Here is a 64,131-nt window from a genome sequence, read left to right as displayed (position 1 = left end):
AAATTTTCAAAGCTAAAGTTGAACTTCAACTAGGTAAGAAAATTAAAGTTATCTGATCCGACCCTGGAGGTGAATATTATGATCGATATGATGGATCAGGCCAGTATCTTTTGCGAATTACCTTACTGAGTGTGGAATTGTGCCTCAGTATACCATACCTAGTACACTCAGTCAGAATGGTGTAGCCGAACATCACAATCGAACCCTAAAAGATATGGTAAAAAGTATGATGACTTTCACTTCTCTACCAGAGTCCTTGTGGGGTGAAACACTCAAGAATGCAGTTACCTAATCAATAGAGTATCTAGTAAGGCAGTAACTAAAACTCCATTTGAGATGTGGACGAGTAAGAAGCCTAGCATTAGCCACTTACACGTTTAGGGTTGTCTAGCTGAAGTTAGGCCTTAGAAGCCTAATGGAAGGAAACTGGATTCAAGAATGGTTAGCTATAATTTTATAGGATACTTTGAGAAATCAAGAGGATATAAATTTTATGATCCCTCTAATAGATCCTTCTTCGAAATGGGAAATGTCAAGTACATTGAGGACAACAGAAGTAATAAAATTAGGAAAGTATCTTTTAAGGAAAGCATTGACGATCCTCCTGTGGTTACTACTAGTGTGATCAGTAGCAGTATGGTTATCATACCGCACATTATGGGTATCACACGTCCAATGAGCGTAGTGAACCAAGATATTCCCATAACATCTCTAATGCAATTAGGGGAATCTGTCATTGAAATTGAAGTATTGCCTCATATTGATGAGCAAGTACCTCAAACACAAGTGCCTTTAAGGCGATCCACAAGGGAACGGAGAATCACGAATTCTCATGATTATATTTATCTCTAAGAGCATGATTTTGACATAGGGTTGGAGAGTGATCCTACATCTTTACAAAACGTCAAACAATGCTCTAACCCTAAACGGTGGATTAACACCATACAAGAAGAGTTGAAGTCTATGGCGAACAATGACATTTGGGAACTTACCGAATTGCTTGAAGGAAAGAAGTCCGTTGGTTGTAAATGAATATTTAAAACCAAGCGGGATTCAAGGGACAATGTCGAAAAGTATAAGACTCGTCTTGTTGCTAAGGAATTCACTTAGAAATAAGACATTGATTACAAGGAGACTTTCTCAACTGTGTCGACGAAAGACTCCCTTAGGGTAATTATGACACTTATAGCTCTTTATAATTTGGAGCTACATCAAATTGATGTAAAGACTGCATTCCTCAATAAAGACATAGAAGAGTCTATATATATGGTGCAACCAGAGAACTTTGAGCCTAAAGACTCAAAGCACATAGTATATAGATTAAAGAAGTCCATTTATGGTTTAAAATAGGCATCTCGTCGGTGGTACCGAAAATTTGATCAAGTGGTTACCTCATTTGGATTTAAAGAAAACCCCGTTGATCAGTGCGTATATGTCAAGTTCAGTGGGAGCAAGTTTGTTATACTTGTTTTATATGTGGACGATATATTACTTGCGAACAATAATAAGGATTTATTGCTTCAAACTAAGTCATTTCTATCTGGTAATTTTGAAATGAATAATCTTGGTGAAACATCCTTTATTTTATGCATAGAAATCTATCGTGAAAGTTCAAGAAACGTTCAAGAGGTATTCTTTAACTTTCACAGCAAGCCTATATTGAAAAGGTGCTTATAACGTATGTATGCAGAACTGCACACTCGATGACACACCTGTGTCAAGAGATGACAAGTTTAGCTTGAAGCAGTGCCCACGTCTTAAACTTGAAATAAAGGAACTGGAGCAATTCCCATATGTGTTAGCAGTGGGAAGTCTCATGTATCCACAAGTTTGTACTCGACCATATATAACATTTATAGTGGGGATATTGGCAGATATGTTAGTAACCTAGGACCGTCACACTAGAAAATGGTAAAGAGAGTGATGCGATATTTACAAATAACTAAAGGACATATGCTCACATATCGAAGATCAGATCATCTAGAGATGATTGGATATTTAGACTCCGATTTTGCTGGATGCTTGGATAACAGAAGTTCTACTTCAGGCTATATTTTTATGTTTGACTGAGGGGCTATATCTTGGAAGAGTGCTAAGCAGACACTACTAGCCACTTCTACTATGGAGGCAGAGTTGGTAGCATGCTATGAAGCATCTAATCACTTGATTTAACTGCAGAACTTTATTACAACATTACAGATCGTTAATAGCATTGATAAGCCACTGAAGATCTACTGTGATAATAAAGTCGCATAACTTTATGGCAAGAACAATCGTAGTTCGTAGAAGTCTAAGTACATCGACATCAAGTTTCTAATGGTTAAACAAAGAGTTCAGAGTTGTCAGATTATAGTAGAGCACATCATCACATATTCTATGTTGGTCGATCCACTCACCAAAGGCTTGATGCCTAAAGTGTTTCATGCGCATGTTGTGGATATGAGAATCCTTCTTATGGAAGAAGAACTCATCTAGTGGGAGTCTGTATTTATCTTATTACTCTATATTTGATAATAAAGACAAACATTTTATTTTGATTATTGTATGTACTTAAAGTTCAAAACATTAATGAGAATTTATATGTTTGTTTGAACTCTGATCGTGATATCATCATTTATTACTATTGTCTAACATTTAGTATTGTAAATATGATATAGATTCCTTTTGAAATCATAAAATGGATTATGATTTGCTATTACAGTTGATCCGGCGGTAAGAATGGGGGACCCACAGATGGGGTCCCGTCTGAGCGGAGCCAGAGATTACCTAGCCAAAGGTTTGGGTTTCCGACGCCAAAGCAGAAGAACCGGAGCCAAGTGGCCGAGCGGAGGTGTCCGCTCGGTCGGAATCGTGGCGAGGGAACAGTGGTTAGCCGAGCGGCCTATTCGCTCGGCTCGGGATATGATATGTCAGCAAAGGCATGATGATTAGACTGTACGCAAGATGACACTATTAAAGACCCCACCATCACGTCACGGAAAATTTGATACAGTAGTAGTATGGTCTTATGGATGCCCTTCTGACAGGCCCACACCTAGGCATGGTCGAAAGCAGGTGATCGCTTCGATTGGTGTGCCCAGGCTCCTTCGAGAGGTCTATATAAGGCCTCCATTTCTTCAACCGGAGGTACACAAGTCTCCATTTTCTCAGCCGCTTTCTTATTCCTTCGCCTGACTTGAGCGTCGGAGGGCCGTCGCCGGGACATCCCCCTCCCGGCTCGGTTTTGTTGCAGGTTCGCTGGAGCATTCGAGGATACAGCAGGGAGCGCCACATCCCCAACGTCCATTAATCATGGTTCGGACATGATCAACAGTTTAACATAAAGTATTTTACAAATATGATTTGACTTCTTTTGATGTTAAATAAATTATAGTTTGCTATTACAGTTTTACAAATATTTAAAGTATTTTTAAAATAAATTCAGTTAATTCGACGTTAACATAAATAATAAAATTTTAATTTGATTTAGCTAATTTGATTTTAGTAAAATTTTGATTTAATTAGGTTTACTAATACTAACTCGATTTTAAAAGTTTTTTTTTTTTGTTGACCCATAAAAAATTTTCATTGCCACCCAATATAAATAAAAAAAAAGGACTAACGAAGGCCCATCTAAATAGCTAATATTCCTTAGCCCACTTTTTATGAAAGAAAAAATCTCCAATAATACATCCTAACAAATTCAAACTTTAAATTTTGAAGAACATACTATTACCCGGGCTGTATTAACCTTTCTCACATACAAACATGATTATATTAAACATTGCCCCCGCGGGCTGGATCAACCGGTTAAGGCGTGGCATCCTTGCACAATGAGTCGTAGGGTTGAAGGTCCACGGACGCGCACTGGATGAATAATCTGGGCTGGCTGTGTAAATTCCGGAGACACCACGCTTTACCCGGGCTAGCATTCACCGCTGATTTACCTCCTCTTAGGATCCCTGTGGGGCCAGGCCTAGGGGGCCGCTGGGCGGCGGGACCTGCCTTTTTGCACAATGATTATATTAAACATTTAAATATGAGAATTAAGGGAGCGCTTGGTTAAATGATGAGAATCACTATGGATATGAATTTGATAATAGGGTGGAATGAGAATAGAAATGGAAATGAAACCCATCAAGTTATATGAGTTTGGTTGATTCTCATAAATCTAGTAATCATTCTCAAAATGTCATTCCCAAATTCACAATCAAAAAACTATCTTTTACTATCATTCCATTCTCTCATTCTCAAACCCATCAATCAAACATCCCCTAAGTAATCACTGCCTGCTTGAAAGAAAAAAATTGAGAAAAAAAAGTTCCTGTTAAATTTTTTCCCCTTATTTATTTAATTTAAAATTCAAAAAAATGATGGATTTAAAATTCATTCATTGATTTATTTTTTATACATCCAAAATTGTGGGAAATAATTTTTCTTCCGTATGTGATGTTGAAACTTGAAACTATTAGATTACGTTGGATTTACGAAGAAGTGAAAATGATCAAAAATTGATCCGCCTATGGTTCATAGATCCTCTCTTCACAATTTTTTTTTACACAAATAAGGAAAAAAATTATTTCACTCCTCCATAAACAAAGCATTAAAGGTGATTTTAATTGAATTTCTTTTTCATTTTTCTCATTGATAATTTGGGGCTTTTAAATTCTACGTCGAAAATAAAAAAAAAACAGGGGTGATAGGGTAGCAATAATACCAAGATTTTCTTGTAATTATCTGCCCACTTTGAAAATTTGAGGCAATTTAACTATTTCAGAAGAAAAAGGGGCAAATTTGAATGAAGTGTAGACATTAGAGAAAGTTTGCCGGGTGGAAAATTATGCGTTGTGTTTTGTATTAATTGATTTAAAATATAAATATTTCGGTAAGAAAAATATTAGAGTGTAAAATAAAACTAGGCCACCTCTTATTGTTTAATCATTAAAAGCAAAGGAAGTCCCTTATAATTATAAATTTAAATAATACATATCGATTTTTTTCTCAAAATATGTATTTATTTTTCATTTCACGATTCCACCAGCTATTATGATACTAGCACTACTATGATATTGTAAAAAATAACATCAAATTCTAAAAGAACAACATGCTAACACATATATTTATCTTCACATATGTGATATAGGTATCAGGGGAATTATTTAAATAGTAATTTTTTTTTTCTAAAACAACATTATTTGATTTGATATTGCATTTTAAAAATCAACAATAGTACTGATTTTAAGATATATACTTAAAAATTATAGTGGTTTGCAAGAGGGTTAAAATAGAAATTCTAAAATTTTGAGAAATCTAAATGCAACAAATGCAGTCGGTGAGAATTCTAAAAATGATGTGTGTTTTTTAGAAATTCTGAAATGGATAATATTAAATGGGTAGAATCGAGAGTAGTTTTTTTTTAAAATAATTTTTAAGATTATTAAGGATGTCAATTATATCCTTTCTCACTTATTTCCATATTTATTTTTAAAAAATAATATCTAATTAATTTTTATTAGTAATACTTAATTAATTTTTTAATTATAGAAATTTATTTTCAAGCTGACTAAATTCTGACCATTCAAATATATAGTTCTGAAATATCCTCTCATCAATAATAATATTTTTCTAAAATGATTATTATAATTAATTTTATTAAAAAATATTTTAATATTAACATTATGATAAAAATACTTTATAAATATTTTTTTTTAAAAATTAGATAGCTTTTGATGATAATAAAAAAAGGCATCCTTTTTATTTTTATTTTCCCATTAAACTTCTCTTAATTTAAAGTTGTAGATTCTCATGATTAATACATTATCCTTATTCAATAAATAAATAAATAAATACCAAGCAAATGGCGAAATAGAAAAGAGATTCAAAAATTCCTCGAAAGGGAAACTGAATCTTTCTGGCCACGTGTACACAACCCGTGGTTTTGTCGGAGCAACATGGCCAAGTCGTAGGAGTTGTAGTCCACCTCGTCTTAGTCCAAACTCGAACCTTATTCCCCAAGTCTCCGATCCCCCTACCCAATTCATCCCCGCTCCTTCCTCCATTGCCGACGCCCCCTCGCTCTCGCAGCGGCGAGACGAGGCGGGGGCAACGAGACTGGGCGATGGTGTTCAAGGCGCGCTTCTTCTCGTCCAAGAAGTCCGATTCTTCCTCCAGCCCCGACGGATCCAACAGCCCCGCCGGGTCTACCTTCGCCTCCACCTCTTCCGCCAGATCCGAAAAGAAGAAGTCCAAATCCCCCTCATCCGTCTCCTCGCCCCGCCATACTGTCATCCACAACGCCGTCGAGAAGCACCACCTGCAGCAGCAGCTTCACAAGAAGAAGGATAAGGATGGGAAGGAGTCCAAGGGGAAGGAGGCCGCAAATTCCCCTTCACCAAAACCTTCCCCTCCGACTGCCCCCTCCGCCCTCTCCAAGCTCCGGCGTACGCCGGCGACTGTGGCCGTGGAGGTTAAGGACGCCGAAGGGGCGCCCCCTATCGCGGCCCTCTCCCCGATCCTGGCTTCCTCGCTTGGCCTGAACCGGATCAAGACTAGATCAGGGCCGTTGCCGCAGGAGGGCTTCCGCGGAGAGCATAGGATGTCGGGCATCGGGGGCAGCAATTTGTCCAGAGCTGCCGGGTATATTTCGATGACTGGAGGAAAGACAGTCGGTGTTAGTAGTACAGGAACGAAGAAGGATGGAAGGACTGTAGTCAAGGTCGCCGAGACGTCTACTAGCTCTTGGGTTGATCGTGGCACAAGCGGGGCGAAGCAGTGGTCGACAATTAGTGCGGATGCTCCATTTGAGCGGCAGGGCAACATTGGTAACTTTCTGCTGCTCAGATGACTTCGTGTATGTAGTGTCAACAATTGTTTTTGATATGAAAATCCATTTTGTAGACCACGAATTAAGTTGTTAATTTGTTAGTTTAATATTGTATTATGATTGAACCCTCGATTCCATCCTGTGATCGTAACATTGCGAACAAATATTCAATATTTAAACACCCTATACTGCTATACTGCTTCCTACTTTGTTGTAAAATAGAAGGATATCATAAATTGAATGAAGCTCACTTTTGAGATATCCTAAATCACAAAACTTAGGTCTGATATGAATTCAAACGGATGTTGGGAAGCCAAAAAGATGCGCAGAATTCTTTCTTCAATAAACTATATATCTGTAGCGAATGCAGTATTTAGCTGCAAGCCAATTGGATCAAATTAGTCTGCCTTGTATCTGTTCTTAAAACCTGATTATTTGCTTCTTTCCATTTAGATCTTGTGACTTTGCTGGCTAGTTACCACATGGCTTTGTCTTCATGCTTTTTCTTCTGCATTTGGTCATCTGTTGGGGAATGTAAGAGATCCTATCTCCACTCAGCCTAAAATTATCTAGCATAATGGAAAACAATGAATCTGTGACCAGAGTACCTTAATTTTAGAAATATTTCACTTTTAAGAGAATAAGTAGCTAATCCTATCTCCACTCAGCCTAAAATTATCTAGCATAATGGAAAACAATGAATCTGTGACCAGAGTACCTTAATTTTAGAAATATTTCACTTTTAAGAGAATAAGTAGCTAAAGTGATCATTAAAGTTTTAATAAAAACATAAATTGGCCTGCTATTTTGTTTATCATGCTTATGATGAGAGTTGAAAAGGGTTTGGTTATAGGTTTTTCTTCACTTTCTTTGTGTATTATTGATCATTCCAACAGGCAAGTCCTTGGTTCCTTTGTTATATATTTTTATTTTCTTTATTTATTTTTTGTTTTAAGTGATATTTTTATTTATCTTAAAGGGTTGTAAGTTTTTTTTGCTTTGCATATGAATTGCTATCAATTTAATTTCTTTTAAGTATCACCCTTTTTCACTATGATCTGGCAGGCATGGTACAAATCTTTTATAATCGCCAATTACTAAGGGCAAATAGTTGTTGCCAGACTGTGTTTCTGCTATAGTTTCATCTAAACAGTCCCCTTTTTTTGCCTACTTTACTATTTTCCTTTTAGTGTTTGTGAAACTTTTAGACTTTCAAGTATCGGCTGTTGTTTGGTTCACCTTATTGCTTATGGTGTCTTACTTCAGTGGATTTTTATGTGCAGAGTTTTTATTGGTAATTTGGTTGAATGTTAATATGCTGATATAATCTTTACTTGCATGGGAGTGGGTGCTGAAACTGAAGACTGAGATATCAAATATACATACATGAACAAATACTATGATATTGTAATATATATATACTCAAATGTTCTACAAGTTATATTAGAGTTGTGAAATTTTTCTAGGTCATGTGAGAAATTATGTTTGTCATATTTTTCTCAGAGGTTGATATTGTGGGTATAACAGCGATGTTGATAGTTGTGGAGTTGGCTGTGCTGTATGCATGAGCTATTTAACACGATCCTTTTAAATTCAGAAAACAGAATGTAGAAATATGTAATGCATTGATTTTTGTCCTTCAAAGAAAATCAAACCAAACCAAATCATACTATGCCCACCAAATATTGCTACACGAGGTAGTTTTTATCTACCACTGCGCTGCTTGCTCAAGTTACTCACCTAGTATTTCTGTAATTCTGAATCTTATGCTAGGAAGCTTGAGATTGTTATTGATGTCAAAGCAGATCTCTACCATATTGATAAATACATCATTTTGTTTCTTTGCAGGAAAAGCTATTGTATCACGTAGTAAATATGTTGATTTGAAAAGCAATGCTACATTTGTTTCAGAAGTGGAGGTAGACAGAAGATGCTTTTAATGTTTAAGCTACAAACAATTATTCATTTTAAAGAAATAGTATCATATTTTGCCACGTATCTTTTGATAATCACTTATCATGGAATCAATAATAGTTTCCAATGGTTGCCCATACAGTCCCCATATGATGCTTGTGAAACACCAAAGGAATCAGAATCTCCTCGCTTTAAAGAAATAATGCAGGCTACCAGTGCACCGAGAAAGAAGATGCCCGGAGATGTGAAAAGCTTTTCCCATGAGCTAAGCTCCAAAGGAGTACGCCCGTTTCCATTTTGGAAGCCTCGAAGTACTTACAATTTGAAGGTTAACACTGTAAATGAATTTTCTTCCGGACTTATCATGGCAATGATTTTTTTTGTATAAATTTGTAGTTTTTGAATATGATGATTGAATATTTTGCCTTGTGACTTCTGTGCCTTTTAGGAAGTATTGAAAGTTATTCAGGTGAAATTTGAAAAAGCAAAGGAGGAAGTGAACTCAGATTTGGCAATCTTTGCTGGTGATTTGGTTAGTATAATGGAGAAAAATCTAGAAACTCATCCTGAGTGGAAAGAAATTTTGGAGGACTTGTTGATACTTGCTCGGAGCTGTTGTGTTATGACACCTGGTGAATTCTGGCTTCAATGTGAAGTCATAGTTCAAGATTTGGATGACCGTCGCCAGGAGCTTTCCTCAGGAATGCTTAAGAAGCTTTATACACACATACTTTTTATCCTTACTAGATGCACAAGGTTGCTACAATTTCACAAGGAACATGGGTTTCCTGAGGATGGGATGGTTATGGATCCAGGATCGAAAGTCATGCTTTCTGCTGAGGTAGTATCTGTCCCTTCCAAAGATGGTAAATATAGCAGATCTGAAAAAAAATCTGTGGAGGCAGGGGTTGCAAGGAAGTCCTATAGTCAGGAGCAACATAACTTAAAATGGAAAAGAAGCCAAGAGATAAAACCTGTTGATTTCTTCTCAGAAAATATAGCAAAGGATGATCCATTTTCTACTAGGGAGCGAATATCTTCTTGGAAGGCTCTACCTTCACCAGCACCAAAGAACCAGAAAGAGTTTAATCCAATTGTTGATGTATCACTCAATGCTAAAACTGACTCCTTAACGGCAGCCTCTAGTCATCCCGATCCAGTTAGCCTTATTGATGCACCCAGGTCTAAATCTGTTTCTTCCAAGCATCAACATGAAGTTTCATGGGACTTTTGGTCTGATCAGCAGAGTATTTCTGAAGAGGGGTCAATTATGTGTCGCATTTGTGAAGAGTATGTTCCTACTTTGTATGTGGAAGAACACTCAAAGGTATGTGCTGTTGCTGATAGATGTGATCAGAAAGGCTTAAGTGTTGATGAGCGTCTCATTAGAATAGCTGAAAAATTAGAGAAAATGATGGACTCTTATGGACAAAAAGATCTGCATAATCTCAACGGGAGCCCAGATGTTACAAAAGTTTCGAATTCAAGTGTAACAGAAGAATCTGATATTCCTTCTCCAAAACTAAGTGATTGGGCACAGTTAGCTTTGGCTGATATGGTTGATTGTCTTCATGAGTCAGAGAATCCTCTTCTGTTAGATGACCTGAAAAATCTCCCATCAATGACTTGCAAGACTCGACCTAGTGCAAAATCTGATCAAGGAATGACTACTTCATCAGCAGGCAGCATGACTCCACGATCCCCTTTAATGACACCAAGGGGTACTCATATAGACATGCTTTTGACAGGGATGAATGCTGTTTCTGAGGGTGATGATTTTTCACAGGTGATCATTGCTTGATTGAATGCATAGGCTCAATTGTTAGTGTGCCAGCAGTGATTCTTGAGTTCCCCTTTGTAGTGATTAACTAATTTATGAAGAATCTTATAGTGATCATTCAGATTCATTTTTCATGCCCACACATTTTATGAATTTGATGGCACACGAACATTCAAATACTTGCTCATCTGTTCCATATTTGGTGCTCAAACGGGCTTTTCACCTATTCTTTTTGAATCATGTATTTATTTATTATTATTATTATTAACATTATTTTTTGCATACAATTCACGTCTATTAATTGTTATTTCGACGAGATTGAATTGCTAGTTTTTGTTTACTTTTGTGAACCCACTTTCTTGACAAAGCCATTTTAGAAAAAGAGTTATCTTAATGGTTCACAATTACATGGATCTTAATGTAGAATTTAAACGTCACCTATTATTTTCTTGTTTAACTCTATTTGCTTTCAGTTCCTAGGAATTTAATATTTCATTTGCAAGTTACTGCTTTATCCAAATATAATATTTCTATTTGAGTAGTTTTGCAAAATAAGATCAGCTGATGTTGCTGGGGAATTATGTTTGAAGGATCGACTAATTTCACAACAAATATTTATAAAAATATGTATTGGGCAAGGACAGATTACTACAAATCTCAATGTAGATCTCTATAACTCCTAAAATTGCTTTAAAATTTTCCTATTAATGGTTTCTCCAACTGCATATCTTTGTAACTAAAATGCCAGTATTGCTAATCATCTTATTTATTGTGGGTACTGAATTTTCCTAAATTGATGTAGATGAACAAACTTGCTGATATTGCTCGCTGCATAGCTAATGCTTCAGTGGATGGAGAAGGCTCCTTGAATTATTTAGTTTCTTGTTTAGAAAACCTACAAGAAGTTATGAATCGACGTAAACGTGAGGCACTTACTGTGCAAACATTTGCAACACGTATTGAGAAGCTCCATCGGTAATCTATGCATCATACTATCAATTTTTCCCTCTTATTTTTCATGTATGTTTGTTCTGAGAACTAATGAAATTTTGGAGTTACTTCCACTAGCACATTTCTGGCCTGTTACTTTTCCTCGTCCTGCAATCATGTGACTGTTTTCCACTTTTGTCTATGCGCTTCCCTGTAGTGAGGTGCTTACAGCTACTAAATCTTGACTCTTCTCCACTTTTTTGCATATACACTGTCCTATAGTGAGAAGTGCTTGCAGCTTTGCAATTCAGTAGCCCCACTTGAGATGGAAAAGGCTGATGCATTAGTTTCTGTTATGGATGAAGAAGATGACATAGTTCGAAGTTTGCGCGCGAGTCCTGTTCATCATCATGCCAGCAAGGATAGAACATCTATTGATGATTTTGAAATCATCAAGCCTATCAGTCGTGGGGCATATGGTCGGGTTTTCTTGGCCAAGAAAAGAACTACAGGGGATCTCTTTGCAATAAAGGTATTTACTATTATTGATTCCTAAAGATGTCATTTCTTTTTTGAGCTTTGCTATTGCATTTTTCAATGTTTGAACTTGTTTTTTGCTTTGAAGTGTGTTCCAGCATTATAAGCATTCCTTATCCTTATTTTGGCCTCATTATTAAACATTTTCCTGTTTTTGTTATTGTTTTAGTTAGGACAATTTGTTAGGACACAGTAGACAGAGGAAGTCACATCAAAGTGTTTTCCATCCTTAATTTTTCAAATTCTCTAATCTGTGTGCTGGTCAGTGCTTAAAACTAGCATAATTTACAAAGGGTGGTTGTGGTGTATACTGATACAATTGTAATAGGGGTTTGATAAATTTTAAGTATGCTCTTGCAGCTGCTTGATGATTTGTTTATGTAAGATGTCACATGACCCTCATATTACAAAGCATACGCTAGTCAAACCTAAGACAACTAAACTACCTATTGAAAAAATAATTGTGCAACCATTTGGATGATTAAGTAAGGACATAATTGGGGGATAACACAAGATTCAAACCTGTGAGTAGGGATGAGAAGTTGACCTGCTTCAGTATCGCCATACACTAATCTGCCTTGATTTTGGATGCCTTTTATGCTATGACTTGCTTGCCCTGCACAATATTTACTGGAAACCTTATCCTTACTATGCTATATATCGCTTGCAATTGGCGCTCTTATAATTCCTTCGCCCCTCAAGTTGAACAAGATACAAAAACAACCAAGCCTTATCCCACTAGGTGGGGTCGGCTATATGAATCCTTTTACGCCATTGAGTTATATCTTCTACTATATCATCATCTATACTTAAATAAATTTTATCTTATTTTATGGTTGTTAACCAAGGCTTTTTTTGGTCTTCCTTTTCCTTGTTTGATATGCGTGTTTGTCATAGTTTCACATCGATTAACTGGTGCATTTATTGGTATGCCCATACCATCTTAAACGTGTCTCTCGGAGTTTTTCCTCAATAGATGTAACTCCGACTTTCTCTCTAATGCTCTCAGTTCTTATTCTTTCCATTCTCGTATGTTCACACATCCATCTTAATATCCTTATTTCTACAACTCTTATCTTCTACTTATGTGCTCAAGTCATAACCTAACATTCAGCTCCATATAATATAGCAGGTCTAACTGCGATTTTATAGAATTTTCCTTTAAGTTTTAGACGTACTTTATGGTCATGTAAAACACCCAACGCTCTCTATTTCAATCATCCTACTTGTATTCTATGTAAGACATCTCTCTTAATCCTTCAATCATTTTGCAAAAATGATCCTAAATATATAAAGCTGTCGGTTCTTGGCAACTCATCATCTCCTATCTTAACAATTGTCTCATTATGTCTAACATTGCTAAACTTAAATTTCATATTTTATCTTTATACTACTAAGTATAAAATCTTTCCGTTCTAGTATTTTCCACAAAGATTATAGTTTAACATTTATTCCTTCATGTGTTTTATCTATCAAAACAATATCTTCTGCAAACAACATGCACCACGGTACTGTGTCTTGAATGTGTGAGTTCGCCCATAATTAAAAAGATAGAGACTTGGAGCTGATCCTTAGTGTCTTTATTAGAAATGCTTCAGTTACTCTACCTGAAGTCTTTACTCTAGTCATTACATCCTCGTACATATCATTAATTAGTTTAATATATGTTACGCTAACACCTCTCTTTTCTAGAATTCTCCATATAATTTCTCTTGTGATTCTATCATAAGATAGAAGGGGAGCCTTGGTGTAACGGTAAAGTTGTTGTCATGTAACCAAAAGGTTATAGGTTCGAATCCTGGAAACATCCTCTTGCAAAAAACAGGGTAAGACTGCATACAATGGATCCTTCACCGGGACCCCGCATGGCGGGAGCTTCGTGTACCGGACTGCCCTTTTTTTTTTTAATCCTATCATAAGATTTTGCTAAGTTAATGAATACTATGTGTAGATCTTGTTTTTACTCCCGATATTTTGCAATTAATTGTCTAAGAAGATGTATAACTTTTATTGTCGACCTTTCAGGCATGAACCGAAATTGATTTTTGGTCACCGCAGTCTCTTTCCTTAATCTCTTTTCTATTATTTTTTTCCAAAGTTCAATGGTATGACTCATTAGTTTAATACACCTATAGTTTAGACAACTTTGTACATCTCCTTGTTCTTATATAAGAGAACTAGAGTACTTATCCTCCATTGATTAGACATTTTTTTTCGTTTTCAATATCATGTTAAATAATTTTGTAAGTTATTCAATATCTTATTTTCTTAGGCACTTCTATAACTCTATTGGAATATCATTTGTCTAACGACTTTTCAATTGTACATCCCATTTAAAGTTTGTTCTATTTCTGAACTTTAAATTTTACGATAAAAATTTAAATTTCTATAGGGGTGTAAATGAACCAAGCCGTTTGTGAGCTATTCGAAACTCGATTCGATAAAAGCTCGTTTGAACTCGTTTAATGAGGCTCGTTAAGATAAACAAATCAAGCTCAAACTTCATAATACTCGGCTCGTTAGCTCGTGAACATGTTCGTTAAGCTCATGAATCAACTTTTAAATAAAAAAATAATAGTTTTGATATTAAATTTATAGATTTTATACACTACTTATGAAAAATATAAACAAATATATTAAATTTATTTATTAGAATAAAATTATAAATTTTAATAAGAATATTATAATTTTCTCTAAATATATAACTTAATTTTTAATGAATATTTAAATTTATAATTTATATTTATTAAGCTCGTTTAAGCTCGATAAAAGCTTGAATAAACTCATGAGCCATGAATATATTCGTTAAATAAAGCTCAAGCTCGGCTTGATTATAAACAAGCCAAACTCAAACATTCAAGAGTTCGGCTCGGCTCGGCTCGATTACATCCCTAAATTTCTATACTTCTTGCAGTGCTTTTACTTTGCTGGGGTTTGCCTCAATGCCCCGCTCGGTGACGATGTAGCCCAGGAATCACTCACTCCTTGCGCCGAACAGACACTTACTTGGATTCAGCCTGATTTCATATGTCCGAAGTGTTTGGTAGGTCTCCTTGATATCTGCACATAGGTTAGCGGCTCGGAGGGATTTAATTAATATGTCGTCGACATATACCTCCATATTGCGACCGATCTATCGTCGGAATACTTTATTCATCAGTCTCTGATAAGTGGCTCCGACGTTCTTCAGGCCAAACGACATGACATTATAGTAGTACGTACTATCGGTCGTAATAAAGCTGATCTTTTCTTGATCTTCCCTGGCGAGCGACACTTGGTGGTACCCTTGATACTCGTCCAGCATGCATATCAGCTCGCATCCGGCTGTGGAGTCTACCATCTGATCAATTCGAGGCAACGGGTAGAAGTCCTTTGGGCATGCCTTGTTGAGGTCGATGCAAACTCACCACTTGTTGTCCGGCTTGGAGACCAGCACTACGCTTGCGAGCCAGCTTGGAAACTGTACTTCCCTTATGTGGCCGGCCTCCAGTAGCTTCTCTATTTTTGTCCGGATGATTAGATTTTGTTTGGCACTGAAGTCTCTCTTCCTTTGTTTTACCGGTCGAGCGCCCGGTCGGACGTGAAGTTCGTGTTGCGTGATGCTCGGAGAAATCCCGGGGAGCTCGTGCATCGACCATGCGAACACGTCGTGGTTTTGCTGAAGACAGGCAATCAGCTCCGCCTTCTGTTCTGTCTCCAGATCGGACGCTATGAAAGTCGTTGCCTCCGCTCGGCTGGGATGGATCTGCACCTCCTTTTCCTTATAAACTAGAGTAGGTGGTTTTCTACTGATGGCGCTCACCTTTAGCCTGGGAGTCTTCTGAGCGGATCTGGCCTCGGTCTTGACCATCTCAACATAATAGCACCGAGCGGCTAGCTGATCACCTTTGATTTCTCCCATCCGGTTGTCTACCGGGAACTTGATCTTCTGGCAGTAGGTTGAAACCACTGCTCGAAACTCATTGAGGGCCGATCGACCCAAGATGACGTTGTAGGCTGAGGGGGCGTCTACCACAATAAAATTTGTGGTTCTGGTCCTTCTGAGTGGCTCATCTCCGAGCGATATAGCCAACTTAGTTTGGCCAATCGGCCGTACCTCGTTGCCAGTGAACGTATATAGTGGGGTCGTCATTGGCAGTAGCTCGCCTCGGTTGATCTGGAGCTGATCGAAAGTCTTTTTGAAGAGTATATTCACCGAGCTTCCTATGTCAACAAAAACTCGGTGGATAACATAGTTGGCGATTACCACTCGTATGATGAGGGCGTCATCGTGAGGGACTTCCACTCCTTCGAGGTCCCTGGGCCCGAAGCTGATTTCGGGCCCGTTCGCTTTCTCCTGGCTACAACCCACGGTGTGAATTTCCAACCACCGAACGTATGACTTCTGGCTCGATCGGAGTCACCGCTGGTTGGTACGCCGGCGATGATGTTTATTTCCCCCCGAGCGGCATTACTTCTATTTTCCTCCTCTCAAGCGGATGACTTGTTTCGCTCGTGCGCGGCTTGGGAAGGATCAAGGCCTTCCCTTCGCTGATGATGCTGTTGTCGCTCGAGCGATCTTCTTGCATCTTCCCGTCGTCCGGGAGAAGGAGATCGCCGACGATAGCCCCTTTGGGCCGGTCTGGCGATTGGTGTCAGACCACTGCAATCACGTGTTGTGCGACGTCGACTGATGGAAGGAACAGAACATGGGCATCCATACCTTGCCTTTCGAGGTCTTTGGTCGGTCGGAAGCCACAAGCTGCACGACATGCGTCCTTGTTTCCTGATGAGGTCGTGGTTGGTGATTGCTCGGCGGTCGCCATTCGGTCGGCACTAAGGGTTCGACTGGTACCTCCTTCCTTCTTGCTGCCTGAGCCTCCTCCACATTTATATACTCATTGGCCTTCTTGAGCATGTGGTCGTAGTCACGGGACGGCTTCTTGATGAGCGATCGGAAGAAGTCTCCCTCGACGAGTAGACCTGACCACGGTTCGGAACTGACGGTTCAGAACCACCGGTTCGACGGTTCCAGACAGGTCGACCCTTAACCTTAACCGTTCAAGACGGTTACGGTTCACGGTTCGGAACCGTCGGTTCACGGTTCATCACGGTTCGTCACGGTTCAAGATTATTATGTTAAAAAATTAAAAATTAAAAATTAAATATTACAAATTACAAATTACAAATTAAAAATTAAAATTTATTGGAAAAAAGGGCTTGCACTTATTTAAGTTGCTTACGTATCCCTTTAGGGGAATCAAAGCCCACGTAGTTCTTTTACATTTTTATCCTTTTACATTTTCACTCACTTTCATTTCCTGTTCTTGTTGTATTTGTTCCTTCAGTGTCAAAATCTTCAACTTCGTCATCTGAAAGTTGCATCCCTTGGATTCTTTTCTCCGCTCTGGTCCAATCATCCAGTAATACTTGAGCTTCTAATGAGTCGGAAGATAAATTTGATCGTCGTTCATCTAATTTGTTGTCGCCGACACTGAACGTCTGCTCCACAGCAACAGTTGACACTGGACAAGCTAATATTTCTTTGGCGATCACAGAGAGGACGGGAAAGCTTTGAAGCTTTGAGCCTTCTGTGACCACCACTTTAAGATATCGAAATTTTCGTTATCTGCTTCATTAAAATCAAAAGAAGTCGTAAAATAATTCTCAAATTCCTGTGTGGAACTTGAGGATCCTCTTGGACGTTTTGTCCGTTCTTTTAATAAGAGTTGTGCTTTTGTAATTTTTAAATTACTACTAGTAGTTTGTTGTATTTCAGAAATATTAGTTTGTGTTCCATATTTTGTATAATATTGATTATAAATATCATATAAATAAATTCTAACATTATATATAATATTAACTGGATCAGGGGAAGAAGAATCTTTAATTGGAATTAAAGCGTCATAATATAAAGTTAACATTTCTTGTAAAACTTCTAATTTAAATCTAGGATTTAAAGCGAATGCAATTAAATAAATTTCAGGAATTAAATAAAAATATTTTTCCCATTTAGGGGGCATTTGGTTCATTCTTAGGAATAGGAATCGGAATGAGAATCATTATATTGTGGAATGAGAATGGGTATGAGCATGAATATCACTCTTAAAAGTAATGTTTGGTTAGTTACATATTTTCTATCAGAATAAATCAAAATTTCCTTTTTTACCCTTAAAGGAAAATAAGAGAAAAAATTATATATGAGAGAAAGATGAATGTGAGAGAAAAATATGATGAAAGAGAATGATAAGAAAGAATGATGAGAGAGAAAGTGTGATGACAATGAATAAAGAGAGAGAAAGTGTGATAAAAAAAATGAGAAAAGAGAGTGTGATAGGAGAGAGCATGATGAGAGAAGATGAGAGAAAATATGATGTGAGAGAAAGTATGATGGGTGAGGATGAAGAGAGAGAAAATGTAATGAGAAAAAAAATGAGGAGAGAGAGTGTGATGAGAGAGAAAGTACGGTGAAAGAGAAAATAAGATGAGAGAGAAAGTGCGATGAGAAAAAAAGAGAATAGTGAGTGTGATGGGAGAGATTGAGGAGAGACAAAATATGATGAGAGAGAAAGTGTGTTGAGGAAAAAAAGGAGAGAGTGTGACAAGAGAGATTGAGGAGAGAGAAAATGTGATGAGAGTGAAAGTGTGATAAGAAAAAAAGAGAAAAGAGAGTGTGATAGGAGAGATTGAGGAGTGAGAAAGTATGATGAGAGAGAGTATAATGAGAAAAAAAGAAGGAAGAGAGTGTGATAGAAGAGATTGAGGAGAGAGAAAGTATGATGAGAGAGAAAGTGTAATGAGAAAAAAAGAGTGTGATAGGAGAGATTAGGGAGAGAGAAAGTGTGTGATAAAATGACGAGAGAGAAAATATGATGAGAGAGAAAATATGATGAGAGAGAACAAGGAGAGAGAAGTGATATGAAAGAAAAAATAAATAAATATATTTTGATATTTGATATTAAGGGAGAAAATTTTAATTTTAGGTCAAGGGTATTTTTGGAATAAAGGAATATTTTGATTGATGAAAATGGGGTAATGTCTCATTGAAGGGGAGGTACATGGGAATGAGCTATTACCCAATTTCAAGGATTCATTCCCTTATTTGTATTCCTATTCCCATAATCCAAACATTAATAATGACAATCAATGATTCTCATTCCCATTCCCATTCCCCACTCCTATTCCCCTAAACCAAACGCCCCCTTAGTTTTCATAGTTAAGATGCAAGGAGATAAAGATTAATTATTAATATGTTCATTTAAAACTAATACTATATTAGAAAAATTTTCTAAAATTAATTGAGCAGTGGGGTAATAAACACCGGAAAGTTGTTCAGTTGCATCATTAAATACTTTTAAAATTTCACAAATACTACTACAAATATTCCATTGTTGTGAAAATAAATATATATTAGTATTAGTATTTTGTGCAAAAAAATGAACATAATAATTCTTTATATTGAAATGAATCTTGTAATAATTTGTATGTTGAATTTCAACGTGTTGGTACATCACGTGGAAATTTTTTAGGTCTCATTCTATTAATTTTACAAAACCTACCCCATTGTTTCATTATAGATGGATGAGACCATAAATAAGAAATTGCAATTCTAATTGGTTTAATATAACTTTCTAAAATTTTTAAACCATCTTGAACATATACATTTAAAACATGGCATACACAACGAATATGAAAAAATAAACCGCCAATAATAGGTTGACAAACAAATTTTAGATCATCTATACAAGCTGTATTGGAACTAACATTATCTAATAATATGAAAATATTTTATGAGTTAAACCATATTCTTTTAAAATTAAACATAATAATTATGCGATATTATGAGCATTATGTGATTCATCAAAAACTCTATAAGCTAATAATCTTTTTTGGAGGTTCGTTATCGATCCAATGGCAAGTCACACTCATATACGAATGTATTTGCCAATGATCACTCTAAATATCGGAACATAAAGAAACTTTATTATCTAATTTACTAAATTCATCAATTAAATTCTTTTTTCCTTGTTTTACTAATTTTTTAATTGTACGAGTAAGTGTAGTTCTAGGAACACGTTTAGCACATGAATGAAGAGATTCTTTACAAAAATCTTCAAATGTGCATTTAGATCCAAAATTAAAAGAAAGATGTTCTACGGAAACAGATTTAGCTAATGATTTTCTTAATTTATTATCCGAATATAAAAATAAACCGGAATTGGTACTATCGTTAGTTGAAGAAAATCTTGATAATTGTGTTTGAGAACGGTCGAGTCCATATTCCGTCGGGTGCTTCGTTTCTACATGTCGTTTCATAGCCGTCGCCGACTTGGAATTTGTATGAAGCATTGCAGTGCTTACATTTTGCATGCATTTCTCCCGATGGAAGAGTGACCTCAAAATGTTTAGTGAAAATAGAAGACTTTAGAGGAGGAAGTTCCCGAACCTTAGAAGTAATTCATACTTCCGTTTATTAAAATTCAATTAAGTTGAACTTGAATAATTATTTCACAGATTTAATTTATTTAAATTCAATTCAACTCAACTCGATTATCTTATTAAATAAACTTAAATACTTTAAAATTTGACTCGATTCGGATCGGTTAAGTTAGATAGGCTAGATAAAACTCAACTTTTTAAGTTTGTACACTAGTTAATCATGCAGACCTTCAATGGTAGAGATGGAAGGGGTTGAAATTTCAAAACAATGTTAGCGGCGGATGGTCAGGTAATTGCCCCCAATCGTTTCCTTTTGCTTTAAAATACTCGGAAAAAAATTTGCAGCTGAAGATTTTGGCACTGGTTTTACAGCGAATGAACCGTCCCGGGTCAACAGGCAACCGGCCCGTTGACCCGGTTACGTGCCCGGGCCGGGTCCGGGCCAGACTCGACCCGGGGTCGGGTCTGTCGACGAGCCCCTGTGTAAAGACGTTCATCATGGTCTCGGATGAGACCAAGGGGATATTCATTGCTATCTAGTTGAAGCGTTGGATGTATGCTCGGAGGGTCTCTCTCGACCCTTGCTTCAAGGAAAACAAGCTGACGCTCGTTTTCTGGTAGTGCTTACTGCTCGTGAAGTGGTGTAGGAAAGCCGTTCGGAAATTCTTGAAGCTTCGTATCAATCTGTCTGGCAACCTTCTAAACCAGCGTTGCACTGAGCCGGAAAGCATGGTGAAGAAGACCCGACACTTCACCCCATTTGTGTATTGGTGGAGTGTGACCGCATTGTCGAACTTGCCCAAATGATCGTCCGGATCGGTCAATCCATTATATTCTTCGATCGCCAATGGGGCATAGTGCCTCGGCAACGGGTCTTGCAATATTGCTTCTGAGAACTGGTGATGATCCGCTCGGGGGACGCGTCGCCTCGCGGCGCTTTGCCTTTTCGAGCATCCCGAACGGGCGCCTTGTCCGAAGAAGATCCGTTCTCTTGATTTGCCTGTGCGATTTCTGAGGGCGTCTGGAACAGCGCTGCTCGATGGAATGGTATCGACGCGGGGGGTGCTTCTCCTTGCGTGCCGGTCGGCCCCCTATTTTGTCCCCAGATGGAGAGCTGTTCCGGCCGGTCCTCCTGCGCCGCTCGGCCTCCGAATGCCGATGTTGTTTGCTGCGCCAGTCGATCGGCTAGTGCCTTTTGTTGTTGCTGCTCGACTATTTTGGTCGCTGGAGCATATCGAGCTCTTCTTGTGTGAGCGTCACGGATGAAGTCGTCCAACTTCTTCCATCGTGGCGCTCTTGTTGACCGTGGATGGACTCCAAGTCAGGGAAACCTGCAGCCACAGCAACGTCAGTGCCGAGCTAGGGAGAGGTTCCCCAACGATGACCCTCCGATGCTCAAGTCAGTCACTGGCGATGTAGAAGAAATGAGGAAGCCAAGTGACAGAATAACTATAGCTACAGTAAAGATTATGCATACCTCCGTCGAAGCTTGGATCCCTTTATATAGGACTTCGGGGGAGCGCATGCACGTTCTTCGAGGCGTGCACGCTTCTCCTGAAAAGACATGTCAGGAAAGCGTCTCTGACATCATACCTCAATGACCCGAGCATATCTCTGAGTGGAAGCTTCTGTTATACGATCCTCTGCCTGTTCATGCCATCAACCATGCCATTTGTCGATGACACGAGTTCCCACGAGGATATCGGTTTATCCTCCTTTTGTCTGTTAGTGGGCCGAGGGGGGTGGCCGCTCGACCAGACCTTAGCCGTTCGGGTGGTCTAGCTCGTGGCTGGTCGACGGATTATTTGGCCGATTGGATGAATCGGCTAAGATTATATCATGGTCAGAAGGGATCTCAAAGATATTCCTAAGGTTCTCAGTGTCGCCCGCATCAAATCTGGTTTCCATGGTACTGTACTAGAGACCAGGAGCGGGGTCATACGACCGCGAAGAGCTGGCCATAGCCGGAAAACGAGAAACAGGGAGTTCGACGGAAAGGAAGATGGAAAAGACACAAAACAGACGCTGGACAACGACGTGAAATGAAAAGAATTACAAAAGATCGAGGACAGGGAGTCGGGAGAGCTTACAGGAGGAGGTAGGTCGCAGAGGAAGGCTGAGGATCGCCGGAGCACGGGTTACGCAGAGAATCGTCGGCAACTATCGCAGAAAGCGCAAGCAGGAAGGAGACGCGGCGGCTTTATAAAGATGGGGGTCGGTTGACTGGAACTGTCGGATCTAGGTCATGAGAACCGGAGCGCAAATCCAGTCGTTGAATTCAAACCGTCGAACGCCACATCAATAGTTGTCGCTTCGGATGTGCGGCGACTGCGACGACGACACGTGGTGCAGACAACATTTAATGGGCACCATTAACAGGCGTGGGCGTGTGCTCAGCCTTAATGGAGGTGATTTACACGAATTCCGAAAAGATTCGGGTGACACCAGCTTTGACTGCTCTCGACTAAGGATACAAAAAGAATTATCCAAGTGCAAATATGCGAAGCGCTGATCGGCCTTAAGGAACAGTCCCAAGGCCGCCCAACGCCCTTGAGTGAACCGGTCGGAGCCTAGCCGGTATCATGGTCGATCGACCAATCGGGCTACAGACTATTTGTCTAATCAGTCGGACTTAGAACTTCCTTCGACTAGACTTGAGGGGGAGGCATGTGATCCGGTGATAAGGGCCCACCCCTCAGAAGGTCGTTGTCACGGGGAAAGAGTCTAGGCAGTTAACGTCCCTGTATCATCGGTCGATCGGACAACCCACTTGCTCGACCGGCGTAAAGGATAGCCGAGCCGATGTCAACTCGCCGATTACCACAGCTCGGTAGCATACCGAGCTTCTGACGCTCAGAACAAGACATACGTCGTGCGGCCAGCTCGCCCGGACTTACTTCGAACCTCGGAACTAGCGAAAAGGGATCGCAACCCGATAGCAGAGCTAAGACGGTGGAATGGTGGCCAAGCGCCCACTCCGCTCAGCCAGAGAGCTAGACCACCCGAACGGCTAAGGTCTAGCCGAGGGACCACTCCCCTCGGCCCACTAACAGACGAAAGGAGGATTAGCAGATATCCTCGTGGGAACTCGTGCCACCGATAGACGGCATGGTTGGCGGTATAGACAGGCAAAGGATCGTACAACAGAAGCTTCCACTGTCCAGAGATATGTTCGGGTCATTAAGGTATGATGTCAGAGACGCTTTCCTGACATGTCTTTTCAGGGTAAGCTTGGAGAAGCGTGCACGCCTCGAAGAACGTGCACGCGCTCCCCCGGAGTCCTATATAAAGGGTTACAAGTTTCGACGGAGGAATGCATAATCCTTATTGTAGCTACAGTTATTCTGCCACTTGGCTTCCTCATTTTTTCTACATCGCCGGTGGCTGATTTGAGCATCGGAGGGCCATCGTTGGGGAACCCTTCCCTGGCTCGGCACTGACGTTGCTGTGGTTGCAGGTTTCCTTGACTTGGAGTCCATCCACGGTCAACAGGAGAGCCACGCCCCCAGCATCTGCCGTTTCGACTCTTGAACAGGATCAATACTCATTTGACCTACTTAAATTATCTATGTTAAGTTGGTCACCTAAATTTTCATTAAAAAATTGATGAAAAATACCTCTTCTACCGCTCTTTTATTTCTCCATCGTTTACTAATATCCTATTACATTCATCTTTAATACATTTTATTTGGATAAGATCTCTTGTCTTTCTTTCTCTCATTTTAGTTATTCTATAAATATCTCTTTCCCCTTCTCTTGTATCCAATTTTTGATATAATCGTTCAAAAGTTTCATTCTTTTGCTTCATCCGCTACTCTTTTAGCTTCTTTCTTAGTTATTGTATATTTTTTTAAATTTTTCTTGTTTTTACAAATATATAATTCCTTATAAGCTATTCATTTTTCCTTCACTTTCTCTTGTACTTTCTCATTCCACTACCAAAATTCTTTTCTTAGTGGTGCATGTCCCTTTGACTCACCGAGTACACTCTTAGCTACTATTTTTAACTTTGATACTATTTTATCCCATGTTGTACTAGAATCGTTGTATATTTCACCTAATGCTTATACTTCTACCTTCTTCTTAAATATATTTTGCTTCCCATTCTTTAACTTCCACCACTTAATTTTAGGGGTCGTATATATTTTCTTTCTATTGATACTATGCTTGAGGCGTATATCAACACTACTAACTTATGTTGGGTAGTTAAGTTTTCTCAATGACGAAGCAATCTTTGCAAATCTTTCTATTCTTCTTCCTAACCATAAGGAAGTCAATTTGCAATTTATTATTCCCACTTTTGAACGCGATTAAGTGTTCTTTTCTTTTCTTAAAAACTGTATTTGCTAATATAAGGTTATATACTATCGCAAAATCTAATATAGTTTTCCCTTCTTCATTTCTCGTTCCAAACCCATAACCCCATGTACCCTTTCATATTCCTCATTTTTCACTCTGATATGTCATTTAAATCACCTCCTATTAAAATCATTCCATTTGACAGAATGTTTTGTAATATTTCATATAAGTTGTCCCAAAACCTTGATTTAGTAGCTTTATCTAATCCTACTTATGGTGTATATATGCTAATTATGTTCATAGTTTCTTTCATCATTATTTTCTTAAGGGCTATAATTCTATTTCCTTTTCTAACTATTACAACTTCATCCTTTAACAAACTATTTACAATAATACTCACTCCATTTCTTGCTTTACTCTTTCTTATGTACCATAACTTAAAACCCGAGTTCTCTATCAGTTTTGCCTCCTTGTCTATCCATTTTGTCTCATGTACACACAAAATACTAATTCTTCTCCTAATCATCGTTTCTACTAGCTTCATTGATTTACAGTGAGGGTTCTTGTGTTCCATGTTCCAAATATTAGATTATTAGTTTTCTTATCATATTTTTCCTTATCCAACTTATAGTGTAAGAACTATTTCCTATTTAAAACTACACCCAAATTTTCATGGAGATGTAGCGGTCCTTGTCGATACGTTACAATCGGACCTTGCAACATGAATTCTTGTATATTTAGCACTACACCCGAGTTCTGGAGATGTAGCAATCCTTGTCGAGACGTTACAGTTAGACCCTGCAACGTATTCCTTTCAGGGAACAATTTAGCATTAGCACAATAGTTTAATGGATCTATTCATTGAATATTTACCATCATTTTAACGTTGGCCGGCAACCAAATGCAACTCTCTTCCTTTATCCGGACTTGGGACCGGCTATGACTGGTTCGTCACGGGCGGATAGGGATGAAAAATCCTCCTCAAGTTGGATTGGGATGAAAAATCCTCCTCAAGTTGGATTGGGATGAAAAATCAAATTCCTGCCTCAACATGGGATCCCTTTCCCTGCTTGTGATTATGTTTTGGCACTATGTAAACTATAATACATATAGTAAAATGATTTAATTGTTCTGAATTAGTATATCACTGGTGAGATAACCTTGCATAGATCATAAGATTTATGTAGTCAAGTCCAAATAGTTAGGTTAACTTGGTTTGATGGATGATGATGACTTGGTTGTTATTATCCATATATTCTTTTTCAGGTCTTAAAAAAAGCAGATATGATACGTAAAAATGCTGTTGAGAGTATATTGGCCGAACGCAACATTCTAATTTCAGTTCGCAATCCTTTTGTGGTAAGCAATTTTTTCTAATTCTTTTTTGATTTTCTACTCTCAAGTGGAGCATTTAATGACATTCTCTGATTGGATTGCTTGTTATACTAGGTTCGATTTTTCTATTCCTTCACATCTCGGGAGAATTTGTATCTTGTGATGGAATACTTGAATGGTGGAGACCTCTACTCGTTACTTAGAAATTTAGGTTGCTTGGATGAAGATGTTGCTCGCATTTATATAGCAGAAATAGTATGTATTTGAGATTTCTTTTCTCAATTTTTTTCTTGCTTCTCTCTGTCCTTATCTAATTTGGTATAATTCTGCAGGTGCTTGCACTGGAATACTTGCACTCGTTGCGTGTGGTGCATCGTGATTTAAAGCCAGACAATCTGTTGATTGCTCATGATGGTCATATTAAGGTATCAAAGTTCTTTTGACTCATGGTTTTCAGAATCACTATAAGAATTGGCTGATAAAAACCTAATGGTGCATATGACTTGCTGGAATAACTATTTTATTCCCCTATAAATTGCTATTGAATAAGTATTCTTATGTTTGATTACAAAAATGAATTTGGAATACTGATTCTCACACAATTATTATTTCCCTATAAATTCCTATTGAATAAGTATTCTTATGCTCGTGAATTTGGAATACCGATAAATATGTCTAAAAAATAATGAAGAATCGTTGCTAACACAGCAAGTGAAGTAATTGCTTCTTATGCTTGGAAATGATGACTCAAGAGAGACTATACTTCGCTTGGAGTTGAGTTCTCTTTAGTGGAGTTTAATAATAGTCATGATAAAATTGTTGAAAATTTCAAATTTGTATAAGTCGTTTAAAAGTTTTATAATTTGATTTTGTTTTTGGAAAATATCACATTTTGATTCTGCATCATATATTTATTTAATATTTGGAAAAGCAATAGATATGAAGAAAGGTGATCAAAGCAAGCTGGGAAAAGAAAATTGCAAGTAGATAATTATCCCAAGATTATCATTAGGGCATTTTAGGTAATATAATATAACCAAACATCATTAACACAAGTTTTACTTAAATTAATGGCATTTAAGAGATACTTAAGATGTAGAGAGGCGTATATGGCTATATGCAATATTATTTTTATTATCACAATTATGCAATTTCACAATTTTGAAAGGGTAAATATTTTGCATCAAAGTTAAATAAACATGTAAATACCATTTTACAATTATTTATATACATCGATTTCTGTTTAATTTATTACATATAATTGAGTATTTCATGTTTCATTCTCACAGTTGACCGACTTTGGTCTTTCCAAGGTTGGTCTTATTAACAGCACGGATGATCTCTCTGGCCCTGCTGTTAGTGGGACATCATTATATGGTGAAGATGAACCCCAGGTGTCTGCATCTGAGCAATTGAATCAGCGAGATTCTCGGAAGAAACGGTCTGCTGTTGGCACACCTGATTATTTAGCACCAGAGATACTTCTAGGAACAGGACACGGTTTGCATATCCTATTTATTTTTTCATGAATCTTAAATTGTGTTGTTTCATATCACTTTATACTGGTATTACCTCTGCAGGTGCAAGTGCAGATTGGTGGTCTGTTGGTGTAATTCTCTTTGAACTTATTGTTGGAATTCCACCATTCAATGCAGCACATCCTCAGGTTTTTCAATCCGAGATTCTTTGTAGCAGTATTCTAGCTCATTAAGATGTGATACTGGCAAAAATATAAGGACAAAAATTAAAAAGGCTTCTCTTTTTTTTTTTATCATCAAAACGGTGTCCCTGTTAAAGATATATTAAAAAGGCGCCTCATCCTAAAATTTCTTTCCAAGTTATCTTTTTTACTTGATTGGATCAACAGTTGTAACCAAAATTGCTTTGAGCAGTGTTGACCCATGTTCAAGTAGTTTGACCAAGTGAAGGTAGTTTTGACCAATGTTGGGTCAGTTTGGACCAATGCTAGAGCAGTTTTGACCAAAGCTACTGCTGCAACATTATTTTTATTTGACTGGTCTGTTAATCTGGGGAAGAAAAAAATTAGGTAGGAGGTACTTTTTATATTCTTCTAATGTAGGGTGCCCTTTTATGCATTGCCTTCAGATTTTCAAACGTACCACTTTTAATTTCTAATTTCATTTCAGTTTGGCTCTACTCTCAACTTTATCAGGCTATGTAATGGTTAATGCCACTTGATGTTGCTGTGATAAGTTGATAAGCACAGCATGCTATGCTAAATTTTAATGTTTTAAATACTACATTTCTAATAATTAATATTATATGAGTAAATATTTTATTAAAATTGATCATTTATTTATTTAGTTTTTGAGGAAATGAGCAAATATGAGTCACAAAATGTGGCCTTAGCTATGAGTGTTTATTAGGTAATTCACAGCAAATGTCAGTGTGACAACGAAATCTTTACCATAAGTTTTTATCATGTATTCTACATCAAAGATCAACACTCTAACCCCAGTCTTTTCCCCAGTCTTGGATAAAAGGATGGTGGGTTGCAATGTATGCTTAGTCATGTCAAAATCCTTTTGTGTATGAATCTAAAATACATGTTGAATGATAGTACAAAATTCATGCAGTTGACTCGACGACCTTAAAGGGTTGGAGCATACAGTTCTTAGTAGTGTTTAACTATGACACTTTTTAGTGCTAGTCTGATTTGTATAATGTCTCTAAAAGTAGGACTAATTTCTTCAATCCAAGCAATTTATTAGCATTAGTGCCTAGATGAGTATTTGAATTTACATGCTAATAAATGTAGGATGACCAATTCATTTAAATATCTCATGTAACAAATGGCACGGAGCCATGAGCCTTGTTAGTCCCACCTGAATGTCTTATGCATTTGAGCATCTAGATTTTGTCCATTAATTTTAAGTGACAAAGCAAAGCTGAGACATGTGTTCTATTAGGCAAATAAATTTTTGTAACCTGATTGACTCGTAAAGGGGGGAAGGGTATATTGTACGCAACCTTATCTTCTTTGCAAGAGGCTACTTTCAAGGCTTGAACCCATGACCTCTAGGTCACACGACAGCGATTTACTGTTGTGCCAAGGCTATTGACTCATCAATGTCAAAAAGACTTTAAGCAGTTTAAAATTGCTTCATTTGAACTCTACTATTTCTGTAATGTGCATAACTTAATGCACTTCACTGTGCTAGTGTGTCTCATCTGGCAGTTTTATAGACTTTCATTCTGAATGTGCTGAAATTAGTATACTTCATCACACTAGTGTGTTTCATCTGGCCTTTTTATAGATTAAATATAGAAGCAGTCCCTTTTTTTGTTACATGTCCCAGATTTTTGGGAGAACAGGAGGGGTGGGGCGGGGAGATTATACGAATAGGCGGATTGTGACTCATTTGTGTTGAATACTTCCAAAGATTCCCTTTATTGTAGCGATTGAGATTGATCTTGATTGTATTCCCTTATAGGGATTGACATTATTTTTTTGTTTTCTCCTTATGTATATAAATACCTACGTGTAAGCAGATTAATAGATTGAACAGAGAGATTTTCCTTTCTCTTCTACATGGTATCGGAGCAAGGTTGATCCTTATCTGATCTAGGTTTTTTTTTTCTTCTGCGACCACTACCACAAACCCTAATATTGTTGCACCGCCTGTTGTTGCGTCACTAGCAGTCCTCTCCTTTCGGCCTCATCTAATCTACTGGATCTCACACAGTTTGAGTAAGCAGCAAATTGAAACTTCTTGATCAACTGGCTGCTTGATCTCAAGTGCTGTATCGTTGGAGAGGGATCAACCAACACTGTTCTCATTTATCACTACTCAGGTTTTTGGCTTTGAATTTCTCTTACGATGACATCTTCAAATTCTAAATCTAATTTGGCTACCCCTCCTGGGTTCTCATATTCTGTCTGACCACTCTAAAGATCCGAAATATTCATATTGGATTTTGAGCGATTGTTTTATTATGGCTTGACTTCTCAACAGTATGGAGGAGTTTGTGAGCACTAATGTTATGTTCGTGGGAACTGCCAAAGAGATGTGGGATGCCTTATGTGACATATATTCGCTAAGACGATCAAACTGCTAGTAACTATTTTACTACTCTTAAGGGGGTTGCCGATGAAATTTAGTTATATCATCCTCTCTCTTGTGACACTTAGACTCGAAAGAATCAGTGGGAGGAATTTTTAGTCACAAAGTTCCTATCCGGTTTAGATTCTACTCTACGACTGGTTCAGGATAATTTGCAGGCAAAGTGATAACATTCCCACATTATCGAATGCTCTATCTCGGGTTCTTCGTGTGACCACGGGTCGTCTTGACTCCAATTTTTTCTCATGTTCTGACACTTCGGCTATGACTCTCGCAGTCGGGGTTCTTTCGGGGTCGCGGTTGTGGTCGTGGAACTGATATAACCAGGAATGGGCATTCATGTGTTCATTGTGGCCGGTTCAACCATGCCTCCGAGAAGTGTTGGACGAAGTTTGGTAAGCTACTATCTACTCCATCACTGGACACTGACGATCACGGTGATATGATCTCTATTTCTCGTACTTATTATGAGAAATTGCTTCACGATTCTGCTAGTATTCCTTGCCTCATCCTTGTGTGTTTACTGTGTCTCATGATAAGTCTTGGATGCTGGATTCCGGTGCTTCTGCTCATATTACTGGTAATAAGTCTATTTTCTCTTCCTCTTTTATTTCCTCATCTTTATCCAATGGTACTTATTCTCCGATTACAGGAATAGGTGTTGTCAAACCCACTGTAAATATCACTCTTGATAATGTTATCTGTGCACCTAGATTTCCGATTAGTGTAGTGTCTATAAGCCAACTAACAAAAGCTCATTACTGTTTTATAATTTTTTTTATCCATCCTATTGTATTTTTTAGGATCTACAAACGAAGAGGATGATTTGTGGAGGACATGAATGTGATGACTATACTATCTGAATTCGGTTGCACCTATGAGTTCCTGGGCACTCTTAATAACTGACTCCTTATTATTGGCATTGTTGTCTAGGTCACCCATTTTCTTCCGCTTTTAAAAGTTTAGTTCTTGTTCAGTCTATTGATTTCCGGTGCTGAGTTTGGCAAACACCATCGTACTTCTTTTCCTTGTAGAATTGATAAACATAGTTCTTTTGCATTTGAACTTGATGTCTGGGACCTAGTAGAGTTAAGTCTAGAGGGGGCTTTTAGTTTTTTATAATTTTTGTTGATGGTTATTCTTGCATGACGTGGTTATATTTAGTCAAAAATAAGGGTGAGGTTTCTGAGGTGTTAACATCATTTTATAATGAAATAAAAATCCAATATTGTATTATCTTGTGCATTCTTCGTACTGATAATGCACTTGAGTTCACCCAGAGTGTCTACATTCTGTGATTCTCATGGCATAATTCATCAAACCTCTTGCTCATGCACTTCCTAACAAAATGGCATTACTGAACACAAATATCATCATATTTTAGATGTAACTCGTCCTCTTCTTTGTCACATGCATGTTCCTAAATTTTTGTCGGGTGATGTTGTTCTCACAACTTGCTTTCTCATAAATAGGATGTCGTCTACTGTGTATTACATGGGGATATCCCCTTCTCTTGTTTTCATCCTAATAAATCTCTTTTCTCCGCGCTTTGCGTATTTGGTTGTGTTTGCTTTGTTCATAATTTTACTCCTGAATTGGATAAATTGTCTCGTCACTCTATTAAATATCTTGCTTGGATATTCTCACACACACAAAAAAAAAGATATCGTTGTTTTGACCCGCTCACAAAACGTAGTTATACGTGTGCTGATGTTATATTTTTTGAGTCCCAACCATACTTTTCTCCCCGTCTCGATCAAACACATGATACATTGGCATCTCCTCCATTAGCTAGCCGTTCACATGTGTCCCACTACAGATGCTTCGTCTACTAGACCATTGTAGGTGTACACGTGGCATGCTCAGTTAGAACCACGTTCATGCCCCTCAGCTCCTCTTCTTGCAGCTTCGTAAAGGTATTCGGTCTTGCTCTACCTATCCCTTATCTAATCATCTCTCGTTTGATTATCTTGGTCCTGCGTTCTGCGCTTTGCTGTTTCTCTATCATTTATAAAAATTCCAACTTTCCACTCTGATGCTTATAGCACTTTGCTTGGCAAACTGCAATGGAGGAGGAAATGTCTGTCCTTATCTCTCGTGGTACTTGGGAGTTGGTGGCTACACCACCTTCTGTTGATATTGTTACATGTCGTGGGTGTTTACTCTGAAATTTAAAGTTAACGGTACTATTGATTGATACAAAGCTTGTCTGGTGGCCAAAGGATCTACATAAACTTATGGTGTTGACTACTTTGAGACCGTTTCTCTTGCTGCCCGCTTGAATTCTATTAGAGTTCTATTTTCTGTGGTTGTCAATCAATCTTGGCCAATGTATCAGCTAGATGTGAAGAATGCCTTTCTTTATGGCGATTTTCATAAGACTGTTTTTATGGAGCAACCTCTAGGGTATGTTGCTCAAGGGGGAGAATGCTACTATGGTCTACATACTTAAAAAGGCTATTTATGATCTTAAACAAAGCCCTGTTTTGGTAAATTCAGTAATATAATCAGAGTGCTTGGCTTTAAATAGTGCAAATCTTATCATTCTCTGTTTATACGACAGAGTACGGATGAGATTATTATTCTTATTATTTATGTTGATAACATCCTAATATGCAGGAGTGATATATGTGGGATAGATGAAACTAAGTATTTGCTACAACACTTTGTGACGAGGGATATGGGACGTCCTAAGTATTTATTGAGAATTGAAATTGTTCACACCAAATCTGGAGTTTTATTATGCCAACGAAAGTATGTATAGATTTGCTCAAAGAAACTGATTGCTTGGAATGAAGCCGGCTGATACGCCTATGGATATCAATTCAAGTGTTTGAAATGATACTAGAGAGTTCTTTGAGGATAAGGCAAAATCTAGACGGCTTGTTGGGAAAACTCATCTACTTAACAATAACGAGACCTGACATCTCTTTTGCAGTTGGAATAGTATGGATAAGCTACTATCAGGATTCTTTAGTACATTAAGAAATCTCCGGAAAAAGAGTTATCATTTAAGAGAAATGGGCACGATCGAAACTTATTCTGATGTCGACTACGCTGGATCTATGACCAACGGTCCACTTCTGGGTATTGTATTTATGTAGGGGGAAATCTAGTAATATGGCGAAATAAGAAACAAACTGTTATTGCTAGGTCGACCGTCGAAGCTGAGTACAGAGCCATAGCTCACACTGTAACCGAGATGTTATGGCTAAAGAATTTGCTTGAAGAATTAGGATTCACCTACAATAAATCACTACCTATTTACATTGCAAGTAATCCGGTTTTTCATGAGAGGACTAAGCATATTGAGGTTGACTGTCACTTTATTCGTATGTAATGAGTCAGAGAATTACTACTCCATTCACATCATCATCCAACCAAGTCGCCGATGTCTTCACTAAAACATTAGGAGGAAAATGATTCTTAGATCTTTGTGACGAGCTGGATATGATTGACATATATGTTCCAGCTTGAGTGTAAGTGTGAATACTTCCGAAGATTCCCTTGATTGTAGGGCTTATGATTGGTTTGGATTCCCTTGATTGTTGGAATTGAAATTGATCTTAATTGTATTCCCTTGATTGTAGGGATTGAGATTATTTTTTTGTTTTCTCCTTATGTATTTAAATAGCTACATGTAAGTAGATGTAAGTAGATTAATAAAATGAACAGAGATTTTTCCTTCTCTTCTACAATTTGTATACTTGTTTTTGTTGTTGAAATTCAATATGCAAATTGTCTATGTATTAGAATTTGGAACCAATCATAAATTAACACTTCATGTACTTATGAGAATGTGGATCACATGTAAGGCCACTGGAGGTGTTGAAATGTCTAAAGTGGCAACTATATCTTTTTCACCAATATGGTTTAAAATTGTAGGTGGTATTTCACCCCCTTTCATATTCAACAAGCAAGCAAGCTAGCAAGTCCAATTATTTGCGTTATGCTACTTTGTTCTGCACAAATAATGATCTAGTTCTCTCTATTCAAACTTTTATCTTATACCTGAAATAAGAGTAACTGCAACTGGTGGTGTAAATTAGTATTAGAGATCACAAATAAACTATTCATCATCTTCGTTGGGATAAACTATGATTGCTTTTTATGATTTCATCTTGACTAACCTTTCAATATATGATAATGTACCTACAGATAACTATGTTCATTTATTTGTTTTTGTGAATTGGTGAGTAATAATGAACTCTTTCATGCTATTTAATAGCTTAGAGTCTGGACTTGATCAGTTGCTTAAAAATAATTTCAAAATATTAGGTTATGTTGGTGACTTGACTGCTTCATTTTCTTGTTTTTCTGTATGCGAATTACCAAACGCTCGCTTTGTTTCTTTACACTTGCAGAAAATTTTTGACAATATTTTGAATTGTAAAATACCTTGGCCCAAAGTCCCTGAAGAGATGAGTTTTGAGGCCTATGATCTTATTGACAAGTAAGGATTGCACAATGAACACAGTTAATTATTTTAATTTGCATTTTTGGTTAAGATTACTTTCAGTACAGCTGTATATTGCTATTGCACTTTTAGTTGTATAGTGTTCTCCATCCGCTCCCTATTCTTGTCGTTTAGGTTTGTTTGCTGCCACACTTGAATGCAGATTGTAGATTGTTATCCATACACAGAACAAGTTATTAATATGATCTAAAACTGATAATTTCCACTCAACGTTTCTGTTCAATGTAGCCTATTTATTGCTTTTTCCGCACTAAGGTTTTTGTTTCTTTTGCATGTCCAAATAAGTTGTTGGTATCCTGTGAATCGAGAGTTAGAATCCTGTTTAGTTTTTTTTTAAAGCTTACTAATTGGCCTTAAGTTTTATGGAATCTAAATGGATGACAAAGAGAGTTCCACAGAGTGCAGAGCACTTCAAACTGCTCCAGAGTTGAATTCTCTGAAATCCATGTTCAAATCCATTGTCCTGTAGGACAGAAACTTTCTATTATGTTACCATGTGTTTTGGTGTTACATCACTGACCAGTTTGTGCTTCAAATCAGAAGTTAAAGAGTAATCTAATGGGCCTATCCTTAACAATTGTATTAGTCTAATTAAATTTTGGTTTTTTTGATCGTTATTGCCTTTAATTGGAAGAATTTACATAAGGTGTCATGAGCCAAGGTATGTAGAATGGTTTATAATGAGTGGTACTATTAAGGAATAATGTAAACCAAGTTTATTAGTAAGATCAAGTTGGAAAGAGTTGTAAGCTATGTATATGGTTTTTTTTCTTTCCTTTCAATAAAGGACAATTCCATGCTCTATATCATTTTCTAAAAAAAGTCTGAGCTTGACTCTCTCAACAAAGAGCTTGAATTCTCTCTTATATTGATGAAAACGCTAATTAAGCCCACTCTGTAGCAAAGCTAGCATTCTGTCCTATGTGCCCTTGATAATTTGGTATCAAAGCCATTGCATGGTGACTCATCTGAATCTCACCTACATCCTTGTAGGCTGCAGCTCAATTAGAGGGAACGAAAGGGAAAACAATAAAGAAAGGGCAATTAGGTTCCCTTGTCTACTTTGTAGAAGAAAAACGTAAGGAGAAAAAGGCAAAACAATTTGGAGATCCTTTCCCCACTTTTGTTTGTTTTTTCCAAAATAGATGGAAGAGACATAGAAGCTTTAGGAACTGGTGAAAAAACTGATTTATCTTTCTATGTTTTAGAACAACAAAAATCAAGAGTTTAAGTTTGCCAGTCTCTTATTTTGTCTCTTTTCTTAGATAAAACAAAGGAAACCTTTCTCCTCTTCCTTCTGATCACTCTTCCTTTCTCTAGCTCATTTTCTCTCCCTTCTTCATTCACTAGTAAACATAAGCTCTATCAAAGTTATATTGCGTATTTAGAGGTTCTGATGCTAGAAGCATTTACTGTCTTTCTTGGACAGTAGTTGTCTCTCAGGCTTCCTCTCTAGAATCAGACCATAAATTCTCTATTGCCCTTTGCAACTATAGTAGGCAACTATTCCACCATCAAAGCTTGATATTGTAGAAATTTAAATGGTCCATGTTTCTAGGTAGGTTGAATGGGGAGTCCACTGGTTGATGCTTCAAATGAGCTAGTGCCCAAAGGGAGATGCTGATGGTGTGTGCTACATCCTTAACCACGCTGGCAATAAACTGCATGCACAATGCATCTAGTCTTGGACCACTAGCAGAACCTACAAAAGTTAATGTCTTGGGCTGAACAACTGATCAGCTAATGCTATTCCACATCTGGTCATCTTTAATATGGAAGCACTGATGCATGAATTCTATGAAATCCATATTTTATTCTATCTAGCCTTGATTGACTTTGTACGTGTTCTTTGTCATGTCAGTGACCAAGTTGGCTCCAGGTCTGCTTGAAGGAGTAATGGCATGGGTTTTCCATGTTTGAGTACAACCTAGATTTATGTACCAAGTGTTAGAACATAGCATGACATATTATTGAAATTGTACTGTCCTGACCAAGTGAGTGGAGACTGAAACTTTGGCATAGAACAATATTATAATTTTTTGGGTGCTAAAAATTAATTGTAGGTTAAGTATAGAATGATAGAACTCACAAAATTTACATAGTAATTAATACTTGTTATTAAATAATTTACATAATAATTATACAATTTATTTTTAATAATATTATATAATATTTATTTATTTATTCAATTGTGCTACTAAACAAAATAAGAAAAAAACGTACCTGGTCATTGAAAATAAAAATTCAATTATATTGAATATAAGTTTTTTCAAGAATGTGCTATTTTTTCTCTGCTGCCCTAAATTGTGTGTTTGCATATTTCATTGTGAAACATGAGTTTTATATGCCATAAAGGTTATCTTGTTCATTTATTTGGTCTTAAAGGCTTTGTTTAAATAGATATTTAGGACCTGAAATTGATTCATGATTGTTGTCAATTTTTCAGATTATTGACTGAGGATCCTCATCAAAGACTTGGAGCTGAAGGTGCATCAGAAGTAAGTGTCTTGACATTGGCACTAACAACGAGTGCATTTCATTGTCTAATTATATGTGGTGAGCATGATGGTCTTAATTTTTATGTGAATGCACTTTTCCAGGTGAAGGAACATATGTTTTTTAAAGATATCAATTGGGACACACTAGCGAGGCAGAAGGTGATGCAATTACTGTTATCCTGTCTGCCTTACTATGTGCTTGAATATACTGATGCTGCAACTTTCTTCAGGCTGCATTTGTTCCTTCATCTGATAATGCACTAGATACCAGCTATTTCACTAGTCGTTATTCTTGGAATCCTTCAGATGAACAGATATATGAAGCTAGTGAATTTGAAGATTCCAGTGATGATGGAAGTATAAGTGGAAACAGTAGTTGTATAAGCAACAATCATGATGAACTGGTATAAATCTCAAATTTTGTTGTATTTATTTGCCTAAATTTCATACTTGCTCACTAGTCCCTAATCAAAATTTCAACTGTATTGCCATTTTAATAAATTTGTAGTTTATAGTAGAATAGTGGATTGTGTTACTCTGATGTTCTTCTCCCTCCATGAATTATCTTAATCAGGGTGATGAATGTGGAGGAATTGCTGAGTTTGATTCTAACTCGTCCGTTAATTATTCATTTAGTAACTTCTCTTTCAAGGTAATTTTAGATCAATAAATACTATCTTGTGTTTGCTCTTTTTTGTTTTTTAAATTCATCGCTTGGAAGTACTATGAACAGCCTCCAGGGTTACTTGAAAAAATATTGATAATGGAAATCAGTAGAGAAAAGGTAACATGTGATGATATTATCTTGCATTATTCAGAAGATAAACTTTTAAGATTAACTTCCAGTGCAAATATTGAATCAAATTTTACTAGTGGATCCCCAAATGTTTAATGTGCCAGAGAAATGTGAATGCTGGACCTTCATAATCAATTTTTTATATGGGTCTTCCATTCTCCTTGAAAAGATGTAAATTTTAAACGTGGATATAAACAAAGATGTGGTTTTCGTACCTACAAGTGTTGGTTTTAATTTTTCAAGGATGTTGACACGATAGATGGTAAAGCTTCTACAATCAAACATGTTTATCTTTATGTGATTGATTGCTTTTCATCACTCATCATTTCACTGCCATACCATGATTGACTGCTTTTCATCATTCATCATTTCACTGCCCACATCGAGTAACAAGTTTGAATTTGTTCTCTGTTTGCATAGAATTTAGAATTTTGTAGGTTTTAACAGAATTCCTCCAGCAGCCTGATAGCTACCTTCTGTGTCCACCCTAGTAATCTTTAGCACGCATCAATACTTTACATGAACTTACATGGCAAGCACAATATTGATTCATCAGCAAGGGAAAGGTAATGTACATATGTATAATTAAGCCTATTATTGTTTGTGTAGTCTGCTAGGACACAAGGATCGACCAACTTATTGATTTAAGATTATAATATTATTCCATCATTGGAAAACTAATCATGTACTAGTAATGGCGTAATGGGCATAGAATATGCTCGTGAGAGGCCACATTAGTGATTCTAAAACTAGGATTTTCTTATTGAAAAAAAAACTAAAATATATACACCTTTTCCCTTAGTCTAGTTCTTGTGGCTATTTAAGGGTGGTCTGAGAGTTTCAAACCTCCTGCTAGCACGTGATTGACTATATTTCATTTTTATATTTTTTAATATTGCAAAATAATTATTTAAAAAAAATATTTTTACAGAATTTATATAAATAGTCGATTTTTATAAAAATTTAAATAATCATTTTATGGGTTAACTGGTTCAATGATTTTGACCAATTGAATAATTTAGATTTGAAAACATTGGGCCACATGTATATCCTTTGTGGGATGCCAATGCATATTCGTGCTATTGATGCTGTATTGGACATCATGCAATACATCTTTACAATACATTCAGGCACACTGATCTACCTGGTGTTTTACTCAAGTTATTCTTTACGGGTTGCTTATTTTTCACCTTTTTTGAAATATGGTTGGAGATGGAAAATTATAACCCAGCATGTAAAAATCACAAAAATTATGTCACCTTTTATTTTAATTAGACATGTTAAGTATAATTATGTAAGGTACTGGAACTTTGTCATGGTCGGTTGAAAAAGAAAATTCACATTGCTTGTAGTGGAATCAGGATTTTCTAGATGATCTGCATAGTTGAGAGGCAGTTATAATAAGCTTTAGACTATAATTCTCATGTATTGCTGGCCAAAATATATGTTGTAGTTAGTTGAGAGGCAGTTGACTATAATTCTCATGTATTGCTGGCCAAAATACATGTGTTTTCTTGGTTCATTGCATTATTAGCCGATGAAGTTTTGCCTAACCCGTCTGACTGACTTGATTGATCCCAATTGCAAATGTGATGAAATCATGCAAAGTTGTTTTGAAAAAACCAGGTCTAGATCTGGAACTAATCCTCATTCCATGACATACACATGCCATGGACTGAGGATTAGCTCCAGATCAATAGATCAATAGGTTTGAATTTGATGCACTTGAATATATCACCAAATACCTGATTTTTCACATGTGCCAAATATTTGCTACCCAACTATATCCCTTCACTTTTATTGACATGATCACAACTATTTCCTCTTAACTGACATTCATCTTGTCATAGTTGGTCAAGGGACTTAATACTGCGGTGAGGCTCCATAGCAACATAACAGTGATTTTTTCTGTCATTTATATACCATCGCGGTTTTAAACTAAAATATTTTATTTCTCCAAAATCATCTGAAATTTCCACAATGTACAAGCTCTTTTATTGCCAAAATTTGTTGCAACAAAAATGACAATTGCTTTGCAACTTAAAAGACCAATATAAGTTGGCTGACAACATGTCAATAATCAACCAGTGTTATCTTGTCGGAACAAGGTTAGGGCAAGAGCAATGTTTTTAGTAGGAATTATATTGGTTGTGTTTTTATTACTGTCAGGAGTCCAGACATTTTTCATAAGAAAATTAAGGTAGAAGCTTCTTCCATGTTAGATAGTTCATCCCGTATTAATGCTGTCTACAGTACATAGATCTTATCATTTAATTAAATTCTGTACAAGGCCGCACCTTGATTCTCCAGTAATATTCAGATTTTTCAAATCACTTTTAATTCATTTAATTCATCATGTTAAGAACGTTATCTATGTAAATCTGGTTTTAAACTTTGCTTGCAAAATTTAGTATTATGTTTTTGGGAGGATGATAGCACAATCAACTTCTTTATACTTGGAAAAATTTGTTGCTAAAGTAACATAGATATGCCTTTTGGCATTTGCATTTATATTAACCTGATTCTGATATCTCTTCTTTGGCAATTAGAATCTGTCACAGCTTGCATCAATCAACTATGATATTCTCAGCAAGGGTTTCAAGGAGGATCCGCGGACTAAACCTGAAATTTAAGTTGGATTCCTTTTGAATGCTGTTTGATTTAAACATCTTTTTCTGAAAGGAAAAACTTCCATGTCTCATGTACATCTTGTAAATGTAAGTGAAAAGGACTTTATCAACTTTTTTCTTATTATTTCCTCCTCCTGATTCTAGTTCTTTTTCTTTTCTAGAGTTACAGGCTGAAGACAACTGCAGGATGGTGCCTTTCATCATGTGGTCCGTTGCTGCTATGTCTGCCTACAATTTCAGTGTAGCAAAAAGTCTTTTTGATTCCGTATGGTTTCGCCAGAACGGCTTTGCCAATGAGAATGTTGTCAGATGAGTACTGCATCTACTGTGGATAATTGCAGATATTCACTTTGATTGGTAATATCTCCAACTAGTCATGATGTCTTCTGCCTCCTTGCATGATTTTGCAAAGAGGGAATAGAGTCATGTACAAAGGGAAGAGTGAGAGGACTGGCCCTTTATGCACTATGGATTATATTGGCGAACCAATACTATGTTCTTTCACTAATTTATGTCCCTTGCAAGAAAATGAGATCACAAACCCTCCTGTGGCTTACCAGAGTCCTTTTTCGTCGATGTATGCCACACTGTATACCGCATTATTCATGTCAATGCAGTCAATTTTGTACATCTGCCGGCATCACTGTATGTATGAGAAATCTCATCTATAGCTTAACAGGACTGAGATGTCCCGGGCTTAGCATGGTTTACTAGCATCATAGATGAATATGATGTTGGCGAATAAAATCAGCATTCAGATAATATGAAGTTTGGATACTAATTAGGTCACAAGTAGATAATAGTTATTGGCTCGGATTAAACCAGTCACTTGTGTTTGGTTTCCCCAATCCCTATCAGTAGCTGTTATATTCCTCTAAAATTGATTTTGAAAATTTTATACTAACTATATCATAGGACGGTAATTCCCAATAATTTTTTCTATTGTTGAATAATGATTTCTACTCGTTTTTTTTTCTTTTAAGAAAATCAAATTGCCAACCTGACTTACTGCTAGACCTGCCCTCGGGACCGTGGACTGCCGGTTCGATAATTTTATTTATTTATTATTTATTTATAGATAATGTTTTTAATCAATTAAAAAAATATATATTGGTGGAGGATTGAACTTGAGTCAGGGGAAGTCGCCTAACCAAAAAAACTTTCTATAATTTCCTTATAACCTGCCCAAATAAACTTTCATATGTATTAATTAACTATATAATAACTAACTATACTTTACTTTTATAAGTATGAAAAAGTAAATATATATATTTTTAATTATTTGATTTTTTATTAATGATTATAATTTAGTATTTATTATAATTTTAATTTTAATTAAAGAGCATTTTATTATTTCCACATATCTTCCTAAGAAATTGATTTTTTTTATTAATGATTATGGTTTAATATCCATTATTCTTTAAATCCTAATTAAAGAATTTATTTCATTATTTTCCCATTATGTTCATTAACAATTAAAAGGAATTTAGCTAATGTCTCATTAGCAACTCCATTTCACAAGATAAAAAGGTAAAAAGTAGAATTATGTGGGTTTTATTTCTTCTATACTCTACGTAGATATCTATATCTAGGCAACTTACAAGTCTTTTTAATTCATAAATTTATTTTATTTTTTTAATATAATAATATTAAACCATGATGTGACATGATAAATCAATACATGAATCATGAACCGTAATCGTCTTGAATGATTAAGATTAAGGATCACTCTCAAGAACTGTCGAATTGACGATTTCGAATCGGGATCGGATCTACTTGTTATAAGTAGGTCTAATCATAGTTCAAAAATAATGGTTCGAAATCATTGGTTCAATAGTTCATAGCAAGTTGATTCTTAATTTTAACGGTCTAGTATCATCTAATATTTCGTTATGATTCAAAATTATTATTATTTTAAAAATATTTAAAATTATACATTTATTAAAAAAATAAAATGTACTTACTTAAATTATTTAAATATCCTCTATTGTTTTATAAGAGTATCTTGAATTGTCACGAACCGTTTAAAAAAAATCTCCTCTCTCAGCGATCAAAAACTATTTTTACTCTTTCTCCCCATATTCTAAATTACATTAGTATAAATAAATTATTACATATTTGATAGAAATTATATTTTTATACGACAACACTATTCTTTTAAACCACTTGTGTGTATATACTGACGGTTAACCGTCTGTTTAACGATTTGATAGGATTGGAACAGTAATTGGCCCGGCCCGACAAAAGGATACCCAATCTGAAAATCCGATTATTGTCTGGGCCGGGTCCAGCTACGTGACATTTTGCAGGACCAATAATTACATTTTTTCCTTTGAAAAGCTTTTTTTTTTTTTATAGTGATCATGGCTACGATCCGGATATCTCTTTGATTTCATGTTTCTTCACGTTATAGTTGACTTGCCCATTTCTGATGATTGGTGCTCGATATCTTGATAACTTGTCCAGTTCTGATGATTTTCGAAAGACTTTCGGTTATTTATCATGATCCAAATTATAATCCGAGGACGATAAATTTCAAAAGAAATCATAATTAAATATGATTAGATCGTAATCATAATCTAATTATAATTACAAAAAATCTATTTCTTAATTTATTTTTTTAATAAATCAGAAGATCTGATCTATACGATACTTGACCTTAATAAAATATTTGGAGTGCAAGTAAGGGGATGACAATTTGAATCCCGATGGAGATGATTTTAAAGATCCACTTTTAATTATATATAATTTGCATTTTAAATTTATTTCATAAAGTAATTTAGGAAGAGAAGGCTGTCTATTTTTTTTTTTATTATTTTTTATGTAACAAAAGCATAGTCAATTTTTATTATGTCTATTTCTTTACAACACAAGGGCATCCGCTTCCCGCGGATTCCAGTTCAGCTCCTCCGATGCCTTTTAGGCGTCCCGAATATTCTGCCCCCTTCTTCTCCTCCTCCTCTTCCTCCTTCACCGCCCTTTTCCCTCCCTCCCCTTCCAAGACCAACTGCAAGGATCCTCTTCGTTGATTTCGCGATGCTTGTTTGACCATGGCCCACAGTTTGTTTGGCATCTGATTGACTGATAATCATGGGGGAGGAACCGCCCTCGGATCTCGCGGCGGAGGGGGCAGCTGCCCCCGCGAGGCCGCTCGCCGTTGTGGCGACCGCCTTTGAGGGTATATCAACGATGATCGACTGCGATAGCGATGGTCGCGGCGATCTCAGCCTCGCTCCCTTCTCCAACGCCTGCTCCCTCGTCACCGTCCTCTTCGGCTGCCTTGGCCTTGCCTTCAAGTTTGCCGAATTGGAGTACTCTTCCAAGGTTAGTTTTCTTTTCTCTTTTCCCCCTTCCAAATTGTTTCTTGCGGGCTAAGCAATTGCAAGAATCGATCGACTAGGTAGGTTTTCACGGTTGGTAAAGCTGCATCCTTCTTTAATTCTACTGCGTAAAATGGAAAAACATGAGCCGCATCTTTCTTCAATTCTTGTTTGGGTTGTGCTTGGTAATTTTCTACAACGGCCATTCTGATCTTGGTGGAGAAGAGTGAGCTAAACAAGAGATTCTTTGGCACAGCCCTAAATATTTGCATGGACTTTAGGTTTTCAAATCCTACCTACGCTAACAGACTTTCTCCCTGCTTTCTTAAGATTTCTGTAAATAAACAAGAGATTCTTCTGCATAAGTTTTACTTGTCGAATTCCATAATTTGAGCTAAACAATTCTGAAAAACATAGTTTTTACGAGTTGAGGTACACTAAGTTTTATCTTTGTCCTCTTGGAAGAATCAGTAAAACGGGAAGATATTAACTCCTTGTTCATGTTGATTTTCTCAGGTAAATGACTTGATAGAAGCATCAAAGACCTATGATACATTAAGCAGTATTCTAGAACATGATGTTGAAAATGACTCCGTAAGAAAGCAAGGTAGCCATTCCCGTAACCTTCGCAGAGTCAGGCTAGGTCTTGATCTCGTCAAAGCTTTATTTGAGCAGTATCTGTCATCAAGGTATATATTACCCTCCTTTCCACTTACTTTCGAGTTGCCAAAGTTGGCCTGGTTGCTGAAGCACATTTAATTCTGAACTCAGTTGTTTTCTGTAGATTCAGTCCTTAAGATTTTATCATTTCTTTCCAGTAGTACATAATGCATTTTGAGAAAGCAATGTTTTTTTTATAGTGATGATAATTAGGATCTTAATTTCACAATATTTTTCAGTGATTGCTCATTGAAAGAAGCTGCCTCAACTGCTTATGGCCAAGTGTGTGCCCCATTTCATGCCTGGACAATCAGAAAGGCTGTTGGTGCTGGGATGTATGCTCTTCCAACAAAGGATCAATTATTACTGAGACTAAACGAAACTGGTTAGTACACAATATGTTTGTTTCCTTCTCATGTCCTGAAGATTTTATTAGCAACTTTCTCAATTTCTACTTTTGCCCTGAATCATGGCTTAACAATCTTTGTGCATTTCACTGATCCTTGCAGATGATTCAGTGAAGAAAGAAATGGAAAGATACATCGATGCGAGCCGACCAATCATTGAATATATCGACAATCTTTTCCTTTCCAGAAACATCAGTCTGGACTGGTGATTCATTCATCATCTTTTGTAACACCTTGTTTATTTGGCAATCAAGCAGATGCTAAAGCATCGTTGGTTTCGTTTCTTAGAACTTACAGATACATTTTCATTGTTACATTTTAACTCCCAATTTCTTTGTTGTGTATTAAATATAAATAGGAAACCACAATGCTTTGGTGTGCAGATAATCATGATGCTTCTTGTTAACCTTTTCATGCAATTGTATTTAATCCAAGAGTGATGATTCATACCAACTTTGATAACGGAAAGTGTCTGAGAAGAAAGATTTATGAAATGTTGTTTAATTAAAGAGAGTGAGATGATAAAAAGTTGGGATAAAACTCTCAAACTTTCTTTTGAACTTTACTTTTCATCCTCTATAGTTTACTATCTACTCATTCCTCAATTCCTGCTGTGACAAGTGATCTGACACTGGATATCTATGACATTAAGCCAGTAAAGAATTTGGATTATTGCAATTTTTTCAATAGACTTCAGTTCAGGCAATATATTTTAGATAATAGGACTAAAGTCTAGCAAAGAAAGTTTCACTAACATCTATAAACAAGGAAAAAAAGATGGTTGATATACCTTTAGCAATCGACTGTGGAGAAATCAAAGGTAAACATGTCAAAATTGAACTGAAACTATTTTTAAATTCAAGACGGAATTGGAAATATTCGTAGGATTTCTGATCAAATAATTAAAGAAAGCATAGAGTATTTCTCCACATCCTGAAGTAAATGCAAGATTGTTTAAGGCGCGAGAAGTAGCAAATGGTTCCATGCGACTTGTTCTACGCAGACGAACCCTCATGATACAGATACAAACCAAAACCAAACCTGGCACACGCTTTGCAGAAGGCCAATTCTTCAGCTGCTGCAACAGGGTCTTCAAACTGGGCATCATTCAAGGACACTGTGCCACTCGACTCACGGTGAGCCTGCAAGCACAGTGTTGAAAACATAGGGGAAAATGTAGAGCCATTGAACAAGGTCAATGCGAATTGGGAAAATACAACTATGTGAGCAAAAACACCACAGGTTGCTTAACTACCAAGATTTGGTTGACCAGGTTATTTCTGGTTTATTAGGCATCTGGTTATCTAACGAATCTGCAGATCATTCTACTTGATTTTAACATAATGTTTATTCTTGATAACTAGAACTGTAAGAAAAAGGATTCTCTCATGACCATTTGCTATGCTAATTGAATAAAGCATAAGAAAAATAAGATTGCAACTCAGAAGCAAATACCTCTCCATCTGATCCTCTTACGGTAACTCGATACACTACTGTCACAGTTCCATTGTCTGAGAATATAACATTGCGTACTTCTCCACACCAGCCTATAAAAAGTAGCACAATAAGAGATCAGAAATAAAGTGATTCATGCCAGTTTGATAAAAATTCAAGTTGCTGACTTGTACCAAACTGCAAAACTTGAACTTGGAAAAACAGCGACTCTAAATAAAAAACTTTATAATGGCATAAACCTCTCCATAGAACCATAGAATGTCATCAGGAAACATACGGAGATAGAATTTCATAGGAAACAGTTGTTATAGTTCAGAAGAAATTCTAAATTCAAACAGACACTTTTAAGAGAGATGAGTTCCTTGCAATGACAACAGGACACCAATCGAACAACAAAATTGACAAGCACATCATGCCTGGACACAAAAATGTTGGAATTTGAATGGTGAAATTATTTGATAATGAAATTTGATGACTAAAATGGAGAAAATTAAATAAGAGGCAAAAATGGGCATAGTAGATGTCTGCCACGGAAAACAAATCAAGTGTGTACCTCAGTCTCAGGTATGAATATCCAACACGAATGTTGATCCAAAATGTTCAACACGACTATTTATGAGAACAAATAAATCTTCTCAGAGTATCAGTACCAGACAGGCACAAAGGGAGCAGCTCAAGAGTCCAAGTAACAAAGTCAATTAAAGTAAGCAATGAAGAATATGCCATACCTGAAATTAAAAATGTGCCTATCACAATGAATGAGCCTTATTGGATTCATATAAGAAGACTCAATTACTCAGGGTTATTGAAGATTGCAAATTGTGGTGACTGACACGTTTTATAGCTGGAAGAGTTGAATATAACCCTGCATAGAGCTTAGTGGAGAAATAAGAAGAATGATAATTGTGACTAGTTGGATAAATTACTTTAAGGTTATATCCAAGCAAATGGACAACAATAAACACACCGTGAGTAGCAACTATTTAGGATCATCTAAAAGATGGGTTGCTACAGGGAGCATCTTATACTCTTTTTTCCAATTTATAATTCATTAATTGTTCAATCAATAAATAAACAAAACTGATCAACACACCATTTCTTTGGGGAAAAAAACATTAATTTGCTAATAGATCACTTAAGTTTGGACTAGTAGCAATGCATTTTTTACTTGTCCCGACCTAATACTACTAGATTACTAAATCTGAAGCACAGATTTCTTTAGTTGCTTAATATTTATCACATGACTAAAAATTTGATTCTTTTAGCAAAATGCAGAAGGGAAATCTCATGTTTGGTACATGACAAAAGGAAAACAATAAAAACAAAAGCAATTAAAAACTAACTCATGAACCTACAAGAACTGAGTTTTACCTGGGGCATAAAAGCTCAGCATTCTGTTCGTGTGGTACCTAATAAATAACAACAAATTAACGCAGAATCACATATCCAGATTCTACAACAGTTAATAATAAAAAATAAAAAAATACAAACTGCTAGAAAGATAAATAGCAGAACGTTTCTCATGAACTTAAGTTCCTCTTGACAGATATGTCAATGGGAAAGCAGTTCATCAGGGGGAAAAAACCAAATTTTAAGCCCTATCGAATAATGAAATTGCTGAAGCAAAACATGTACTGAGATTAACAGATTCCATCAGTAGAGAAGCACCAACCCACATCATCTTGATTCATTCGAGGTAGTATAATGACTATAAATTAGTGCCTCACCAGGGGATCGATTTGTGGGAGGCATCGATGATCTTGTCCGGCACTCTCTTGTTCAGGTCCCTTAGGATCTCTTTAAGGGGGCGAGTGAGGGGGGAAGGGACAACATCAAGAGACACCACGTAGTTAGAGTTGGGCACCCCGGCGTAGCTTCCGCCTCCAGCGACGTTATTCTCCATCGCCATAGCCACCGCCTTCCGTCGGCTGGTCCATGCCGGGCAGAGCGAACGCGCCTGCTTCCACGAGGAGGTGGGAGCAGATCGGGCTAAAAATAACGTGGCGCCGGCGACCTCCATAAAATGCAGCGACGGATCGAGATCTCCGGCAGTGAGCGGCGGGGGAGAGAGGAGAGGAGAGAGAGAGGGAGAAGAGCAGGAGGAGAGGAGGTCGGTGATCGACCGCTTAGGTCCAGTAAAATGCCGGCTGTACCCTCCCTACCTACCAACCACGCCACTGCCGGACAGGTATCCTCTAGTTCAGGATCTCGGATCTGTTCATTCATTAATTAATTGGATAAATTAGATCCCATCCATTTAACCAATAGAGTTCTAATTCATCCAATCAATGAATGGAGATGCCTCTTCGGATCCAGAATTTTCTGGATGATCTGGTCTCGCTACTGTCTCAATCAGCTGAGTTGAGATCCTCTGTCTCTAAAATAGTGTGTCTCCATGTTTTCTTGTTGATCGGACGGTCATGATGACCTCGTGATGTGCACTGCATTTTTGAGATATAATTTAATCTGTCCAATCGATAAAGGAACATGAAGACACATCATTCTAGGGACAGAAGATCTCAAATCCAATCAGCTACCCTTGATTTCTTGCCATCAAAACTATACTAAAGTTTAAATATGTACCAATCCAATGATGCAACGATAGTGTGCTTTTAGGGGGTGCTTGGTTCATTGAAGGGAATGAGAATAAGAATGAGATTGATAGAAGTAGGGAATGGAAATGGGGACTTTCCCATTCCCCTCCTTTTACTAGGGAATGACTCATTCCTATGTTTAGGGTAATGAATCCATGGGACCCACCACTAATCCCCTAAATCAAACACCCACTTTCAATCCCTTTTCCTTTCCCTTTTCTCACTCTCATATCATCCAACTAAGTACCCCTTATTATTTATCTATCGAGACAGAGGATGAACTGGGAACGACAGCCGATGTAACGACGGCTGATGTAAGAATGTTAGGTTGACAGATCATTCGGTGCGAGTATGATTTAATTTGATTATCAATAAATTTTTTTTATAAAATTAAATTGATTATCTTAAAATTAATCGACGTATGTATGATGAATATAAGATGTCAATAAAAGAATATACCAATAAAATATGTGTCCACGATTTCCTCTTTCCTCTGTAGATAAATTCAGAATATTGATAAATCCCGAGGGAGTAATAGCTGGGAGAATACAATCTCTTCCACTTACAAGAAGCGTCCTTTAGTAAATTTATCTCTCTTCCAAATATTTTGAGATAGGCATCCATAGCGACCTGAAGTGAGCGCATCATTTTTTACCACTATAAATTCAGAACATTTGTCCCGGGATGTAAGACTGGTGCAGTGGTTAAGATCCTCCAACAATTAATTAGGTATGTAAGGTTTGATTCTCAACAATGACACATTACATAAATTTTTCTTTAGTGGGATCACAAGTTTAAAAATATTGCGCGATGGAAGTTGGGTTAGACCTATTCCCTCTATAATTAATCGGTTTGAGGAGTTGATGTCTAAATTATCAAAAAACTAATAATAAATTTAGAACATTGGCCTCAGTGGGAACCGAGCATATCAAATGTTTACCATGCTCAAATCACTTGTGATATTGGATCGCTATGCTAAGACCCATCTTCTCTTCCCAAATTTACTTGATAGTAATTGGATATCTCAATTAAAAAAAATCTAACTTATATATACTTAAATTTTAATTTTAAAATATTTATTTTATTTAAACTTGGTTATTTTTATTCTTTTAAATATTATTATGGGTAAATTATCCTAAACTCTCTACAAATTTAACTTTGTGTTCAGTCCCTACATTAGAACAAAATTATTCCCACTTTCTGTTGGAGCAGCGGGGCCGGCAAGAGGGAGGAGTGAATTACCTAAAATAGAAAAATAAAACTCTACTTCGATCTTCAACTCAGATTAGTAGCACACTTATATAAATAACGTTAAACAATTAATATATAAATAAAGACACAAAGGAATTACCTGGTTACAACCTAGGTGGTTGCTAATCTAAGGCAAAGGAAAGCGCTAAAATATCTCCTTCGTGTAGACGGAAAAGCCTATTATACTTTTCAAAAACTCAGGAATGTATTAGGAAATGAGAACTAGAGTTGATATATACTTCCTAGGTCCAGGAGTCTTTTTATAGTCACTGGAAAATCTTATCCGTAACTTGAGGGCACCTCCAAAGGCCTTGGAGGGCACCTCCAGCGAGGCGTAGTGGATAAAGGTTTATCCACTGTGAACGGCTACTTTGACTGGCCGAAGGCACCTTCCATACTCATGGAGGGCACCTTCCATGCTTATGGAGGGTGCTCTCCATGCTTATGGAGAGCGCCTTCAACCTGAAGGTAGTGAAGATGCGGGCGCACCTCGGAGGCGCCTTCAACCCTTGTTGAGGGCGCCTTTGGCAATCTTCATCAGCTTCTTTCGTTCTTTCGTTGCTCCAATCGCTTGGGTGATTGCGGCCAACCGAAACAGGACTCACCCAAACCCAATTTCCGGCCTTCTCCTCGAACAGGCTTCCGCTCCGGCTTCTCGTCCCTCGAACATCACGTACGTTCTTCTCGTCCACCGGTGTACTGTTGGAACCCCAAGGATGTTTTGGTGTGATCAACAAGTTAAGTTAGGTCCTGTGTGTTTCTAACCTTGTGTCTAATTGTGCAGGAGCTTAGGAGCACAAGTACTCGAGTGGAAGACGCAGCTAGCGGGACGGCACGCGGTGCGTTCGAGGGACAAGGTGCTGCGGAAGAGTACTCGGTGGACGAGAAGGAAGCGTGCGGTGGTTCCGAGGGACGAAAGCCGGAGCGGAAGACTGCTCGGGGAGCAAGAGACGCAGCTAGCGAGAAGGTCAGCACGGGGTGCGACTGAGGGACGAAGACTGCAGATGAGTACGCTAGTGGACGAGAAGGAAACACGCGGCGATTCTGAGGGACGAGAAGCCGGAGCGGAAGGCTGCTCGAGAAGACCGGAAGTTGGGTTCGGGTGAGCCCTTTTCCGGATGGCAGAAATCACCCAAGCGAGCGGATCCGGAGCAGAAGACCTGGACCGAGGCGGGACTGAACAGAGAAGAGGTCCCGGACAAAAAGTCAACCACTGTTGAATTTTTGCTCCGGGGCGCCCGGAACCATTCCGGGCGCCCAGACCAGCATATTTGACCAGAATGCGTCATTCGCGTTCTGAACGTTGGGGGATAAAGTTTTATCCCCCCAGGGCGCCCGGAACCCTTCCAGGCGCCCCGACCAAGACTATAAATATAGCTTTGATCCAGAAGCTTTTCAACGAACTCATAATTGTAATTCCAACGCTTGTGTGCTATTAGAGTTAAGCTTCTGTTTCTGTGCTTCAAATTTGTAAGAGACTTCTCAGCTTGAAGGAGTATTTAGTGCGCTTAATTTTCCTTGGATTAACAACCACATCGGTTGTAACCAAGTAAGCATCTTGTCTCTTACTTTATGTTTTTAATTTACTGTTCTGCTTTATTTATGCAAGTGTTAGCTTAAAGAGTTCGAGGAAGGGTTGTTTGTTTTTGTGTTTACAGGACTATCCAACAACCCCTCCTAGCCGGCCGCGACGATCCTACAAGTGGTATAAGAGTCGAGATGCCTCAGAAGAACTAACCGCACTCAGACTTTGGTATTTTTTTTATAATGAAATTTGGTTATGAAGCACCAAAGACAACGAATGGAGAAGAAATCGATAAACGTCTCTGGACCCAGAAGCAACGTGAGGAGTTTATGGCAAACGAGCGAGCTGAATTTCACCTTCTGACTATAATACCAAAAGAATATCTCGACAGAGTCGGAGAATACAAGAACGCAAAAGAACTTTGGGAAAAGTTCTTGAAGATCTACGAAGAACCAGCTGAAGCCGAATCCGACTCCTTGATGGACACCGAGCCGTCGACAGAACAGTCCGAGAATGAGGAAACTGCCGAGATAGTCGATCTCCATCCCGAGGACACAGAAAGCTCATCCCAGGTGAGCATCAATGAAGGGGGAGAGATATTGGAAGAAAGCAACTCAACAGGGGGAGAATCAACCGCTGACAAGGTAAGTCAGGTATGGTCTCTACCTTCTGAGCAGTTGGATAAATTTATTAAAAAGTTTTCTGAAAATGAAAAGTTGCTTGGAAATTTTTACAATTTAAAAATCGAATCATCGAAAGAGTTTTTCGTTTTACCAATAACTTTGAAAGAATTCTGCAAATTAAAAGTGTTGTCAAAAGACTTTTGCAAATTACAAAATATTTTAACAAGAGAATTTTGCAAGTTAGAAATTTTGTCGAAAGACTTTTGTAAATTACAGAGCATTTTTTCGAAAAAATTATGAAAACTAGAAATATTATCGAAAACTTTTTCCGGATCTAAAAATTTTTCCGAATTACAAATTATCTCATCGAAAGAGTTTTTCGGATTAGAGAATCGCCTGTCGAATAAATTTTGCAAATTACAAAATATTCTTTCAAACGAATTTTGCACATTGCCGAAAGAATTTTTACAAATTATACTGTCGAAAAATTTTATCAAGTTAGAATTTATGTTATTGAAATATTTTTGTGTAGTAGAAAATCAAAAAATAACAGAAAATGACAGGTTAAAAAATCGAATAAAATTTTTAACATGTTTAATATTTGTTGACTTAAATCTGAAAAATTGTGAGTTAAGAAATTATGATAAATTAAAATGGAAATTTAAAATTTTCTGATAAAATCATGAGAATTAAAAAATTTTAAAAAAATAAAATAAATGCATAGAAATTTTTTTAATGTTCTAAAAAATTTTCTTGCATAAAATTTTGGGCTTAGAAAGATTTTTTCTTGATGGCAAAAGTTTAGAAACTTCTCAGAAAAGTTCTTAATAACTTAGAAATTTTTCTTGACTTAGAAATATTCTCCAGAAAATCATTGAAATAGATTTTTATATATTTTCTAAGTGTCAACCCTTAGATTTTTCTTGCAACCCCAAATTTTTTATGTGATCAAAGGGGGAGAAGAAAAAGTATAAGTCTAGGGGGAGGTAGAAAATTGAAAATTGGAAAATTGGAAAATTTTGAAATTTAATGTTTCTATCTTGTTGCACGTTATTGCAATAAATTGTTTAATTTTCATATCTATTTTTGACCCTAGCTTAACTTGGGTTGATCACATCAAAAAAGGGGAGATTGTTGGAACCCCAAGGATGTTTTGGTGTGATCAACAAGTTAAATTATGTCTTGTGTATTTCTAACCTTGTGTCTAAGTGTGCAGGAGCTTAGGAGCAAAGGTACTCGAGCGGAAGACGCAGCTAGCGAGAAGGACGGCACGCGGTGCGTCCGAGGGACGAGGTGATGCGGAAGAGTACCCCGGTGGACGAGAAGGAAGTGTGCGGTGGTTCCGAGGGACGAAAGCCGGAGCGGAAGATTGCTCGGGGGAGCAAGAGACGCAGCTAGCGAGAAAGTCGGCACGGGGTGCGACTGAGGGACGAAGACTGCAGATGAGTACGCTGGTGGACGAGAAGGAAACACGCGGCGATTCCGAGAGACGAGAAGCCGGAGCGGAAGGCTGCTCGAGAAGACCGGAAGTTGGGTTCGGGTGAGCCCTTTTCCGGATGGCAGAATTCGCCCAAGCGAGCAGATCCGGAGCAGAAGATCCAGACCGAGGCGGGACTGAATCAGAGAAGAGGTCCCGGACAAAAAGTCAACCACTGTTGACTTTTTGCTCCGGGGCACCCGGAACCATTCCGGGCGCCCGGAGTAGTCCGGGGCGCTCAGAATGGCTCCGGGCGCCCGGACTAGCATATTTGACCAGAACGCGTCATTCGCGTTCTGAACATTGGGGGATAAAATTTTATCCCCCCAGGGCGCCCAGAACCCTTCTAGGCGCCCCGACCAAGGCTATAAATATAGCCTTAGTCCAGAAGTTTTTCAACGAACTCAGAATTGTAATTCCAACGCTTGTGTGCTATTAGAGTTAAGCTTCTGTTTCTGTGCTTCAAAGTTGTAAGAGGCTTCTACGCCTGAAGGAGTATTTAGTGCGCTTAATCTTCCTTGGATTAACAACCACATCGGCTGTAACCAAGTAAACCACTTGTCTCTTACTTTATGTTTTTAATTTACTGTTCTGCTTTATTTATGCAAGTGTTATCTTAAAGAGTTCAAGGAAGGGTTATTTGTTTTTGTGTTTACTGGACTATCCAACAATCCCCTCCTAGCCGGCCGCCAACGGTCCTACATGTACTCTTCCATAGCACTTTGTCCCTCGGATGCACCGAGCCCGTCAGCTCCCTTCCCGTGCCATCCTTCTCACTAGTTGCGTCTTCCGCTCGACTTCCTGTGCTCCTAAGCTCCTGCATGCTTAGACACAGGGATTAAAACAAAACAGGACCTAATTTTAATTTGCTTGGAGAGCGCCTTCAGCGAGGCGTAGTGGATAAGGCTTTATCCACTGTGAACGACTACTTTGACTGGCCGAAGGCACCTTCCATACTCATGGAGGGTGCCTTCCATGCTTATGAAGGGCGCCCTCTATGCGTATGGAGGGCGCCTTCCGCCTGAAGGTTGCGGAGGCGCGAGTGCGCCTCGGAGGCGCTTTCAACATTTGTTGAGGGCGCCTTCGGCAATCTTCATCAGCTTCTTTCACTCTTCCGCTGCTCCGATCCCCTGGGTGATTGTGGCCAACCGAAATAGGGCTCACCCGAACCCAATTTTCGGCCTTCTCCTCGAGTAGGCTTCCGCTCCGGCTTCTCATCCCTCGAACGTCGCGTGCGTTCTTCTCGTCCACCGGTGTACTCTTCCGTAGCACTTCGTCCCGTCGGCTCTCTTCCTGTGTCATCCTTCTCGCCAGCTGCGTCTTCCGCTCAACTTCCTGTGCTCCTAAGCTCCTGCACACTTAGACACAGGGATCAAAACAAAACAAGATCTGACTTTAACTTGGTTGATCACACTAAAACAACCACGGGAACCAACACTTTCTACATGCAAACTTTTCTTTGCTTCAACTCCCTTCCAACTCCTAATGCATATCGATTTACCTAATTATTTTCATTTTTTTAGGTATAAAAAGTCTAAAATGAGATATAATTCTTTTGAATTCAACACATTTTAACTAGAATACCATTATTTTTATCTAAATTCAACACTATTTAACTAGAATCGAATATATCAATCAATTGGATAGATAGAAAAAAGTTATGCTCAATTTGATAAAAAAAAAATACTAGATTCTAATTTAAGTGAGCTGGATTTAGAAGAATTATATCTCATTTTAAAGTTTTTTAACCTATAAAAATAAGGGTAATTAGGTAAATCAGTGTGCATTAGGGAGTTGGAATTTGGAAGGAATTTGAAGTAAAGAAAAATTTGCATGCAGGGAGTGAGAATAATTTTTTTTTGACATAAGGACTGAACACAAAGTTGAGTTTGCTATTAGGAATTTTATAATAATTTACTGTTATTATATCATGAGAAAAATATGAAGAAAAAAAACACATCTTCGATGATAAATTTAATACCATGTCTTGCCCCAGTAGGGATCCTCTGGTCCGTAATTTGCGGACCAGAGGATGCCCCACTGTATGAGGATCATTGATTTAGATGAAGCCCACCTTTAAATTGATAGGGTCTATCCAAATCAAGGATAAACAATAATGAATCATTCTCGTAAATTATGAACTAGAGGATCTATCCTCTGTCTTGCCCTAGGGCATAACGCCTAACTAACGTTATTTATCTTTTTCTATATGGGTCACCACTAGGAAAGACGTAAAGGTAAGATTTATGTTTTATTTAATATGATGTCAACTTTATAAACATAATTCTATTATTTTTAGTTATATCGATATGTATTTTAAACAAGAATTCTTTTTAAAATAAATTTTTTTAAAAACAATAATTGTAAAGAATAATGTATGTTGTAATTATTTAGGACACGTAACATAACTCTTTTTTTTAAATATATATAATATAATTAGATTTGAATTAAAATAAAATAATTAAAAGATAAATTTTAAGAAAAGTGATATAGTTTATTGTTACTTAAAATCTTTAATATGATTTTTAAAATTTTAAAAATATATTTTAGCATTTAACTATCTTTTGGTTAAAACTTACATAGATCTATAAATGAATTAATGTTTATGAGCCAATTTGGCAAGAATTTGCTTGTATTTGTTGGTCAATTGTGTATTGATGTGGACATGGTTGAGAGGCAAGGAGGGAATTAAAGAGAAAGAGAGAAGTATTTGTGTCTTTTTAGTATTAGGGCATTAAGAGATGGAGGAGGGGTTAGTGTAGAGGGGATTTCTTTTGGTTCGTGAATCTCCGCCGCCGCCAAGCACAAAGGAGGGAACTGCTTCCTTCCGCCGCCGCCACGGGACCGACCTGGTCGCCTCCGAGTGCCTCTCGTCGCCAGCCGCCGCTCCTCTCCCTCACTTCCTCGCGATGCCACCAATGGACCGACACCGTCTCCTCCTTTCTTCTTCGACCCCAGTGCCTTCCGCCGCTGCCGCCGGCGTCTCACGTCGCCACCATCGCAGCCAGCGGCTGCGGACGCCGTCGCCGACACCTCTCACAGTCGCGACTCCACCTCTGCCGCCGTCGAGTCCAGCGGCCATCGCTACCTTGTCCAATGTCACCTGTCGCTACCGCGTCTAGCGGCCTCTGTCGCCGCTGAGTCCAGCGGCCACTGCCACAGCCTCCAGCGGCCGCTGCAGCAGCTTCCATGTTGGCGTACGATCTCAACGCTGATTCGGTGCTAAGCCACCGCTGATTCGGCCATCGGGCCGCTGCTATTGCATTCTGCCTCATGATATGTGTTATGCCTGGTGTGTGGTGTTCCGGCCATTGAGTAGTTCTGTTTCGCTATTCGCATCGTTATTATGCTTGCTGTACCAGGTTCCATGTCATTGTCTCTAGATCTGGCTCCTCAGTTGACTCACACTCGTCTACTCAGCACGGTCTCGACGTTCCGATCAGAATCACGATCAGCTCGTCGATCCATCCGAGGACGTCCCTCGGGACCAGGGTGCGTTGCCGTATTCATGCTTATATATTCGTGGAACCCGTCTCAAGCATCGGGGTACCAGGGACCGGGGCAATCCAGTCATCGGTACCTGTTGACCGACGACTTGGTTAATACATAAGACAACTCATCATTCGGGTCATAGGGATGCAGTCAACTTTCTAGACATGTCACACTGGTACATCCGTTTTCTCTTCCCGACAAGAACTTGATATTATATATATATATATATATAATGTTTATAAATAGAGATGAATTATTCATGAACAATATTGAATAATTTCTTTATTTAAGTTCATCAATATTTTTTTATTAAATTTATAAGTGGATAAATAAAAATTTAAAATGAATAAATAATTTTATAATATTATATTCCCTAGTAAATTAAATAAGTTGTAAAAGGTAGAAGTTTCAAATAATTGGATAAGTTTAAATTAAAATTTTAATAACATCTAAATAAACTGAGGTTAACTAAGTAAAAAAATAAAATTTTTATAATAATTTTGATGACTTGATTAATTTTAACTTAACTTAATTATTTTATCAAATGAGTTTAACCGATGTGGATAAAAATATTAAATGCATGGAAAATAGTATACCATTAAGGTGGTGTTTGGTTTTAATAGTATTGTAAAATAGGAATATGTATGAGTATGAATATTATTATTAAAAATAATGTTTGGTTAGTTAGAATATTTTCTATCAGAATAAATTAAAAAAAAAATTTATCCATAGAGAAAAAATTAGATGTGTGAGAAAAATATAATGAGAGAGAATGATGAGTTAGAAAATATGATGAAAAAAAATAACGAGAGAGAAAGTGTGAAGAGAGAATAAAAAAAGAGAGTGATGGGAGAGAGCATGGTGACAAAAGGCGAATACGCTCTCCCTCAGTGCCCCCGTCAACCTGTCCCAGGACTAACACGAAGGAGATAAATTATGAGAGCATGATGAGAAAGGATGAGGAGAGAGAAATGTGATAAGAGAGAATGAAGAGTAAGAAAGTATGGTGAGAGAAAATGAGGAGAGAGAGAGAGTGATGGGAGATATTGAAAGAGAGAAAGTATGTTGAAAGAAAAAATGTGATGAGAAAAAAATGAGGAAAGAGGATATGATAGAAAAAAAACATGATGAGAGAGGATAAAGAAAGAGAAAATATGATGGACGATAATAAAGAGAGAGAAAGTGTGATGAAAGACAATGAGGAGAAAGTGTATGATGGGAGAGAGTGAGGAGAGAGAAAGTATGATGAAAGAAAAAATGTGATGATAACATGGGAAAGATATTAAGAGTATTTTCGTCCAAAATTTAATTTCATTTCTATTCTCATCAAAACCTAAGGGAGGAGGGTGAGTTTTATCAATGCCAAGTTTTTGAGTTTTATTATAAAATTTTAATATCATTTTCATCAACCAAAAATAATATTTGAGAATAAAATCAATTCCTTATTCCTAAACCCCTAAACTAAACGCCACCTAAGTTTTTATCAATATTTAATATCAAAATATCTTGATTGTTTACAATCATCTCAAAACCAAAAATCTAAGATTAGACTCTTATAACATTTTAAAAGAGTTATTATTTAAAGTTTTATTTTAAGAGTCGTTAATGAATGAAAGTTGTATTTAATATACCAAGTTTTGACTAAGACATAGTTAAGTGTTAAAATATATTACATAATTTTCTAAATAACAATAAGTTACCATTGTTTAAAGATTTTTTTTTTCTCAATTTTAATTTTTTATGCCACTTAAATTAAATTTTGACAAGGAAAATTGTGTTTAAATATATTATACAATTCAAAAAGTCAGGATCTTAAATAATTATTAAAAAAAATCAAATTCAGGGTCTTCGATAAGTATAACATAGATAATTTTTTCATTTAAATTTTCTTTAAGACAGAAAACATCATTGTTTTCTTTTTATCATGAAACAATTTAAAGTGTACACCACAACCAGGAGATTAAATACCAACAGCAATGTCATAATAAACATCATTGTTATATTTTTGACAATTTTATAATCTTTGTGAAACAAGGAGAAGATGAGAGGCATTTTACAATAGCACAAGTGCTTCTTAAATGACCCAAAACCATGAAACAATTGAACCAGAAGCCAGGCCAATTGCTAAGAACAGCACTATCACAATTCCTGCGGTCTCTGAATGTTGTATTGGCACAGATTTTGGTGTTAGTATCATCAACACAGAGGTCAAGTACCCATTTGTAAGACCTAAAAGACATGTCAAGATTGTCACTGGAACTTCGGTGCGGAAGAATTTCGGGCCATGTAAGCAACCCAAGAACAGTGGGTAGAACAGAAGCCTCACGATGCAGGAAACGACTGCAACATTTTCATTCTCCAGGAGGTAAACTGCGGTCAGGGACTTCCCAACCAAATCAAACACATTGTATCCGGCAATGAGAATAATTGGGTACCAGTCTTTCAGGGTCTCAGAATGGACGTCTTCTGTAATATATCCAGGGAAAATTGATAGTGTGACGAGATATATGAGCATGATCCCAAAACCAGACCATTTGATCCTTCCAACAATGTGACACAGTGTTGATCTCCATACAGATCCACTCATGGGGCCTTTCTCGGTCTTCTCTTTTTTCATAGCTGCTTGTTTGATGCCTTTGTAGTACTGAACAACCGGAAGCCTGTCGGCTATATTGTAACAAGCGATGCAGATGACCATCATCACAACACTCACAATAAAGTATAAATTGGCACTTTGTCTCAAGCCATGAGCATCTTGAGGATAAATGGATTTCGTAAATACTCTCATAGCTGAAACAAGTACTCCTGTATATCCATGGCATTGTAAGTTGTAATCTTAGTTAAGAATGTCAAGATCAAGAAAAATATCCAAAGAATAAAAAGAATATGCAGATAAAATTGTGTATTTACTCAACTTCTAGAAGGCAAAGATTTCAGCCATAACATTAAATACATGTCCAAACAATCTGAGAGTATTATATTACATTAATCTTTCCCAACCAAACTTAGAGTTAGTGAATTTGCCAGAGTTATACTGTCTATTTGTAAAACTTGTCTGATTTCCACTCTGTTGATTAATTATTACTGCTGTAGCTTAGACAACTAGAAGCAAGCTGGCTTCCTTCCCAGCTTAACATTTATCTATGCTTTCTTCTATTTGCATGTATTTTTGTTAAAAGAGTAGTCCTTACATGCCTTAGTGTGATGGGATAAAACGTAAGTCCATTTCTTCAGCATTCATATGGTTGTCCACCAAACATTTCTAGAAAAGCAAAAGACTAAGGCATTGTGCGCTAGTACATCTATCAGAAATTAAAGGACTAACCCTAATGTTGGTTCAGCATCAGATAAAGGTCTCATCGCTGACCATCTTGTAAAAATATTCCAAGTCTGTAAATTTTCTATGGTCAAATATACTTAAGACTAGGTGAGTGGAGTCTAGATAATTTTCGCTAATTTTCAAAAGGTACTAAAGCTCAGAGCAATGCAGCCCTCGCTTGATTTGCTTATACTTTATACAATGTAGCTTCTAACTACCAACAAGGTTTCATCACAAGTCATGGCATCCATGATCATCACCCTCAATGAGGCTTCCAACTATCTAACAGAGTCACTTCTTTCACTCGTCATGGCATCCATGATCATCACACTCAATGAGGCTTCTACTTGCGGCTTCTTCTAGCATCCCTTCTATGACTATGGTCTCCACACATCATTGCCTCGATGTCAAGACAATTTCTCCACGTGTCACTAATTTCAAACGTCCCAACCTCAAAGCTCATTGGTGCTTTATTCATCAACACATACTGCAATAGCAGTGTTGGATCTTCATCTTTGCAATCCCCCATGTTGAGTTTGTCCAATAGACAGCCAATATTCACCACCTGCTAAAGGCCGTTTAGCTTCACGGCCATCACCACAAAGAAAATAAATGGAAAAAATATGCTGCTTAAGCATTTGCAAATGTTCAGTTCATGGGTCAATTAGAACAGTTGACCAAAAAACATATTGGTATTCCTAATATTAGACAGATCTGTGAAAAAAATTGATGCCCAAATCTGTCAATTAGAACATTTAGACCTTAATTCCTACGCCACTGTTCTTTTAAGAAACATCAGTTGAGTTGTTCGTGTGATGCTCAGATACCCAACCACTTGTTCATCCCATCAATGGAGATCCATTTTTCGATTACGTAAAGAATAGGGAACATGTTTCCCTTTGCGTGACATTACTAATTATTGAAAAAGCAGCAATTAGGTTTGAAAAATAATCCATACCAGAAGCGGCAGTGCCGGCGACGACCGCCTGCATGTACCTCTCAGGGAGCTCTCCGGCGGATCCGATTACTCCACCCTGGACAAGGGCGTCGGCTATACCGGATAGGACCACGGCACCGACAGTGACATCGTACGCTCCATAAAGACCCCTCACGCCCTTGACGTAGGCGGCATCCATGATCGGGACGACGAGCAGAGAGACGACGAAGAGAGCGAGGCCGGCGTTGATGCGTAGCGGGGCGCTTGACAAGTGGGCCCAACCGACGATGAGGAGGAGGAGGAGGAGTAATGTGAGCATGTAGGAAACCGAGAAGACGCGGTCGACGGGAGCGTCCGGGTAAAGGTAGGAGAAGTAGTCGACGGCGGTGATGAAGGAGTTCCACGGCAGGAGGAACCCCGCCCCCAGGATGAAGTACACCGCGTACGCCAATCGGAAAGCGTCCTTCGGTGCGGCCTCAGCAACTGCCTCCTCCGAGTACGCCGTCGGCGACTCCTCGCCGCCGGCCGCCTCAAGGAGAAGTCCTGCCCTTTCGTCATTCCCTTCTCCGCCCATCCTCTCTCTCTCTCTCTCTCTCTCTCTCTCTCAGCCCGATGGCTTAGTAAAATACAAGAATTGTAATAAGGCCTCAACTTTCCATCCGAACTGTTGCTCTTCTATCTCCATCTATCTGAACCGTTCATCTTCTGGGGTACGTGAGCGGACCAGGGGACAAAGTACACCGATACCACGTGGCAAATATGATTATTAATCTAAAGTTTAATAGCCATGCTTGACACGCAAATATATTATATATATATATATATATATATATATATATATATATATACACCGATACTACGTGGCAAATATGATTATTAATCTAAAGTAATATAGTTTAATAACCATGCTTGACACGCAAACATATTTGATATATATATATATATATAATTTTATAAATAATAATTATCTCTTTATCTTTTTTATTCATCATTATATTTGATAAAGATTCTCATAAAATTTATACATATACTATATAAATAAAAATAGAAACTCTAAAAGGAATGATCAATCAAAAACTCATTTTATCATCCTCATCAAATAAAAAAAAACTAGAATTATAAATTGATAAATCAAAATCAAATGAAGATTGAACAAAGTTCATCATTAAAAATCTCCTTTTCATTATCAAATGTGACATACAATGAAGTAGGAGTGATTTTGGTTCATCAATTTAGAATTCTGATTCCTTTTTAGTCCTTTTTTAGTTTGATGAGGATGATAGAATGAGTATTTGACTGATTATTCATTTTAAAGTTGTTTTTCTGTTTATGTAGGTACATATAAAAATTTTGTGAGAGTTTTTAACGAAGAATATAATGATCAATTTAATATGTTTTTTCTCTCTTGGAGTTATTATTGAAAAATGATAAAAAAAAAAAGAAAAAAGATAAATGCATAATTATTTTTTATTCATTGTCGATTATATTTGACGATGAGAAAGAGATTTTTAACAATAGAACTTTTCATCTTCATTTGATCTTAGTTCATCGATTTAGAATTTTGATTCTTTTTTGATTTGGTGAGGATGGTGAAATAAGTTTTTGGTTGATTATCCTTTTTAGAATTTTATTTTTTTATTATTTATAAGTATATATATAAATTTTATAAAAAAATTTATTGAAAGATATAATGAATTAATGATCAATTTAATGTATTTTTTTTCCTTTGTAAGATTATTATTAAAAAATATAAAAAAGATGAGCATAATTATTCTTTATAAGATTTCTTACACCTAATTTTTGGTCAATATTTCAAAGAATGTATTTTAAAAATCAGTTACAGACGTGTTGATTTTAAGATTTATAGAGTATCATATTTAAAATTAGCATTACAGTAATATTATATTTTTAAAAATTAATATTACAGTGATAATATTATTTGAATATAACATCGTAATAGTTGATGAGAGGGATAAATACAAAAGTATAATCATCTTTAAATGTGATATTTAGCCGATTGCCGAATTAATTTGGTTATTTTTTTAATAGAAGATTGACCTATGATCGCTTGGCTGATGAGTCAGTACTTTTTAATTTATTTTATTAGCTAGTTAAAAAATTTATGGGATTGAATCGATCAATTAATTAACGTAAGATAAATATTACCAATTAAAAAAAACAATAAAGAAAATCCCTTGAGTCTCCTCATCCATCTCTTCTCGGATCTCTCATGCTAAAATAGAAATGAGTCGAGTCGAATTTTAGGAAGTTCAAACTTATTTGATAAGATAATCGAGCCAAGCCGAGCTGAATTTAAAATGAACCAAGTCTTTGAAATAATTGTTCAAATTTTGTTTGGTTTATTTTTTACGAGCTTGAGCTTGGTTCATTTAGATATTATCGAACTCTCAATTTAATCTTATTTAATTGTTTGAAACTTTTAATTATTTAATTGGTTATTGAATTTGATAATTCAAACTTATTTATTTTATATTGATAAAAGATTTATTAATTAATATGGTTCGTGAATATTGTTCATGAATATTAATGAGCTGAACACATATCTTATT

The 64,131-nt window shown here is 37.2% G+C and overlaps 4 protein-coding genes across 6 annotated transcripts; 2 read left to right on the top strand and 2 right to left on the bottom strand.

Annotated features, from left to right (window-relative positions):
- The first annotated feature begins 5,950 nt into the window (after positions 1-5,950).
- On the top strand, positions 5,951-41,131 carry LOC122038598 (probable serine/threonine protein kinase IREH1). 3 transcript variants are annotated; one of them, XM_042598404.1, is made up of 18 exons: positions 5,951-6,800; positions 8,651-8,721; positions 8,859-9,044; positions 9,165-10,502; positions 11,299-11,471; positions 11,709-11,958; positions 25,947-26,039; positions 26,130-26,270; positions 26,348-26,440; positions 27,329-27,515; positions 27,596-27,681; positions 34,465-34,553; positions 37,024-37,075; positions 37,178-37,234; positions 37,306-37,479; positions 37,650-37,727; positions 40,421-40,588; positions 40,663-41,131. In XM_042598404.1, the coding sequence occupies exons 1-17, from the start codon at positions 6,098-6,100 to the stop codon at positions 40,502-40,504; spliced, it is 3,855 nt and encodes a 1,284-aa protein (XP_042454338.1). In that variant the 5' UTR covers positions 5,951-6,097; the 3' UTR covers positions 40,505-40,588; positions 40,663-41,131. The 3 variants fall into 3 exon arrangements, with proteins under 3 accessions (XP_042454338.1, XP_042454337.1, XP_042454336.1); XM_042598403.1 differs by having other exon boundaries at positions 5,952-6,800; positions 27,305-27,515; positions 40,671-41,131; XM_042598402.1 differs by having other exon boundaries at positions 5,953-6,800; positions 27,305-27,515.
- Positions 41,132-43,373: 2,242 nt separating this feature from the next.
- LOC122013137 (ACD11 homolog protein-like) lies at positions 43,374-45,202 on the top strand. The gene is made up of 4 exons (XM_042569582.1): positions 43,374-43,825; positions 44,338-44,510; positions 44,721-44,866; positions 44,991-45,202. The coding sequence occupies exons 1-4, from the start codon at positions 43,592-43,594 to the stop codon at positions 45,095-45,097; spliced, it is 660 nt and encodes a 219-aa protein (XP_042425516.1). The 5' UTR covers positions 43,374-43,591; the 3' UTR covers positions 45,098-45,202.
- Positions 45,203-45,723: 521 nt separating this feature from the next.
- LOC122038597 (DNA repair RAD52-like protein 2, chloroplastic) lies at positions 45,724-48,528 on the bottom strand. The gene is made up of 4 exons (XM_042598401.1): positions 48,071-48,528; positions 47,715-47,752; positions 46,344-46,435; positions 45,724-46,030 (listed from the first exon to the last, which is right to left on the bottom strand). Exons 1-4 carry the CDS (start codon positions 48,361-48,363, stop codon positions 45,884-45,886), a joined length of 570 nt encoding a protein of 189 aa, XP_042454335.1. The 5' UTR covers positions 48,364-48,528; the 3' UTR covers positions 45,724-45,883.
- Positions 48,529-59,247: 10,719 nt separating this feature from the next.
- Positions 59,248-62,182, bottom strand: LOC122038596 (equilibrative nucleotide transporter 1-like). The gene is made up of 2 exons (XM_042598399.1): positions 61,583-62,182; positions 59,248-60,110 (listed from the first exon to the last, which is right to left on the bottom strand). The coding sequence occupies exons 1-2, from the start codon at positions 62,133-62,135 to the stop codon at positions 59,380-59,382; spliced, it is 1,284 nt and encodes a 427-aa protein (XP_042454333.1). The 5' UTR covers positions 62,136-62,182; the 3' UTR covers positions 59,248-59,379.
- Between the last annotated feature and the right edge of the window lie 1,949 nt (positions 62,183-64,131).

Source organism: Zingiber officinale, chromosome 1A (assembly GCF_018446385.1).
Source record: "Zingiber officinale cultivar Zhangliang chromosome 1A, Zo_v1.1, whole genome shotgun sequence".
In the NCBI taxonomy this organism is placed as follows: Eukaryota; Viridiplantae; Streptophyta; class Magnoliopsida; order Zingiberales; family Zingiberaceae; genus Zingiber; species Zingiber officinale.
Note: the sequence above shows the minus strand (reverse complement) of the source record. Positions and strands in the feature narration are given on the sequence as shown.

Coding starts and splice junctions, on each gene's coding strand:
- LOC122038598 (XM_042598403.1), top strand. CDS start 6,098: ATGGTGTTCAAGGCGCGCTTCTTCTCGTCCAAGAAGTCCGATTCTTCC. Junction 37,076..37,177: donor GAGCTGAAGGTGCATCAGAA/GTAAGTGTCTTG, acceptor GCACTTTTCCAG/GTGAAGGAACATATGTTTTT. Junction 37,728..40,420: donor TTAGTAACTTCTCTTTCAAG/GTAATTTTAGAT, acceptor TTTGGCAATTAG/AATCTGTCACAGCTTGCATC.
- LOC122013137 (XM_042569582.1), top strand. CDS start 43,592: ATGGGGGAGGAACCGCCCTCGGATCTCGCGGCGGAGGGGGCAGCTGCC. Junction 43,826..44,337: donor AATTGGAGTACTCTTCCAAG/GTTAGTTTTCTT, acceptor TGATTTTCTCAG/GTAAATGACTTGATAGAAGC. Junction 44,867..44,990: donor ACTGAGACTAAACGAAACTG/GTTAGTACACAA, acceptor TGATCCTTGCAG/ATGATTCAGTGAAGAAAGAA.
- LOC122038597 (XM_042598401.1), bottom strand. CDS start 48,363: ATGGAGGTCGCCGGCGCCACGTTATTTTTAGCCCGATCTGCTCCCACC. Junction 47,753..48,070: donor TCCCACAAATCGATCCCCTG/GTGAGGCACTAA, acceptor GTTATTTATTAG/GTACCACACGAACAGAATGC. Junction 46,436..47,714: donor GCTGAGCTTTTATGCCCCAG/GTAAAACTCAGT, acceptor TACTTTTTATAG/GCTGGTGTGGAGAAGTACGC.
- LOC122038596 (XM_042598399.1), bottom strand. CDS start 62,135: ATGGGCGGAGAAGGGAATGACGAAAGGGCAGGACTTCTCCTTGAGGCG. Junction 60,111..61,582: donor CGCCGGCACTGCCGCTTCTG/GTATGGATTATT, acceptor ATGGATATACAG/GAGTACTTGTTTCAGCTATG.